This window comes from Megascapheus bottae, chromosome 13 (genome assembly GCF_031878675.1).
Source record: "Megascapheus bottae isolate mThoBot1 chromosome 13, mThoBot2.hap1, whole genome shotgun sequence".
NCBI lineage: Eukaryota > Metazoa > Chordata > Mammalia > Rodentia > Geomyidae > Megascapheus > Megascapheus bottae.
The window spans coordinates 55418802-55490890 of NC_143521.1; positions in this window are offsets into that span (position 1 = coordinate 55418802).

Consider the following 72089-nt stretch of genomic DNA (forward strand, 5'->3'; position numbering starts at 1 on the left):
ATGAGGGCAGCAACCCAGATGATGTAAGGAAAATACATTTTCCAGGATCCATTCTCTTATATGGTACATTCAATTAATCAGGTCATATGACTGCTTTATGAATTAACACCAAAAGGCAGCTTCTCTGAGCCAGGATTTATTTATTTATTTTTGTTTCTATAACAAATTTTCTTCAAGGGGAATAGAGGACAAGTTCTAAAAAGAATGTGCTATGTAATGGCTTGGGAGTTGACACTAGCACCTCCCCTTGATCACAGTACATGTTCCTAGGATGCAGATTCTGATCTTGGATGCAAGATGTTGATACTTTGATCATTTTTAGACTTCTACCTTTGTTTTGGTGTATGTTAACTGCATCTTAAATATGGGATGCTGGCTAATAGTCAGCAGATTCTCAGTTCTCTGTGTGTCTCTGAGTTACCGACTGAGTCAATGTTCATCAAACAGGGAGGTTGATACCAGTTAGAAGGGAAATGTTGCATCAAGCCTGGGTACCATCCACACAAAGTGTGATGGTGTGAATGAATGGACAGAAGACCTTTTTAGAAGCAGCTCATTTCTCTCTTCAATTTCCTGCTGTTCCATATCCAGTGTCTCCCTCTTCATCCTCCTATCGTAATGTAAGAAACTCTACTTGTTCCTTTTTCTGTTCATCCAGCCATTTTTATTCTCACTGTTGGTATTCCCCTGGTATCACATACTGAATGTAAGCAGTTGATTGTCTCCAGGAAGGAAACACCCATGGGGGAAATAGAAAATCCAATCACAGTACATCTTCATCTTCAAACAAAGGTAAGTGACTGAGGTTTAAACCCATTCAATAATCAAATCAATGTCAAATCAGGCATCAGGGCTTATATTCCTAGCTCCTCAGCCAACAGAGGCAGAAGGAGTATAAATTTGAACAGCTTATATAAAACTGATAGGTTGTCTCTAAAGCAAAATAAATACAAAAAGTGAAAGAATGAATTTCCCTTGGTATAGCATTTGCCCAGCCAGGGTAAAGCCCTACTTTTACTCAAATTTGAATATGTTTACTCTGCTGCACCTCTCAAAATATGTTCCACTATTTGTTCAAGATGAGCCCTTGAAGGTTCTTCAGTGGTACCAAGTGACAATATTTTGATATCTCAATGTTATCTACAGGTTAATGCACTAATTTGAATGTAAATTCATGCTTAATAAGAAACCCCCATACATGAATTAACATCCAAATATGAAATCTTCCTGTAAGCTAAAGCTCAAAGAATCTGATGCTAAAGAGTTTAGAAGTCCAAAATGAAATGGCTTAGCCTTTTTCTAGCTAAAAGGACAGAACAATCAAAGTTTTTTCCAATTCTTTCATGGCTTAAATTTCAGCTGGAGTAGTAGTTCCCATTAGTTCTTTCCTGATGTGTCTCTAATTCCTCCACAGTATAAGAATTTGCATTCATTCGTGGTTTGTTTTAACTTTTAAGGTCAAATGATGTTATAATCCATAGAGAACCATTAGACCACTGAAAGAATGATAAAATTATTGAACATGAGTTTCCCGAGATCCCATATCAAAATTACAGTTAAGACATTAGTATTCAATGTTGTGAAGTTCTTGGAAGGTCAGTGGTATCTTGAGGTTGGAGACTTCATTGCATTTTTCCTTCCTGCCTGCCTGCCTGTCCGCCTTTCTTCTTTCCCTTCAGCTTGCTTTATTCTTCCATTCTTGACTTCCTCCTTCTGCCTTTCTTTTTTTCCTTCTCTTCTCTTCTTTCTCCTCCCTCACTCCTCTCCCTTTCTCTTCCCTCTTCTTCTTTCATCAGTAGCCACTTCTCTCTAGTTTTCTCTCCCTCTCCAGTCTTTTCAAACGACTTGGTTGCGCTGTTCCTATTTTAAGTAGATGGAATGCTTTGATACTTTTCTTTTCTCTAATAAGTACAGGTCTGTTTGTCACATTTCAAACCCAAATCTCCCTTTTCACCTCTCCTTTGTGTATGGCCTTGGCTAATTTGTTTTCACAGAACTACTGAATTAGTAAGTCTTCTGCCAAATGCACTCAACGTTCAAATAGACCTTGAGCACCATCTTAGGTGAAATAATGCCAACACTGTAGGCTCTTATTCCATCAGATAAAAAAGGATAGCAGACTTGGACCATTTATTATATGCAGAACAGTTTCCCAGTGATACGTTTCATCTTAACTTACATCTCTAATTTTATGAATTTTCAAACCATGGAATATGAGCACTATCTAAATCTCCAATTCTTTTCCCAAAGTATTACCTTGAGGTTTACCCTATAAATCTTTGGAAATTTCTGACTCAAATCCAAAACGCATCTGTATCTAAGTAAGGTAAGTGTCAAGTATACCGAACGTGTTCTTTGTACCAAAACCTGGAGCTAATAATTCAAAGTGAGATCCTAAGGATTGTTCTAGGGCACAAGTATAGTTCAGTCTCTTACATCATCTAAGGCTCCAAAGCAATTTGTACATTAAGGAAGTTGTTGAACAGTTCAAGGTTGGTAGCAGTCTGGACACAAAAAGTTCTTATAATGATAACCAAAAAAGGCATTTGTAGCTGGGTTCTGGTGACTCACAGCTATCATTCTAGCTACTCAGGAAGCTGAGATCTGAGGATCACAGTTCCAAGCCAGCCCAGGTAGGAGACTCCATGAAATTCTCATCTCCAGTAAACTATTCGAAAAAGCCAGAAGAGCACTGTGACTCAAGTGAGAGTAGAGTGCTTGCCTTTAGCAAAATGTACAGGACATTGCCCAGACTCAGATTTCAAGACCAAGGACTAGAAAAAAAAAGATATTTTTATATCTATTTTATGCTTTACTCTACTGGGCTATATAATTTGCATATAATAAAACAGATTAAATTTCAAATTGCAAAAAGATGTTAAATATATGATAAACAGGATTTTTATAAAGATTATGCCTATCATTTGTCATCCTTTCTAAAAATATTTTATTATGTTTAAATAAGACATATGTTCTTCACAAACTGCTTTGTTAAATGAAAAATTAGTTTAGTTAAAGAAATACTTTTGTAATCTTCATAATTTTATTAGGATATGAACAACTTAACTCCAACTGTATCTATCTTGCTATATTTCATTAATTGATTCCAGTTCCCAACATAAATAAATATCAATTCTTTTTCTCAATATGTTGCTCTTCATCTGTTTCATGGACATATGTTAGAAGTTTTGTGAATTGGATTAAGGATTAAGAAAAGTAATCTGGATTTCATTCCCACTTGCTTTCAAGAGTTTCTTAACCTTCTAGTCTCAGCTTGAGCATCATAGACTGGGTACTTTACAAGGCACACACACACATTAATGCTTTTCTCAGTTCTGTAGTTTGGGAAATAAAAATAAAATCAAAGCATCTGGTGAGGGAATTCTTCTTTCCCAATAAGAGATCACAGACAGTTCCCTCACCATCCATCGTCATTGTCTCTTACTGGGACACTATTGCCATTTTTAAGAACTCTATATTCAAGGCTCTATTCATCTTATAATGCTTTTACTCTTAGCTGCCCAGGCATTCAGCTTGGGTGTGATTAGGCCTTTCTATGTACCACAAGCAGAAGTCTGTCAGTCCTGGAAGTTTCCAGTTTTACATTTCTTCACATGTTCTCTATGTGGCTGTTTTAGATATTTGCTTTACACAGTTGACCCTTTGTTTTCTATGGTCACCATGTCTGTAACAGCTAGACGTAGCCTGCTTAATTGGCTCTGCCAATGTTCACAAATCTTCACAGCCCTCATGGCTTATGCAGGCACCTTTTAGTGACTACTTTTTAATCACAGTGACACCTAATGGGAATAATTCTTTCTTAAAGACTATCAATTAAAATTCCCCATGGGGAGGGTACATGCTTGAATAATACCTTGAACCCTTATTGGCTCACAAGTCCCTTTCTTTTACTGCCTCTGGTCTTGGACCATTTCGGGGTGGCAGAACCTTCAAAGTTTCTTTGGATATTAGGGTCTGTAAATCCTAAAACAAACTTGCTTGCTGTGGTTTTCCCATTGAGCTTACGTTTGCAACCCAATCTCTGACAATGGTTCATCCAGAAAAGACTGACGCAGGTCAATTAATGCTGGTATACTTTGTCTCCAGGCTTGTGGTGATAGCTACCAGCTAAATTTGATGGGGAAAATCAAGAGTTTACACTCCTGGAATGCTACTACTACAAATTGGGAGTGGCATAGTTTCAGTTTTTTATTGTGAATGGATATAAACATTTAGCTTGTAGGGATTATCCAGTCTTCACTTATCTCCCTTAAAATGTAAAATGATAATATCTCCTCACAAGTATCTATTTGAAACCTTCTCAATGATATATTTAGCATTGTGTTTGAAGCAGGATAATGATTCTCTTAATGCAGATTTTGTATTGTTGGGATAATGTATAGAGGAGTTACAGTTACATTCATCAGGTAGTAGGTATTAATGCTGATTTTTGTGGAGCATGTATTCCTGAAATGTGAAACCCAGAGAATTAGTAGTGAAAAGTAAATAAATATTTCTCTGAGCTTTTGTTGATTCAATTGTAAATCTAAAAATATAAATCTGTAGAGGGATATACATTGCTGTTCATTCAGAATAAGTAGCGTTGGATTCAACTTCCTTTTTGTAAGTACTCAGAGATCCAGAAAAAAATGAAACAAACTACTTTCAAGCAATAGAAAACAAGCCTAAGTAGACTGTAATCCCTAAGGGAAATGAAACAAGATCAATCACACTGCGTTCCTGCCTAGAAGCACATTCCAGTATATACTAGAAAACAGAGATTGTAATTTGCTAAAAAGTCATAATAGTAGCAGAAAGTTTGGGAGGCTGAAGTTAGACCACAAGGAAAAGGTACCACAAATGAGAGGAACATCTTCCACATAGCAGAACTTCCAAAATTCTGCAGTTACCGTCTTATATATGTTCTTGGGAAGCAGGCAGCAAACTTCATGTAGAATGTCATTTATAAATATCAGAAAAAAGGGCTGGGAGTTTGGCCTAGTGGTAGAATGCCTGCCTAGCATGCACAAAGACCAGGGTTCGATTCCTCAGTACCACATACATAGAAAAAGCCATAAATGGTGTGGTGGCTCAGGGTAGAACACTAGCCTTGAGGAAAGCCCAAGGACAGTGCTCAGGCCCTGAGCTCAAGCCCAGGACTGGCAATAAATAAATAAATAAATAAATATCAGAAAAAGAATTGTTCAGGAGCTACCAAGTGAGGATTTTTCAGTGATTATACATACATGAAATGGTGTTTGTGTCAGCCCCACTGAATGCACATCTTTCAGTAGAGGACTGCCCAAGACGTACACAACTGCGCAGATGTTACCAATTTAGTGTGAATTCTTACCAGAGGGAAGTAAAATATTCAATTAAGATACATAAATTCAGCTGTTAACAGTGGCTCATGCCTATAATCCTGGGTAGTTGAGAACTAAAAGATCATAGTTCAAGACCAGCCATGGCACAAAAGGTTCTGAGACCCCCTTTACAACAGAGAGCTGAACACAGTGTTGTTATCCCAAGGTACATGGGAGGCTAACAGTGGAAATATCAAGGTGCCAGACCATCTGGACAGAAGTGTTAACATTCTGTCTTCATAGAAGAAAAGCCAGAGGTGCTGTGATGCAACTCTAATCACAGGAAGGATCCTAGCCTATACCTGGGCAGGCACAGGTTCAGATATACACAGAGGCTGGAAGGAAGACCGTATGTTAAGTATACACAGTAAGACCAAAACATGACTGAACTGGGATGCCAGTGGTATTGCTTTAATAGAGTAACTGTGAGGCCCTGAGTTGAAACCACCACCAGTACCGTAATCAATCAATCACCAAACAATCACAGACAGTCAAATACTTAATTCACTGTGATTTTACTTCCAATCATATGTTATTGTTCATGCAAAGAAAAATGAAAATGGGATTCAAAGTCAGTCAATCAATCGAAGCCAACTCAGGAACAATAGAATTAATGGAAATTGTTAGCCAGGTCTTCAGAACAGACACTCTAGGGATTCTATAAATGTAAAGTAAACATGCACATATTGAGGTAGGAACAACCATTGAATAAATACCAAGGCATATATGCCATTATACCAGTGCCAGAATAAATAACAATGCTTATACTGCAATAATGCAGATTAGATGCTCTTGGTGTAAACAATAACTCTGCAGCAGTGGGCAAGCAGAGGAATAAAATCTGATGAGCAGAGGAAAGATATGAAATGATATGTGAGATAAATCAACTGGTTTAATATGTGTCTAATAAAAAAAGAGTAGAGGAGAAAATACTGAATAAAATTGTTTTCTCCTCCTCTAAATTGAGTAAAAACTATATACCGTAGATTATGCTCAGCATACAGGAAACCACACCATGCAGATCAAAGCTAAATGACTAAGAACATTCAGAAGAGGTATTAGTCAAAAGAAACAAAGCTATGTATGCCCTTTACCTTTCCTTAATTATGTGAGCTAATTCCATATAATCTCACTCTCCCTCTTTTGTCACTCTTCCTTTCTCTTTCTTTCCTTACTCTTTCTCTTTTTCTCTCACTTGCTTCTTTTTCAATCTCTCTTTCTCCATCTCTTCCCCTCACCTTTCTCTCTTTCAGACTCTCTCTTTCTCCCGCTCCCTCCCTCTCTCACTCTTCTAGTGAAAACTATAGATCAGATAATTGGTAAAGTTTTATGAAGCTGAAGTCATTCTTACAGTGAGTTATCAACTTGTGGTTGCAAAAGGGGCACCACTACAGGGCCTACAGTCAGTAGGCATGTCATTAAGAAGTACAATTAATTAATACACTATGTAAAATTAAAATGTTCAAGGTTTAAAGATAATATTTACTACTGCTGACAATGAAATATCTTTAAAAATACTGCAGCACTCCATCTCTTACAGAAAGTAACTCAGACTTAAACATAATTAAATTACCTAAATTTAATTACATAGAAACATAATCAAGTTTAGAAAAAGTAGAGTAAAAAAACCTCTTCTACTTAATAAAGCCAACACTAACAAAAATATTATAAGGAAAAAAATCATAGAAAATAATTTTGTTCTTTCGTTAGTTATTATTAGTTATTAGTTATGTTGTTATTATAAAGATGATCCAAATAGATGCATACACCTTCACTAAAATATTGCTAGATTTTATCTAGAGAAATATAACTAGAATAACGTATCAGGGCTAAGTGAAGCTTATGCCAAGCATTTAAGGTTGTTCATGACATTAAAAAAATAAATTTGATTAATATTTTAACTTATTAAATAGAAATATTGCATGATAATTTATTAGGAAAAGAAAAAGAAGAGTAGCTAAATATGTACTTCGAAAAACACTCCCAACAACTGAAGAATAGAAAAAAATAAACAAATTGAAAGCTGATTCAGAGGATCTCTGAAAAGAATATGTAACTAACATCATAATGTTTAAACAATGACTGTTTTAGGATGTGGCTCATTAAAAAGACAAATACCTCACACTCAATTTTGTATTCATTGCATTGGAAACACTAAATCTGTGTAACATGCCAAATAGTACTACTGTTAATAATAATAAATTATTAACTAATAATCCCAGAATGTAGTTTATAAGAAGCACAGTTCCATTACTGTCTTTTATGCTCTTTTTTGCTTTTGAGGTTTATATTTCTTTATTTCATATAAGCATTCATGAAGAAAATTCTATGAAAAAATTTTTTTGAAAAATGTTGGAAACATCAGGAAAGAGAAGTGGTTGGCAAGGTTTTTGGACACAGTCAGCATGTAAAATCAAACCACTGACTGAATTGTAAGCTAGCAGAAAATAAGAAATATAAATGAAAATAACAATCTACCACAGCGTTAAAATTAAACATATCTGCATAACTCTAAAAGTCTATTATTGTCTATCATCTGAACAATTGTAATGAGAATAACTTACAAGATTTAAGTGAATAAAGATACTTACTGAGTTCATGTCCTCAGAGTCAACATTTGAAAATGTCAGTTCTTCACAAATCTGCTGCAGTTTCAACACAACCTTTATCAATGTGTTGATTTTTAGGAATTAGGAAGCTAGTCCCAATGTGCATGTGGAAAATCGAGACTATAGTATAGGTAAAACTATTTTCATAAAAAACAATATATTTTGATAAGTTTTGTTGATTCGCTTCAAGACTCATAAAATCATACCACTCAAAAGAGTGATTGGTAGCTGTAACAACATTTAAATAAGCAAATAAAATAGACACACTAAAAATAGACCTGCAGACAGAGTAATTCAGTGGAGTTTTAGAAGCCAAGTTTTAACAGAAACTCTTACATTCTGAGAGAAGGTCCCCAAAGAAAGGCAAAAAAAAAATTAAATTAAATTAAAAAAACAAAAGCCAAAAGAAAAACAAAAACAGACCAAAAAAATTCCTAGATTTTTACCTCTCCTTGCATACTAAAGTTAATGTCAATTATGTCATAGATCTGAAGGCAAAACGTAACAGTTATGAAACTTATGAAGGCTAAATGTTAGTGGCTCACACCTCTCATATTAGCTACTTGACAAGCTCTGAGATCTGATAATCACCTCCAAATCTGACCTGGGCAGGAAAGTTTTTGGGACTCTTATCTAGTGCTAATAAGCACACAGCCAGAAATGGAGCTGTGGCTTAATTGATAGATCATAGATCTTGAGCACAAAACCTAAGGGATAGCACCCGGTCCCTGAATGTAAGCCCAGACCTGGCGTGCACGCACACACACACACACACACACACACACACACACACACACACACACACACACACACACACGAGAATTGGCTGTATGAGGACCACCCAGCATAAAGTAGGCTATGGCCAACGCATCCTCTCAAGAGGAGACTCTGTTCTCTTTTCTTTACTACCCTCAGTTCATTGACAAGATGAACTTCCCTGTGCTATGATGGAGAGGATGGAAAATGTTGGGTGTGTGTTTTAGACTATACTTGCTCCTTAGATTGGCTGTACCTGCTTGCTTTCCATCTTCCTGCCTTCTCCAAGAGAACCAGTTTAAGTGCCAAATCTAAGCCAATAAATGGAACAATCATGTTAAACCCTTTACTGCCAGCTTGTTGTGGTATTAGAGCCTTCCAATTTCTATTATTTTAGTTTGCCTACTCACAACATTTTTTTTTTAAATTGGTGGCTCCTGACTGTAATCCTAGCTACTCAGGAGACTGAGATCAGTCTCAGTTTGCCAGCCTGGCAGGAAAGTCCATGAGACTTTTTTTTTAGTCAGTCCTTTGGCTTGAACTCAGGGCCTGAGCACTGCCTTTGGATGTTCCAGAGGTTAGAGCTCTGCCATGTGAGCCACACCACCACTTCTGCCTTTTACTGTATATGTAGTACCAAGGAATCAAACCTGGGTCTTCATGCATGCTAGGCAAGCACTCTACCAACTAGGTCAAACTCCCAGCCCACCTATGAGACTCTTATCTCCAATAAATTACACACAAAAAAAGCTGGAAATACCACCATGGCTTAAGTGGTAGAGCACGAATCTTGATCACTGGAAGCCCCTGGACTGTACCCAGGGCCATAGTTCAAGCCCCAGGATTGGCAAAAAAAAATATTATATGACACATGGACTTCTGAAATTATCATGTTCATCCAACATATTGAATTAAGACTTGTGTGCTGTGTTGGAAGTACCAATAATTATTTATTCAACAAAATTATTCTACCTCACTTAGTTTTTCAGTTTGGATATCTCTGTTTTAAGATACGTTTTCCAATTGAGTGACATTTAGTTTCATTCTAACTTTTGATGATTGAGTATGTATCTTCTATAAACATCATATGCAGATTTTTTTCTCAAGGTATGTTTTTATTTCACTTAGGTTCCAGATGGGATTATAATTACTGAGTTACACCAGGAGCCTAGGTTGAACTTTAGTATAGGTGTCAACCCAGCTTCTAGAGTAGCTGTAACCTTTTGCTTTTGTGTCCCCAGTGTGCCACAGCAATGCAAGATTGTCTGTTCCCATCTTTGTCACTATTTGATATGTTTTAATATGTTTTAGTGGTATCATATGGTGCTTTTAATTCACATTTCCTTGGTGCCTTATTACACTGAATTTGTTTCCATGTACTTATTTGTTTTCTAGTTGTCTTCTTTGGAGGTGTTATGCTCATCTCACTTATTCATGTACTGTTGGGGAATATATTTTCCTATGGTTATATTTTTCATACTGAGTTATTTCTAGTCCCTTTTCTTCTATTTGTTTCACAGCAGAACAATAGAATAAAACAGTTGTTGCTCCATCTATTGAAGACTGTAATAGTGAGCTTTCACCACAGAGCTCCGACTAAAAGATGTGCAGAGTCCATTTGTTTAGAAGGAAAGCTTGCTGATTTAGTGAGGAATGTAAGAACTCACACAGCCAAGAATAGGTTGCTCATTTCGTCTCCATCTTTATTTCTTTCTGGCTGCATTTGACCAATAGATGTATGTAGTTTGGGCTATTGTGTCTTCTGTCAACCTCAAGGACAGAAAACAGGTACTTTGACTTTCTGCATGTTGTTTAAAATGTGGCCTTAAAGTGTAAGGCTACAGAATATGTCATGAAGTCACGTTTAAAAATGATAGCATCTGATGGCATAATCATAGAATAGAGAAAATATGGGCCTCTCACAAATGTGGAGCTATTCTCTTCACTTTGAATACTTACTGTCTAGAAAATGTAGCTGAGAATAATACCAAGCTATGATTTGTCAGGACTTCTGGGCTATATTTTGAGGCTGTCATTGAGACTATCTTAGAACTTAACTTTAACAGAGAAAATGAAGATAAATCTGGGGAAGTGTGCAGAGAAGTGAAGGCAAAATGGCCAGATTTTCTTTCCCATGTGATTTACTTAGTTTAGGTACGTTTAAATAGCTGAACATGTTTGCAGATAGCTAATATTATGCTTGTGAAATATTAATGGTTATGAGAAAGTTCATGCATGAGGTGTTGATTTCTTGGGTCAGGGAAGGGCTGCGAAGAGCTTACTGCATTAGAAGAGAATGAAGAAGCTTCTTTCCAAGGCAAATAGACTTGGGGCTTCTGTGATACCACTAACACATTCTCCTCCACTCCCTGTATCAGGGCCTCGTTTAAAACCTTCGATTGTTTACTCTCTGAATCTCCTTTTAAAATTTCTACCCTCTAGATTACCAGTATTTGGTGAAATCACAGAAGGTTTACAATAATATTTGTTCAATGAATAGGGAAAATAATAAATCCTATTTCGACAGCCAGGTGTTTCCTTGACCTTGTGATCCCTCAGACAGTCACTTAATATTTGTGCCTTCTTTTCATATACGCTAACCCTAGACAAGGCAGGACCTATAACATATGGCAACATGGTGGCTAAAGTTCCTCTGAGCTTTGGTTCCACCAGAGAACAGAGAAAAATCCAGCTTATAGTACCTAAGCTTTGAACAATGTGTGACCAAAGGAATCGTGAAATGTTCAAGCCATGTGAACCTCATCTCTGTCCCAGGAAACAGCGAAATAGACACAAGATTACAAATCTTTCTCCGGCAATAAAGGAACAACTGAAGTGCTTTATCACAAGCAGAAAAGAATGGCAGATGAAATCATGAAGTTCCATTGGGATAAATATTTTATAAAAAGGAAGTATCAGGGCAAAATATATTCTAAGAAGGCAGGATAGTGGTGAAGCCTCAAAATGCGCATTTCTTTTTTCTTTTTCTTTTTTGCCAGTCTTGGGCTTTAGCTCAGGGCCTGAGCACTGTCCTTGGACTTTCTCAAGGCTAGAGCTCTACCACTTGAGCATCAGCACCACTTCCGGCTTTTTTCTATGTATGTGGTACCGAGGAATCGAACCTGGGTCTTCATGCATGCTAGGCAAGCACTCTACCACTAGGCCAAACCCCCGGCCCAATGTTAGTTGTTGCTTTGTGATGTGTGTGCTTCATGCTAGCTGAAGAAGAGACATAGATGACTAAAGGCAAAACCTGGGCTGCTCTTCTCTTCGTCCCGTGATGCATTTGCTTCCTTTGTGTCTTGACTCATCGCAATGCCTTGACCCTGAGCTCTTGGCCAAAAGACTAATGGTTCTCACCTTTGGTATGCTTTCCTGCTACCTGGTCATTTGGTCATTTTACTTCTAAGAAGTTATATCAGAGTAAATCCCTTCTTGTTTTCAGTGCCTGGATGAGACCCTTTTATGACTTGTTATTTTGCTTCAGCCCTGACAGGCAATCAGGAACAACCCATGCTTCCTTTGCCTACTTCTGAAATATATGGGGTTTCAAACAGTTCCAAATCTCATGGGGCAGCCATCAGCCAGTCATGGATGGGTGCTGGTATACCTACCTTGCTAATCAAATAAATGCCCCAGGTTTGCTATTCCCAGGCTTCCAGAGTTTATCAAGTGGGATTAAAGCATAGTTGGTTCCGCACACTGAAGCTGCTCAGATGATGTATCCTGAAGGTCTTCCTTCCTTTCCATAGTTCTATATCTCACTGACCTTCTGTGTGTTCTTCTTTTTTTAAAAAAAAATCAGTAATTTCCACTGAAAACTTCGGTTAAGCTTCTGCATGTAGGAACTCTCACCTAAAATATTCATTAATTCCCCCCTCCCCCAGACGCTGTAGTTATTTTTGGCTCCTAGTAAAGCCTGGCAAGAGCATATATTTTGCTTCCTTCACCTTGCATAGGAAAAACAAATAAGCAAGCAAAAATTTCAATTCAGTTAATTCATAAAAGTGTAAGTAGTTCAAGGGAGAAACACATTATTGCTTCTAAGCATACGTCCCTTTGATCTTCTGGAAATTAAATGAACCTACTTTCCATTCATCAATGTCTCGAAACTGACTGAGCAAATAGATAATTAAATTAGCCTGTGATTCCAGGAGGATCAGATCTAGATATGCACATTGGTTTAGAATTTTTGCCTCACTGAAGAGAAGCATTTTCATATCTCCTACTTTCTTCTTCATATGTGTTGCGTGAATCTTGCCCCGCCACCCCATGCTGCTGTGGATAAACAGGGTTCTTCACTGGCAATCCCTGTCTCAGTGAAGTTGTTTGCAGTACCCTTTAGAGGTTAACTGCCATGTTGGGAAGTAGAAGGCAGAGTAACTTTCTATGTAGAAATGTAACATGGTTTTGGGGTCCACAGAACTTTTGACCTCATGAGAGAGGATTACCAAAGGAAAAATTATGGCCAACAACTGGTAAATTTCTAAAGCTGCTTTGCTTGGGAAGTCAGTGTAATTATTCAAAATGATTAAATTAACTTCCATATGTAGGTCCTTACATTGTGACTCTTACTACTCATTAATATTTAGGGAAGTAGTTAGGGAATAATACTAAGACTGGTTTCATGGAAGATCATGGAAAGGCTCATGAATAGAAGTAGCAAACCACAGATATATAAACAGGAAAAGGGAACCTCACTTTGTGATTTCTGTTTCAGTTCATTCACCCCATTCTTACAGGAAGAAGGGTATATATTAACCGAATGCAGTAGTGAGGACCAAATTAATACTTTGCATTGAGAACCCCCACCCCCATCTCTCCATTTCCTTCTTGATTCTTTTTTTCAGTATCTTTACTTTATTCTCTGCTATAATGTTTACATGGTAGCAATTGGTTTTGGAATTAGGACCCAAGATAAAGTTTAAGTTAGGGAGACAAAAGGACTTTCTGTTTCTCAGCCTATACACCATACTGATTTCTGCTTATATGTTACTAAGTAATTGAACCCAGGGCTTTCATGCATGCTAGGCAAGCACTCTATCACTAAGCCACATTCCCAGTTTCACCATACCAATTTCTAAGGAAACTGCTCCCCTCATGATCCAATTTGAACAGAAATGCTGACCTGCTTTAGTTACACACTTACTTTAGCGGTGAGACAGAGCAGACTCCCTAGCTGACAGTTTATGATGTAAAAATAAAGGATGAGTTCGATGCCCTTTAGTAAAATTACAGTTTTTACCATAATAATGGCAAAGACGATTTCAACCTAAAGTGAATGGAGCTGAGGTTGCCGGTGGTGAACGTAGCAATGGTTCCAGACACACAGCAAATCCTCTATTCCACATTGGAGAACTTTAACCTCTTACTCCAGTGAATGGGGACTCTGAGATGAGCTCGCTGAATAGTTTTAAACCATTCCATCCATCTCCTGGTGGAAGACAGGTAGCTACAAAGAACATGGCTGATGTGCATTAGAGCTTTGGTTTGAAGAGTAGTATATCTCCCTAACACAGGGTTCATGGTTCAGAAGGTTAATTCTCAGTATGGCTATGTGGTGTGGAACTTTTCACATGTGGAGATTAGTTAGTGGGATCTCTCCAAGTCCTTAGGAGAGTGACCTTAGAAGGGATTTGGGGAGTCCAGTCCCTCATCTTCCTGTTTTTAAATGTGACATGCCCTGTTCAAACATGCTTCTGGCATTTCCATTCTTCCTGTGTTAAAAGTTCAGATGAGGGGAGTTCTCCCCGGAATCTGCTACCAGCAGTTTTGACTTTGAAACTCCTGAACTGTGAAGTTGATGAAACACTTTTTATTTGCAATGGTAGATATTTCATTACAGCAACAACATCAGGAAGAAACTAAGATGCCATAGCATGCAAGTGGCCAGAACTGGAGAGAGCCTGAAGTAACAATCCAGCAAAGGAAAAACCAGACAGGGCCAGCAGGGACTGTTCTGCGCCAGCTTGGCCTTGCTACTTACCATTCATTGTCTCTCTGGGCATGGCCACTAGCTGCCTCATCTTCTGGAACAAAGGTCAACATGAAATAGCACTCTCAGGTGGCATGTCAAAACGTCCTTTAGTGATTCGGCATAATTGCTAGTGTAACTGCTATTGCATTACCTTGCTCTTCCATGTCTAGACACGTTACCTTTTAAAATTCATTTTTCTAAAATGTTGCTACTTTCAACCTTCTGGTTGTCACCGTTTTACCATTTTGATTTTCCTCTTTGTGCATACTTTCATATCTCATACATAACTCGGGGCTAAAATACGTTTTTGCAGTTAGGATACTCTATTTGTTCTTTCATTTACTAAGGCAATGTGTCACAGATTTATTCAACCAACACTTGCTGTGGTCAGAGCTCTGTAAATTTCAATGTGGTTCCAGGGAACGGGATAGGCCAGGTTCCTACCTATTTTGTGAATTTACAGTGTAATAGAAGAGTGTTTTGTATGAAATACAAAAGGGGAAAATATGAACAGGGATCAAGCTACACAAAAAGATAACATAAAAAAACTACTATATCAAAGGAGCTTGAATTTTCAAGAGTGAGGCCAACATTGTAGATTAAGAAAGAAGTGAGTGCATCTGGACTTGTTGCCTAAGGCATGTACAAGCAGTTAGTCTTCCCTCAGAATTGTCCTTACAGCTTTGTTACAATGACTGCAGGTTAGAACTCCCCAGAGAGGTGGCTAAACGAGTCCTATTGGAATCAACACCTGCACATGATAATGATATCTCATCATATGGATCCACGATTTAAATCTTGCAAAGGTTTAGGCCTGGTAAACAGGCCTTATTGTTGTGCTCAAGCTTTTGACTGCTGTGTTCTTATCATAGCCACGAGTATTAGTTCCTCATCACTGTTATAACAAGTCATCACACTTCCAAGTACCTTGAAACAGTACAACAATCTTACAGTCTTACACAAGGTCATACATCCAAAATGGGTCTCTCAGAGCTAACATTTAACTGTAAGAAGGGCTGTGTTCTACTTAAAGTCAGTTGAAGTGGGAGTGGGATTCATTTCCTATATTTTCCAGCTTTATATTCCTTGGGTTCTATCCCACAACCAGCAATCACACAATCTATGCTTGCACTGTTACAACTCCTTCCCTAACTCTACCACTTCTCCCCTCTTTTGTCAATGCTTCTGTGATTTTAGGGTCCTACCTTAATAATCAAGGCTCACTCCCCCATTTCAGGATTGTTCGCTTGTATCTCCCATCTTTGTCACAAAGGTGACATAACCAGAGGTGCTGGAATGCCTGAGCTCTCATTTTCTAACAACACTGTGGTCTCAGATTTAGGCCCTTTATACTGCTTGTACTTTCCCCAAGCAAAGCTGCTCTCTCGGTCTTCTCGCCCATATCTCTCTCTCTGTGAATTTCTCTTTCAACATATTTCACATTTGAACTTAATTCCCAGCATAGTAATTTCTGTAGGTATATTCACTCAATCAGATTGTGCCTTACTAAGGAAAATAACATTCTGTTATTGATTAAACAAAGAAAAAAGAATTGAATCAGGAAGCACAAGTTATATTAATGAAAGACTGCTGTTTGCCAATAATTTGAAAGACTGATTATCAAAATGATCAAGATACTTTAAAATTTGAGTGCGTGTGCGTGTGTGTGTGTGTGTGTGTGTGTGTGTGTGTGTGTGTAATGGAACATTCCACTATTCAAGTCATACCTCCATTTCTGTCTCTTTTGCTGGCTGATTGGAGATGAGAGTCTCTTAAATGTCTGTCTAGGCTGGCTTCAAATCCAAATCTTCAGATCCCAGTAACTGAGAAGCTAGAATGACAGGTGTGAGGAACGAGTGCTGAGCTTCAATACTAAGAAGTTGGGTTATTCTGATATACAACAGGGGTGACCAGAGAAAACAACTCGATACTGATACAAATTCTCACATGAAACCATCTGTTTTCAGCACAAAAATGGTAAATGTTTGAAACAGTAGATGTGGTTACCGGACTTGACATTATACTATACACTGAATGCATGTATTGAAAATTCACATGACTCCATTCATATTTATGATGAGTGCCAGTGAAATCTATAACAGAAAAGTGCATGTGTGAAGGAAGAGAACATAACTTGTAAAAATTCTTGGGGTGACATCATGCATTTGAGGACTGAACATCATTTTACGATTACAAGAGAGAGTCTCACAGTAACAATGAAAGTATGATGAGAAAGAAGATCATAAACCACCTGTAATTAATATACTATCAAAACAAAAAAGTGTTCATCTATGTCATTCATGGAGTCTAGGCTTTGAACCGGTGGCTGAAAGCAGATTGCTCTAAATCTGCTCCAACAGCTCAGATGGAGTTTGTATTTCTCTAAATTTCTTCTTTTCCCTTCCTTTCTTGTTTATTCATTTATTTTTGGTGCCGGTCCTGTGGTTTGAATTGAGGAAGTGGGTGCTTTCCCTGAGCTTTTTCACTCCACGATAACACTTTCGCACTTGAGCCACAGCTCCACTTCAGCTCCACTTTTTGCTGTGAATCTCATGAACTTTCTGCCAGGGCTGCCTTCACACCATGATCCTCAGATCTCAGCCTCCTGAATAACTAGGATGACTGGCATGCATCACCAGCACCTAGCTTTTCCCTCCTTGTTACAAAATGGCTGCTCCTGCGCCAGGCATGTCACATTCAGGGATAGAGAGTATAGAAGCAAAACCTTCTCTTCCAATTCTCCATTATTTCCAAAGAAATAAAATATTTCCAGAAGTCTTAAGTATGTTCTTTCTGTTTAGAACTGTCAAAATTTAGCAAACAATTCGAATACCCAATTGTCAGTTAAATTTGTATTTTAGGTAAAGAACAAATATTGTTTAGCATATTTGGGATACACATTTATGAAATGTGAGTATTTCCCTAACATTGTGATTTGGGTGTACCCTATATGTTTTACTTAACAGCACTACCTCCATTTTATTAGTGAAAGGAGGGGGAAGGACACAGCCACTCCTGAACTGTGTGGATATAAATACTAGAGCAGTACCAATTAGAAACTTAGTTCTCTGGGTCTGGCCACATTCTCAGTCTAGGGCTATTGTTACCAAAGATTTCTGAGTTTGCCTAGAGAAAGTTCTATTAAATAGCTATTTAATAGCTGTGCGGCTATTAAAATGTCTCCTAGCTCAGTTCACTGAGTGGTGGTGACTTTAATGCTGTAGGTTCAAGTCCCCTGAGTGGGATACAACACCACCAATAAATGAATGAATGGTGAGGGTGCATCTTTGAAATGTTATGATCTTCTCACATGAAGGAAGAGAACAAAATTCAAGGACCAAAACCAGTCCTCTCAGTTGGGTATCCTGGCTTCCAGCAAAGGAGCATCTCCATAATCACAAAAATTACTACAAAAAAAGCTGGGAACTGGAAACTCATATCTATAAACCTAGAGACTTAGAAGTCTGAGATCTAAGAATTGCAGCTCAAAGCCTTCCTGGGCAGACAAATCCAAGACTTTTATCTCCATTTAACCAGCAAAAACATTAGAGATGGAGGCATGGCACTACTTGCTTAACAAAAAAGCTAACCAAAAGTGTAATACCCTGAGTTAAAACCCCAATACTGGTACCACTACCCCCCAAAATAAGATTGGCGAAATTGATGTCTACATGAGTAACCGGCTGTGTTAGCCCCAGGCTCTGTTTAATTTGGAGAGGCAGTTTTATTCTATTTTCTGGGCAATGCTGAAGTGTCAAAGGATTTAAGCAAAGGAACGATATAATTAGCATGAAAAAATTGATAAAGATCTCTCCCCTGGTTTTGTAAGAAAGACAAAATTAGAAAAAGGTTATCAGATATGAAGCTATGACATTAGATATGTCAAAGAATAATGAAACATTCAGACCTAAGCAACCACAGGAAGACAAGAGAGAGAATGAATGATGTATGCATATTTGTTAATCATAGTTGTCAACATTTCAGAATTTCAAATCAAAATGCTTGCTGCTTTATCCTGGATTTGTTATATAAAAAAAAAATCTGTGTCACCTTGGGCAAGTTTCTTTATCTTCCTGGCTTTTATTTACTTATACATATACATAAAGATAATGAGCTGGGTGATTCACTATTAGCAGTGAATGAGGTCATTCCAGAAAAGGATTTAGGGGGAAAAAAAGAAATATAATATAGATCTAATAGACACTAAAGAAATGTATTATTTTTACCATTGATTTTTTTATAATTAATTACTAAATGATTTAGTATGCATTAAAAGTTAAGATCAAAAGACACATCTACTTCTATCCCAAGCTTGATTTATTTCTTACGCTGTCCAACTCCAGTGGCTTGAATATTTACTTCTAGATACTGAAAATAAATTTTAAAAATCTAGAAAAACAACACAAAACGTAAGTTAGTACCCCCTCTAGCTTCTCTTTCTCTCACACACCATCTCTTTAGAACTGCTTTGGAAATGCTTTTCAGTAGTGCATGCCAAAAGTACCCAGAATCCTCCAATGCTCGTCACATCTGCAACGGCTGCTGCTCAGGTTCCAAGCTACCAGCTTCCCTCTAACCCCTGTAACCCTTTCTAAGCACAGAAGTCAAAGAGTCAGATGTACCCTTCATCTATTCAAAATCTGCTAAGACTTCCCGTTGGATTTCCTCTTTGAAGAATGGCACCTATGCCAGGCACAGTGGCTCACACCTGTAATTCTAGCTACTCAGCAGGCTGAGATTTGAGGCTCGAGGTTCAAAGCCAGCCCAGGTGCTAAAATGTCCGTGAGACTCTTATCACCAATTAATCACCAGAAAACCAGAATTGATATTGGGACTCAAAGGGTAGGGTGGTAGCCTTGAGCTCGGATAGTGCCCAGGCTGAGTTCAAGCCCCATGACCCACAAAAAAAACCAGAATGGCACCCAAAATGGTGACCTACGTGACTCGCCTCTTACACATAGGCATTGGCTTTTCTTAACTCACTTGAGATGTCTTCATTTCATGGCTCTCATTCAAACACCCCCGAAAAGCTCTCTTCCCTGTTTGATTCTTCTGCCTGCATTCTCTTCCCATAGATAACTACTTGCTTAATTCTTATACTTCCTTCCAGTATTTGTTCAAATCATTCCCTCTTCCCTCAACTACTACATTATCCATTTTAATAAATCTCCATTACCCTACTCAACATTCAAAAATCACTTCCTCCGTTCTATACCCTCAACAACACGCTGGCCCTGTTACACAATACAGTGCATTTCTTTCTTACAAGTGCAATTTACTCTGGGATCCCTTCCTTCCTCGCTTTTCTTTTGAGCCATTTTTATGTACTTTGTGGGATTGATACATCAATGCACCCAAACAATGCCTGCACATATTTAGCATGGCAACTCATATTTGTTAAAACATCAAATTTTTGCCATGTATGGTTGCATTAATGCCATCCACCACTTTCTTATATTTTAAAATCCTAGTTATCAAATAGCTATTCTGTAGTAGACATAGTTATAATAATTTTCCACATATGAATCCATGAATCCTCAGAATAAGATGGTGGCATCTTTCCAAATTCAATACATCATTGGGTTTAGGAGCAAGTGTTCAAAATAGTACACGGCAGAGAAGATTCCAGACAGTAATATACACTTGAAACAACCCTTCTTGCCTTAGGACCCAGCATTTCTCATGTGCAAAACTGAGCTTAGTTATAGATCATCATTAGATTGTTGTAGCTACTACATAGATACCAATACACATACAAGATTAAGATGATTTCTGGGACAGTGTATGCTAAACAAGTGCTACCTATTGCCTTGATAGTTTTGTTTTCAGTTTTACACATGATGAAACTGAGGTGTAGAGAAACTAACTGACTTGGTGAAGGTCACATCAGCAGGAAAAGGTGCTGAGAACTTTGACTCCAAAACTGTGCTTTTAACCATCAAATGATAAGGGATGCAAAAGCAAGATCTGCCCGAGGAAGGAAATATAATGACTTGTACTGGGGATTTCTATATTTTTACCCTAAGATATTTTCTATCCAAATTTAGACTTCCTAGAGAATATCACATTTCTAGCTATATATTTAATTTTCTCTCCAAGCTGGCGTGATGCAGACTTGATCTCTGGAAGACAGCAGGGTTCATGTGATTATTTTTGTGGCCTCTGCCAAAAGTCAGTCATTAAAGAGTCTAGGTGGCATGAGACCAACTGCTTTATGCATCAGCTGCTCCAGGAAAAAAAAAGTAGAAAACGTGATAGATTTGCTGACAAGCATATTTCATGTTTGATGTGCATACATTTTTTGCAATGATAAAAATAGAAGCCGTTAAGAATTCCTGAGTGGCGTGTTTTTCCCTCTGTCTTTTGAATATTTTGATCTTAAGGAAGAACAGGTGGTCCTGCTCATTTTTCACCTGTGTTTCTAGTTTTGCTTTCCTCCAGATGCAGTGCTTCATTTGCAACAAAATATTCACAACGATGACGAGCTGAGGTGAATTCTAGCTGAAAATAATCTGAGTGACCATATTTCCCAGATGGAAGAAAAATGAAAAATCATGCACTTTTCAAAATTTGTACTACAACGTTAGCCTCAACTGTGGTCACCTCTCCTGGGTAGGAGTCAGTGCTTTATAATCTATCGGTGCTTTTAGAGTCTTTCAGACATTCTTCAGCCAGTAGCTAGCATGTCTTGAATATGTTACAAAGCTAATCATTTCTCTTCATACAAAACCTTTTAGTGTCTTGTCATCACAGGGAAACATCTTTGAAGAGTCGTAAGCAAACAGTCTCTCCTGGGCACTTCTTAGAGTCTTGCCATCTTCCCCCATTCTAGTATGCTGAATACTGGCCCCAAATAGTTATTTCTTAGAACATTTGTCCTTACTGCCTTTCTACCTTAACTGTTCTCCATACAGACTTCCACACTGAGCCACTGCTTCCCATGATCTAGATGAAGGCTGTATTTTTGCTTCGTATTTCTTACAAGAGATAGTTTAGATTATCTGTAGGAATTTTATTCCTCTTATCCACTGCTCCATTATCACCGCCCCAGTTACCAGTCCTATTATAATCCTTAAAGAATTATGCCCGATTCAGGGAGCGATTAATTACACATGTATCTAGAAGACAAGGAATTCTTGGTGCCCAAAGAGTCCTAAGCAGACACCTTGGGATTCCATGAAAGAGAGCAATCCTGCTAATACTCATCCCGCTAGTTACCATGGATGAGCTCATTGAGAATCCTCTGAACTAAAGTGTGACATGAGCAGGAGTATCATGCTATCCTCATGTAAGATAAATGCCTCTTACCATGAAAAAATATTTCATTTTTTAGTATTCATATAGACCCAGTGGCTTGCTACTTTTTTTTCTGAAGCAAAGATATTGAAAGCACAAAGATGTTGGTGACATATGCAAGTTCACAGAGGGACTGCGTCTGGGAGATATTTGGGTCCGCAGATCTCAGTCACCTGCTCTCATTGCCTTGGTTGCAAGGAGTTTGAACAAGCCAAGAACAAAAAAAGTCCCATCTCACACATGCAAAAGTGTGGCTAACGCAAGGATGTAGTGTAAAAAAAACAAAGGATTATTAGGAGGCTGGTATATTGGTGGGAAGCAAAATGAGGTAATGAAGAGAACATGAACTTGAAGAAGAATCTCAAGGAATCCTTAGGAAATAGCAATGGTGAACCCCATCCAGGAAAGCACTTTCTTTCTCACAGGCGTCATCATTCTCAGTGATTCTTTGGTAGAAGACTTTTGCTGTGTGTGTCTGTTTTCAGACAGGCAGCAGTGCCAAGAAGTGAAAAGCAAAGCAAAGAAGCAAACTCCAGCTTTAAGTGTTAACTGTGGCCTCCCAAGTTGAGTTATTTGTCTCCAGAGAGTTTATTAAACCTCACTTTGCCTCAGTTGCAAAGGTTGTTCTGTAAACCGAATCAATTAAAGTACACAAAGTGCTTATGCCAATGCCTGGTATTGAATAAAACCTTCTTAAATATTTTATTGTTGATGATCCTCAGAATAAGTCTGCAAATGCTGCCCTTTCCTTTTAAATACCTGAGGGAACTAAAGCTCATGCTAAGGACATGGTCCTCTGAGAGCGTGAGCAGCTTGTAGAAAGGACAGCCCATGCCTTTTTAACCTTTCTAGAAATCTTGGACAATATTTAAAAATGGGGGAAATGTGCAGTAACTATGGAGGTTACCCCCCAGAAAAGCTATTGAGGCACTTTGTCCTTTACTGTAGCAGGTAGAAAGGGAGTGGAGGGGGAGACTGCCAATCTCACAAAAGCAATTTACTCTACCTTGCTTCTCAAGAGGCACACCACTTGGCTTATTCTTTTTCTTTGGTCTCTTATGATTGCGGGGGCATTCAGAAGCATAAAGATGGTCCTGAATATCCATTTTGTGTTTTATGTATATTTATATAATAAATATTTTTATGATATATATTATATAAATCCCAGCATGTCTTTGCCATCCTCATTTTCTCATAAAGACTATGAGTGTCTTTATTAGGTATTTTTTTTTATTTTTGCTGACCTGATGTTTGAACTTAGAGTCTTGTATTGTTTTGAGCAGACACTTTGTCACGTAGGCCAATCTCTCAACTCTTTTGAATTTAGTTGTTGTTGCTGTTGCTCTTTTCAGGAAAAGTTTTGCTTTGGCTTGGGACAGTGATTCCCGTCCATGCCTCACACACATAAACATCACATCCTGAGCTAGGGTCTCACTACCTTTTGTTCTTTCTATAAGTAAATTACATTTCTCCCAAGCTCAGGTTATCAAGTGCCTGAGACTACAAGCATGTGCCAGGGCCCGTGATTCTTACCTAAAGACTCTTCAGCTTCATCATGTCAATGAGTAAAGTCCAATACCTGTGTGCTAAACGGTGAACAGATCATTCACTTTATTCTTTGTTGCTCCATTCAAGTATATGACACTGATCTGGTTAGATTTGGGTGGGTGAGACAGTAATCCTGAGATATTTTTAATGTGATAATCCTGGTTTCTCTCCCTCATCTTTTATAATCTTTTTTGTTTACCTTTCCTCTCTTTAGTATTTCCCTCTGGCCGCCTCATCCTTTTTATCCCAATGAGCTGTGTTGTCAAGAATCGATAACACAGAATAAAGTGTGGAGAGCAATGTCCAGTGCAGATAGGTTGCTACCTGGTGATTCTGAATTTTACTGGAGAGGTCACGGAAACTCTCTAAACCTGAATTTCTTAATCCAATAATGAGGGCCTGCAACAGTGCAGTGCATCAAGTTTGAGAAACCAGTGAGCACGAGAGTGCTCAGGATGCCATGAAGGCTGCTCCCTCCCCTTCCTTTCTCCTTGCTCTGTTCACTCTTCTGCCTCCTGCTTATCAGGAAAATTATTTTCTTAAAATGTTCCAGCAGATATTGCTAGATGGTTTTGGGTGACCCAAGGCATCAGGTATGGATGAAGTAGGAGGCTAGCCTGCACTCTCCTGAAACTTTCAAGAGCTCTGTATGGCTGGAGCCCCAGCCTAGTATTTGTGTACTTTGCGCTTTATTCATCCATTCAGAACCCCTAATCTTATTCATTTTATAGTGACTGCAACACCCAGACCACCTTGCACCCCACCCTCTGCATTCCACGTCAGTCAGTTCATCCGTGACCCCTGCTCGTTTTCTCACCCACTTCCCTGCTTGTCTGGACTTCCTCCCCAAAGCCTCCTTTCCGGATTGCTTGGGCCTTGCTTGGTCTTGCTTTTCTTTAAGATACTTTGCCCATCTGACCTGCTGTTTACCTCATAGACTGATTAGCCTGTGTCTCTCATCATCTGCTGTCCTGTCATGAGGGCAGAGACTGACCTGCTTGGTTGTACTGTGCCTATCCTAGAGTTTTGCTCAACCTGCAGCACCTGAAGAATTCATGGCCAGTGCATTTAAAACATTTCTCAACAGTCACGTTGCCCAGGTGGTATTACCACAGAAAGGACAAATATGTACGATTCACAGGCAGATCCTGGCATGAAAGACAATGATGACAATGAATTACTGAGATTCACTTCCTACAACCTTCCTGGGGTGCAGAGCCTGTGACTATTCAAACCTAGTTTCCTCTGGTCAGTGGCATGGGCAGCATCCAGCCCTGAAGGCTTCTGATTGAGTCTCAGTTGATGGAGGAAGCAGCTGGGCATCCAGAACCCAAAGGGAGGAAAAGGGCTTTATTCCTCCTCTCCTTCAGCTGTGTGTTCATGTGTATTCTTACTGCTTTATGCGGTAAGATTATAACAGACATTTAGGCTCAACAAAACTAAAAGAAATTCCTGACCCTTCACCTGAGCCCACCAGTTAATGAGACAAGCTTTGCATAATGGCCTCCACATGACATCTGTCTTCTTTGTTCTGAATTTCTCTACTGCAATCACCTTGGCTTCCAGGAAGAAGAGAGCAGATCGATAACATCTTCATGACAAGGAACTGAATCTCCCTGTGAGGAAAGGACAGCAGAGCTGTTGGCTCAGAGCAGCGCTGGAGGCCCAAAGCTGCCAGTTAATAAACTGGGCTGTTCTATCTTGGTGAAAAAAAAATGTCAGGCTTGAAGGCATCTGTGTTTTACGGAGCTCTGACCTTCCTTCCCTTTATTCCCTGAGAGAGATCCAGCACCAAGGAGAGGCTGTCTCACAAGTACACTGGTCACTCATGTAGAATGGTGTTTCACAACAATCCTGGTTACCTACGCAGAGTCTCAGAACAACACTCTGATGACATGGCCACTTTATGATCTGGGGAAAATATTCATGTGATTAGTGTGCATGTGTGTGTGTGTGTGTGTGTGTGTGTGTGTGTGTGTGTGTGTGTGATGTTGGCTTCTACAAAAATCAGAGAAATAGGGAAGATTTTTTATGAGACCCTGTACAAAAGTCCCGATCACCATAGAGTCTGGTGCTAAGATTACATGTTCCACGTAAGGTAAGCTTTGCCACTTTACATTATCTAACTTTAAATCTTCACTTTAAACCTCGGCGTTTCACATGTGCACCAGGAGACCAAGTGTGATTTACCTCAAAATGCTATAAGCAGTATTTGAATAAGGGTGACTATCACAAAGCACAGCGCATACACAGTAGAAGCTTATTCTCAGCTTCTGAGGTTGAGCTTATGCTGTTTATATTGAAATATTTAATTACTATCCACTTTTACCTGACAGTGTCAAATATTATTATCCCCTTGATACAATTAGATTCTTGAAGGGGATGGGAGGAGCTAAAAAAATACTAGGTCCATGCTAAGTGTTACTATCTTTACCAAATTATTTTAATTCTATGCATAATTATAAAGAATGAGTAATTACTAATGTCTTCTAAATTACCAAGTACATTTCAAGTGTATTTATCTATTTATTCAAGGGTCTTAATTTTATTACCATTAATTATTTTTACATATATGAAAACAGCATAGTATTTATCTAGCTTGCTCTTAAGAATTATTGATGCTAGCTGAAAGCAAAATTTTCATTTTAAATGAGCTATGACTAGTGGATGTGAACTCAAATCCAAAAAACCTAATTTTCCTGTGATATCTTTTCACCATCATTTCCCAATTATTATTGCATGTGTTGATGATCAATTCCTCATATTCGGGTGATTGCCTTATTAATGGCAAAATGATGAGAATGGAATTAAATATTTGCACTGGGGGCTATGCTTAATTGAGTTCCTTCGCTGCTTATTGCAAGCTTCGGGTTTGGAAATTAATGCCAACAAAAATGATGCCATTAGAAGTATAGCTAAAATTAGAAGCCTCTTAAATATGATAAAAATTCAACAGAGACTTGGACTTTGATGTTTGTGTTCAGACATGTGGTCTAATTTTAGAGGCGAAGAGCAATTTATTTCTAAGTTGAATATTTTTCTGTCTGATTATGTCGAGCACTTACTTTGTATGTGAGGTTCTAACACTGAGAATAAAAATCAAAGACAATGTATCCATGGATAGCTTAAGATGTAATGCTGTCTTGATCACTCACCGAGCGTCTTGAGGAACGGAGTATCATTGTCAGGAATACATCAGACACTGAAAACTGAAGAAAAGCTAGCAAACAGGAGAGTCTGTGAACAAATTACATCCAAAGGGTGAATCCAGGAGGAAGAGCTAGAAACTGAAGAGAACTGAGAGAGGAGAAAGATTCAACAGGAGGAAGAGAATGAGCTGGGGCAGTGGACTGGTGAAGGGAGATGCAGTTAGGATCTGATCTGGTAAAATTCTGTACATGAACACAAAGACATTTTGTTCCAAGAATGATGGAGGCTGGAAAGAAAGGTTTGAAGAAAGGGGGTTAATTAAATCATCATTTTTTTTAAACTTTATTTACTGATACCTGGAAAATGGACAAGGAAGAAACAGGGAAGCTTGTTAAGATGCCACAACTCAGGTGGGCTGGGAGCAAGAGGGGATTGTGGCAGTACTGAGATCTCAAAATGGCGATGGAGGGCTGAGAGTTTGGCCTAGTGGTACAGTGCTTGCCTAGCATGCACGAAGACCCGGGTTCAATTCCTCGGTACCACATACGTAGCAAAAAGCCAGAAGTGATGCTGTGGCTCAAGCAGTAGAACCCTAGCCTTGAGAAAATCCAGGGACCGTGCTCAGGCCCTGAGCCCAAGCCCTAGACTGGCAAAAACAACAACAACAACAACAAAATAAACGGAGATGGAGCTTGCCACTGCCAGAAACCAGAAGTTGACTTTAACATAGAACATGAAAAAAGTGGATAGGACATGGAATCTTTAAACACTTGTATTAAAATGGTATTTATTAACTGATAAGAAAAGATCTACATAGGACAGAACTTATTTCACGTACTTCCTTTCCTCCCTCCCTCCTTTCTCCCTCCCTCTTCCTTTCCTTCCTTCCTGTTCTTTTTATCTGGAATAGGCAATTTTAATTGTTTGATTTGGGGACACTGTTTGAAACATACAAATGAAGATATGAATGAACACTTGTATGTGTGTGTCTTGAAGTCATGTTTTTCACCTTGACTATACGAAGGTGGGGTTTTCAGTTTATCAATTCTTCTTCAGGACAGGTTCTAGTGCAAGGTTGTCTCAGGAAGACATACAAACTTGAACAAGAGGATTTGAAAGTCAATTTTTTATTTTAACTGAATCAAGGAATGCTCAGATATCTATCTCAACATTATGTTTGGGTGTCTGAGGGATTTCCAGGTAAATTGGGGGCTCATTGGGAACTGTGGGTGCACAGAGTGGGTGATGATCCCTGAGAATTTTCTCTGCCTCACTGTTGAGCTCTGATAAATCATTTCATCTTTTCTGGGTTTGCATTAGTATTTATTCCTTTAGCTCCTTTGGCTTTGTATATTGGCCCTGTCTTACACAATTCTATGGCTCTCCTGCTTGTAGGTCACGTGATATCTCCTGCATAATCATATGGTCCCAGAAGCCATTATTTTGCAATGCATATAACTTATGCATACGTGGACATATGTGTGTGGAGACAGGTACACAGAGACAGTATACCCCCTGTTGATTGTCTCTCTGGAGAACCTGACAACTGCAGAATTAGAGTCGAAGAAAGATAAACAATGTGCTTAACATTTCATTGCTACTAATTCACAAACTTAAACCCCGTCTGACTCCAATGCCCAGGTTTCTGTGCTTTATTGCTTATCACATGATCTTTTAAGTGAGCTTTTAAAAATGAATAGACTTTTGATGTCCAGGGAAGCTAGGAAGGGCATAGCAGGCTACCAATACTGTAATATTTATGGCCTAAAAGCAGGAGAGAGCAGAGAGTGCAGGGAATGATGAGCTTGCTGTTCACAAAGTGGTTCCAGCACTAGTCAAAGAGAGAAGCGTGTTAGGAAATAAATCCATCTACTATGCAGGGAAGTGAAAATACGCTATCAGTCATCTTCAACAACTGAGGGTTCACTGATTCTTGGTGCGCTTCTGGTGCCAACAGAGACTGTCACATGCAAGCGTGCTTTGTTGTCCTTTGTACATGACTGTGGGGCAATAAAACCTACATTCTCTCGCATCTATCGATGATGGGATTAAAAAGAATCATTTTGGAAGTGGTGCTGTGGCTCACAGTGGTAAAATGGAAGCCTTAAGCAAAAGAGCTCAGGGACAGTGCCCAGACCTCATTTCAAGCCCCATGACTGACACAGAAAAAGAAAGAAAGAAAGAAGCAAATGAGGAAAAAAGAACATTTTGGAGGAAGTCAGGTCTATACTCAGTAAAATCGTTAAAAAGAAAAAAAAAACATCTCATCTCTGTAAAGGGGAGTACTTTTAGAAAGCCCCACTAACCTAATAAGTCAAGCATTCATTGAATTCAACATCCAGTGAGAATGTTCCAGAGGTATTCTTTTTTGTCCTCTCTTTTCCTCCTTTATAATTATCTTCACACAGCTGCATCAGTGATATCAATTTAACATATCCATTTCTGAGTATAACGCATCTTGATCAATGTCTCTCCTCCCATCTCCTCCACCATCTATTCCAAATCAACCTTCCTCTCAAGTACCCATCGTCCATCAGATGATCCGCTTTCATCTGAAACAGTCAAGACTTTTCTTCTAAAATACATTTTAAATATATTTTAACTCATCTGAATTAATGGATGCTCAGATGTCTCATATTTGTAGTTGCATTTATTTCTGACATATAGTCATAGAAAAATTATTTCCATGCTTACTTCCTTGAGCATTATAGATGGAAACTTGTAAAGAAACATGTCTTATTTCAAATAAACAAATACAAGTATATACAATATATACAATATAACAAAGTCAGATATGCTAACAATATGAGATTAACCAAAGGGCAACAAAGTAGAAGAGAAATAACATAGTATATTAGGAAAGGGAAGAAGGGAAATAAGATGATTGGGAGGGGGGTGGGAGAGGAAATAGGGCCAAAAACATAAGAGAAGTAATGCACCTATTACTTGATGAAAGTAACTGTAACCCCTCTGTAAATAACCACAGAAATAAAAAAGAAAATGAAAAAATAGAAACATGCCTTACAAAAGCACAGTAAAGATTCACAGGAGTTGGAAAAGGAACAAAGGGATAGCAAGGGAAGCTGCTGGAAAATCGTTCTCACTGAAATTATGGTAAAGCTAAAATGTATGTAATCAGTATATTATTGTTATCTAATGTTAATACTGGGCCAAAAACACAGGCATTAATCTGAACTATTTAACTTATACCTCCTTTATGATGCAGAAATCTAAACATTTGTTTATAAGCCAGGCTAATTTGATGGCTAGTTTTTCTTGGTCATAAGTAATTCTGTCAAAATTTTAAGACATAAGTATTAGAGAATGAACATGATTTCAAAGTTAAACATAGATTTACTGAGCTTCTATATACATACATTATTAACAGCACAACCTTCAATATGTAATGTGATATTTTTGTGCCTCCTTCCCTGATATATCAACTAGAACTTACCTAGTGCCTTATCTAAATATTTAAAGATTAAGAAAGTTGATACATGTATCAAGTATGGTGTCAAATTCAACAAAGATTTGCTTGTATCGGGGTGAGATGGGATGAAAGAAGCTATGTTAGACACTGAGCTAGTTTTCTCAGGGTGCCATAACAAACTATCAGGGACTAACTGGCTAACACAAACCAAATTTATTTTTCACAGATCTGGAGGTAACTTTCCTGAGAACTAGGAGCCATAACTTTCCATAAATTTGGTTTATTCTGATGCTTTTCTAGTTGTTTGCATGACGCCAATTTCTCCCTAGAACTTCACATGGTCTTTTTTCTACGTGTCTATATTTTAATCTCCTCTTCTTATAGAAGTCACTAGTTATACTGGATTTCCCATATACTTTTATCTTTATGTTCTCATTTTCTTCATTATTATCTATAAAATTCCCATCTCCAGATATAGTCACATTCTGAAACAATTAGCTGAGTAAGATATTATATTAATTGGGAGATACACAAGATTCATCCCATAACACATACCTTTTTGATGAATAGAATAGATTTTTGTCTTCTTGTGATCTTCAAGAGTATCCTTGAGCCCTCACATTCATCTCTAGAACTTTCTGGGAAATAAGCAATAAGCCTAGAACTTGCTAGTACAGCCCAAACTCCATCCCTTCTGTTACTCATTGTGAAGCATTAGGGATGGCTCATAGTAAGAAAGCACTGAACCAAAGGAACAAAGTTCCAAAATTCTGCAGTGAAAGGTGCCTAGAGAAGATAAATCAGTCCATCCAAAGTGTTTCTAGTGTATATGACAATAAGTAAGTCTTTTATAATCCCATAAGTGCTCGATATGCCTTCCCTGTGAGAGCACTTACAAGATGAAGAGAGCACTTCTCATGTCATTGGTTCTCTACACACTGTGATCTGTCCCCTCAGTCTCTGTCTACAGGCATGAGCTCAATGAGGTTAGAAACTTAGAATGCTGGAATATTAATTTCATCTATACATTAATATATCAATATATATTAATATTAATAGATATTAATATTTAGACTATAGGACCCAGAATAAAGATCCAAATTTTCAGAAAATCCTGAAAGACAACCTTGTTTAAGAGCATTTGATTTCTACCTATGACCTTACCCACCATAAGTAATTTCTTCCTAAACTGGATTTTTTTTAAAGAATATAATCCACAAATACTCAACCCTTGCTGTGGTGTATAATATATAAAATAGGCCTTCAACCTTCATTGTATATATGTAAATAAATAACAAGTCAAATAACTGCTATTTAAAATGTATTTATACCGTGTTCTGCCTTCAAATGACTGAATATTGAATCAAAATGGGTTTAGCTTTTCAGAGAACAATCTTATTTTACAAAGGAAAGGTTGAATCTGAAAGAAATTGGAAGGGCATTGCCTTTCTGTGTACCTAACCTGTGTTGTTTTTTGTTCATTTGTTTTGTTTTGTTTTGTGTTGATGACTTTGAAATTAACATTAGAATCTGTCTTTCAACTCCAGGACCATTACTTATTTCTTTGAATAAGTTCACATGTGGGAAACCCACCATTTGCAAAACATCTCTAGAAGCTTCACAAGAAAGTATCATTGTGGCAAAGAAAGAGCTGAGAACCAAGACTGGGAGACAGTAAGACTGGCTGAACTCAGATGCTGTAATACACAAAGGAACCTGAGGTATCTATGCTCTGCTTCATGGTCTGGGATTCTCTGATTGTCTCTTGAAGGGATAGGACAAAGATAGAATAACAAAGTGTACAGGTTGGAATGAAAATAAAAATCTATATGTTAACATGACTGGACAGGCTTCAAACTGGTATTAGTGATAAGTGAAAATTTCACTTCAGGGGTGAAATGTTTAGACCTTAAACAAATATGGGTAGATATAACATGCTAATACAGAGGCACAAGAAATTTGGGTTAAATGGTATGGCCTTTTACTCAGCAAAAAGAAGATTTTTAAAAAGGATAGCAATAGAACATCATTGATTTACTTGTGAAATTTTAAGTTTCTGAGCTTTGCTAAAAATAGCAGAATCTTTTGTCCTGTGAATCCTCAGCTTTGGCTTTGCTTGGCTACAATCCACTATTTTATTTTTGTTTCAGGCTCTGATGTCATGTTTCCTCATGGATCAGTGGAGATTTAGGGGGTAGTAGCTCAATTCCTGACAACATTCAGCACCAAAACATTGCATTTTCTTGTGTCTGGTCTTTTACATCGGCTCTAGGTGTTTGATTTAAGTTTCCTGAGTGTTATAAAATCTCAGGTCATGGATTCAGTTCAGTGTCCAGGTGCTTATCTGAGTTTAAGCTTAAACCACTATCTTTATAGTACCAAGGTAGTAAAAGGAACCTTTATAATCGGGCTACAGTTGGGCTATGTATAGATCCTCATAGCAACAGAATTATTATCTGGATTATGTAAGAACCAACAAATAGCAACTAAATTTATTTCAAGTGCTGACCAAATGCTAGTTTATGTTGTGAGTCAGCAGAAAGCTAATGCTCCGAGGCTAAATCCATACTGTTGGCTATTTTTATAAGTAAACACTTGTGGAACACACTGATTCCTATTTATTTATATTTTCTGTGGCTGTTTTTGTCTCACACAATGGGTTGCGATAGAGATCCTATTACTCACAAAACTTAAAAAAATCTGATTATGTAGCTCCTTGTACATCACTTCTGTTCATTTTTTATTCTAAGCACTTTACCCAGATCATTAAATTGAATATTCACAACAACATCAAGTAACAACATTTACATATATCAGAGATAAACAACACAAACCTGTAGCAAATCTGGAGATGATGCAGCTAGGAATTAAGCAGAGTCAGATTCAGACTAAGTTCGTGTACTCTGGTGTTTAAGCATCTTAAACCTGTTAAATAGCAGCTACGCATGGCAGATCATACACTCGGGAGGCAGAGCCAAGAAGATTAATAATTCTAGGCAAGACTGGACTATATAACAAGACCCTGTCTCAAAAGGAAAAATACACACAACACACATATCTGTGCACGCAACCTTTTCCACATGTAATGGTTTTACTGAGATATAATTCACAGAGCATATACTTACTATACCATTCCATGGCATTTAGTGTATTTACACACATGTACAGATGTAGCAATCAATTTAATAACATTTCTGTCATCCACAAAGGTTGTTCTACCTTTTGTTCACACTTTCCACAAAGCTGGCCTGACAAATAAGAGTAACCAGACTTGGATAATTTTTTTTTTTAGCTTAGACTCTAACTTTTTGCCAGCTGTGGCTGGCTTCTCATGGCAATCCTCTTGATACCTGTGCCAAAAACATCATATACTCTAGGTATGTCCCACCATGCTTGGTGCTCTTTCAGTTCTTAGTCAGGATTTATTACCCATTCTATAATGATTTTCAGATGATTGTGAGAAAACAATTCAAATTTCACTGATTTCTTTATCTAGATGTCTCAGCACTATTGGTTGTTAGCACTTTCTTAGAAAACAGATTTTATAATAATAAATTTCATTTCTAAACCCCTATTTTATATATCTATTCATCAATATCACACCATCCTTGATTGTTATTTTTATATTAAAGCTGAAATCCAAGAAGGATAATGTATTAGACAATGTTTTCTGGTTTTTGCTTTTTTTTTATTTTATCAGTCCTGGGATTTGAACTCAGGGAATGAGCAATGTCCTTGGGCTTTTCCTAAAGCTCTACCACTTGAGCTTTACTTCTGGCTTTACTTGAGCACTACTTCTGGCTTTTCTATGTATGTGGTACTGAGGAATCAAACCCAAGTCCTCATGTATGCTAGGCAAGCACTCTACCACTAGGCTATACTCCCAACTCCTGTTTTTATTTCCCCCAAAATTATTTGGGTTATTATGAATTCCTTTGATTTGCATATGAAGTTAGAATATGCTTTTGGATTACTGAAATCTGATATGATTGTTAAGGATTATATTGATTGGCTTTAGGATTATTGGCATCTAAGCAATATCACATTTTATTAAATAAATAAATAAAAAGTATAGTGTATCTTTTGTTTTCTCTATTTTTTCTGTTCTCTCATTTCCTTAGGCTATATTTTGTATACAAGTATATACAAAAGGTATACAAGTGTAACACTTTAAGAAGCATATGCTTGAGAAATTATATTCTTTTCTATTTTAAATGGAGTTAATTTCTTAATGTGGGTTTGGATTTCCCATTCCAATGATATAAATACAGGGGGTGGATGAATCTGTAATGATTTTATAATATAAAACCTGGACAAATAGATTATTCTGATGCTTTCAACATTTATTAGGAAAATAATTCACACCATTATTTTTCAGACTGCGTAGATTTAAACTTTATTTTGCTTACCTTTATGTGCTAATTGCTTAAGCACAAAGGTGAATACAAGTAGGAAGACTGTGAACTAGATTTACCTATATCTTACGACAAGATCACCCAGTTCTTTAGCAGTTGAAATAGTAAAGCCAACTCAAATTTCTTAAAGCTGCTTATACGTGGCACAGTTTCTGTCATATACTTTAAAACTAGTTGTGTCTAAAATGTAAACTCTTTTTCATAGAAAACACATAATTGAATATTAGTCTGTTATATCTCTCTGGTGCTTTCTCTTCCACTTCAAACCTGCATTTGAAACATTATTCTGATTTTTTAGACCAGTCATTTTGCTTTCCAATACCAGGGATTCTACTTATTTATTTGTGATATTTGTCCTTTCGATATTCTTTCATTAATGAAGTATTTAGAACTTTTATAAACTTATGATACTTATTAAACTTATTATAAACTTATTTAAAATTTTATTTTATTGTTGGGGTGGTATACATAGGGGTTACAGTTACATTCATTGGGTAGTGAGTACATTGCCTTTAGTTTTTTAATAAACAGAAGGATTTCTGTGAAGGCTGTATGTTTGCTACTTATACCCTTTTAGAGGCAGTTTTCTTTCTTGTGTTCTTCATGTGTAGTGATCATAATATCCTATTTCGTTCCGTGACTCATCTATCTGTCCTTCGGAAAAATAGGTATTAGGTAACCCAGTGCCGAACCTATCATACTGATTCTTGCTCCTTTTTGAGAGTGTGCCTTTGGGCTTTGGGTTTAGTCAGTTGGATAGGCTGTTCTGGTGAAGTTCCATTCCTTTGCAACTATGAAACATTCCAGCAGTCCCTTTGCTATGTGGGCAGCCACTCTGCAGTGACAATCATTTTTGCAGAACTTTGTGCCTCTTTTTTCCCTTAGCCCCATTGATAACTCATCTGTCTCTCTGGATACCCCACCCAGCTTTTAGTCTCCATCAATTGATGACTACTTGCTCTACTTTTACTGACAATATCCTGAGGCATCAGCTGTCCCACAGTCTGCTCCAATTAATTCCAGACCCTCTACAGTGGTTATTCCTGAGGCCTGTGTTTCAGGTTTATGCTGACACCAGGAGAGCTCTTCTAACTTGTCTCTTTCTCTGGCTGATTCTGGTGAACTAACAAACCTAAGGGTTGGTTTGTTGTTCTCAAAGAGGTAACAATTGCTAATGACCCTAAGCTACTTGCTTTCCAGAGTATATTTAGGCTTGAAATGTCCACACTCTTTTTTTTTTAAATAAATATTTCTTTTAGTGAAAGCTTTGGAGAGCTGTCTTTCTGGTTTGTTTTCCCCACCACAAGCCATGAAAAACTACTGATCAGCATGCAAAAAGAGTAAAACTAGACCACTATCAATCACATTGTTAAAAATAAAGTACAAATATATCAAAGATTCTACTGGAATACCAGAAACTTTGAAATCACTACAGGAAATAAAAGAGAAAATACTGGAGAATGCAGGTATTAGTAATTAGTTTTAGTCTAGTTATTCAATTATCTAGAGATAAAATGTTATTAGACATCCTTAGCAATGAAGAAAACAGATTTAATTCATACCTCTAACCAAGAGCTTGAAGTCAGAAGTACAAGCCATAAGATGACAAGACAGGCTCATTAACAAACTGAGATCCTTTGTTAAATCTCTCTCTGTGTCTCTCTGTGTCTCTCTGTCTCTCTTCCTCTCTCTCTCTCTCTCTGTCTCTCTCTCTGTTTCTCTGTCTCTCTCTGTCTCTCTGTCTCTGTCTCTCTCTCTCTCTCTCTCTCTCTCTCTCTCTCTCTCTCTCTCTCTCTCTCTCTCTCTCTCTCTCCTTGTACACACACACACACATATCTGGAGCCATTTTATTTTATGTTTTTCATCAAGAGTCTTAGATAGAAAAATTCTTTTTATGGAAAGGTGTCATTTGACAAAATTAGTAGGACCCATTACAGAGATAGTGATTTTATGATGTTTTGTTGATATCCAGAAAATTTTAATATGCAAGAGAACATTGTTAATAATTGGTACAAACTGTTGATGTTGTCAAACCAGAATATTTTCCTCCCACTTACATAGGAAATCCTGTATGAAAGACATTGTACATGAAACTTTGAGTTGATATCATAACAGGTTACTAACTTTCTTATAGCAAAGTAGAGGAGAATGTGTCTACTTACTAATTACATGAGAATATAATTGCAAATTATAATGGAGTCTATGAAAGAAATGGGCAGAAAACTATGACAATATTTACTGGGGAAAATTCAAAGAAGGCTGCTTATTCAGGATATTTTTAGATGGTGTTATTTAATTGAAAGAATGTGAATAAACATTACTTAGATAACCAGAGAGATTAAAGAAAGTTCCATGCAAACAGAGCAGTAGGTACCAGTCATGGTAAAGTAATGTCAGATAAAATAAGGGACCCAATCATAAAATCTCTGTTATGCTATGCTAGAGTACAACACCCGCAAATTGTATTTTCATATGTGTGTGAGTGTGTGAGTGTGTGTGAATGTGTGTGTCTATGTGTTTTATAGTCCTCTTCGATATAGACAGTAAAAAGACAAGAACTTTGAAGCAGTGTTTTTAAGGTTAGAGTTTACAACAGAATAAAATGAAGCATTTAAAATATTATTTACCATCACCTGGTTTATATCCAATTACATAGACCACAAAGCATCACTGCATTAACTGAAACTATCTTCTAGAATTCTAATAACACAGATTCTCCAGGGTTTTGTTATAATTTCTACTCAACTAAAAGAACAGGCTACAAAATAGTATGACTTTAGCTCTTCTCCTGACCATTTCCACCAAGTCTGGATATGTTCTTCTCCAAGACACTGTTGTTATATGACTTGGTGTTTCTAGGTGATTATTTTGTCCCCGGAGCCCTATTACCCAGAATCTACGAGTGTTTCTGGAAGTGATATCAAAGTTTTGATAAAGTCTCTTTTTTTGTCATTGTATAGAGTTTTAGCTACCTATACCTAGCTTTACTAAGAATATTCTGGTCTGTGTAAACGGAGTAGAAGGATGACTAGGAAATAAAGACAATTAGCAGCTATGCTAATTCATGTTAGAACAGACCCAATGGCTACCTATAGTGACACAAAGGAAGCACAAGAACCCAATCTGAAATTCAGCAGCCTTTAATGATGAGCTTTTGTTTTAAAGTTGCATTCATTCATACCAACTATGATTTGGCAGACCTATGCTTCTCATGGAGAATCACCAGAATTCATGAACTTAAATGAACAGAAAGACTATCTTGGATGTTACAGGTAAGAGATGGGAGTGAAAATTGTCCAGTCAGTAACTCAAATCCTCATCTCACATAAATCAGGCAAGTCCTTAAGAAATTCTTTAGCCAAGACACAAAGGCGGATGTTGACCCACTGGAGATAATTTTCCTAGCATGTAAGGATGCTGTAGTGTATTTTTGTTTGCCAATTCAGCATTGTGTAGACTGGGTAAATTAGAGACAAATGGTTGATGTAGAGATCAAAGTCATGGCGCCCAAAGTTTGAGACGTCACATCTGATGATGGTGTACTTGATGGCAGAGGTCTGTGGTGGTTGAAGACACCTCATTTGGAGAGGCAATGTCTTACCAAGTTAGTGAGTCTCTTTTAGTTTCTCTTCCTCCTTTTAGTAAGTCACCAATGTTGCTCATGAACTGAATCTTGAGGACCGCCCAAACATCCTGCCTCTGAATAGTCTAGCTTAAATTTCCATTATCTTAATATTTTACAGTGGGATATAAATCCCACAAGCAATGAACAATGTGCAAAATTCATCACAAGAAATCCAAAAGGAAAGAGAGTAAGAATTAGCACTGCATTTGAAATCCATTAGTATTACCCTTCAGCTCAAAATCTGTGCTGTGACATCTATAACTTCTTCCAGATACTCAAAAGTACCAGGTTGTTTCACCACCTAAAAAGCACACTCTAGCTCAGAGCAGATCTTTTGCCTGAATTGTGATCTCTGCTTCCTCTGTGACACTGAGAAAATTACATTCTTATCTTTCCAGGCTCAGGGCAAGAATTTTTTTTCTTGACACATTTTGGAAGTCAGTAGGTGACTAAACTTTCATTGCTGTTGTTGTTGAATAAATGCTCATATCTAAATCTACTCTTCTACAAAGAATGAAGCAGAAACTCAGAAAGTATAAATAACTCATTCTAAGAGTCCCACTATACAGTTTCCTTCATTAAACATTCATAAGCAATGATAGAAGGAAACAACAGGTTCTCAATCCTTAACACTGAATCCACTTGGCCCATTTCAATGGCAGGCTAACAAAGGCTCTCTGGCTAACTCTTACTAAGTTCAGTGGCTTACAAGGTTTTGGTTGGTATGAAAGTAAGCTTTAGACAATTCCTGAGATATCTGGAGTATATTAGCATTGGCATCAGTTGACAATAGCTAAACTAAGCAAATAAAACCTAATTTCCAGTAAATCTGGATCCATTTTGGTCCCTGGATATCTATCCCTGCTTCCCTCCCCATCCCCTCTCTTGCTCTCCCTCCCTCTCTCTCTCTCTCTGCTTGCTTTGTTACCCCGTGTATTTCCTGGTGTAGGTTTCTGTTTCACCACTGTCTGTATAAATAGTTCAAATGGGCTTTTCTCTTGGCTCCAGCTTGTGCCAAAGCAGATATGGGACTCCTGGCCATGAAGGAAGTTGTTGACACAAACCATCGAAAACAATTGCCTTGTTTTTTTCTCTCTGTTTGAAAAAAAATAATTTACTTTATTGTTATTATAAAGGTGATTTACAGGGGGATTCCAGTTGTATGAGTTTGGTAATAGGTACATTCATGTTCATACAGTGTCTTATGTTCCCTTACTCTTACTCTCTCCCAGCCCCTCTCCTCTCTCCACCCCCAAGTTGTACAGTTAACTTTCATCAATGTCCAGTGAGGTCCATGGTTGCATTTTTGTGTTCAGACTTTTCCCTGGAATTCTTAACACCTATTTGGTTAGGCTTTCTGACACGTCCTTGTGTGCATTCGATGAGCAGTTCTCTAAAAGGAGCAGTTTCAAGGCAACCAGGTAAGTAAAGTGGGCATCCTGGAGCAGGTGTAAAATGCCAATCCAGCAAACCTAGCACAGGGTATAAGAGACGCATTGGCAGAAGAGCTCAGAGGGAGGTATAATGGACATTCTACCCCTTCAATGTCCCCAAAGCACTCTTTCGTACACCAGCACACCTACCCACTGTGGTGATGTCGATGGCCAAATTCCACATCCAATTAGAACTTATAAAGAGAGCCAAATGCCAATTACACAAAGACAAGGCAACAAATGCTAGAGCTTTCCCTGTAGGAATTAAAAGACTTGTCATATGTAAAGCTTCAGAAGAATAAAGTAATATAGGAAATTTGGGGAGATGACAAAGTAGGTTAGGGAAACATGGAAGTAATATAGGTGAGAAAAATATGAGGGAAAAACACTGACAAAATACGGATGGAGGTTGAGGACAGAATTAATCTTGAAGTAAATGAAAGATGTTAAAATTAATTATGGCTTTTTTTCTTTCTTATTCCTTTCCAATTGCATTCATGGCTTTTCCATAATATGGTGAAAAAAAAAAGAAACACGCTGACCTCTAGTTTAGGCCTATCTTCTTTCAGCTGGCACAAAGAGAGATGTGAGAGAGAGAGAGAGAGAGAGAGAGAGAGAGAGAGAGAGAGAGAGAGAGAGAGAGAGAGAGAGGCTTTTTTATTTGCTTCACAGAATGTGTTCAGTTATTCAGAAAAAGAATTGTGGAAGTCATTTTCTAATTCAAAGTCGACTGAGGCCTGTTACTGCTAGGGACAATGGAGGAGTGACTCATCACTGGACAATTCTGAAGGCAATTTCCCTACAGAGAATAATTTCTGATCTGCGTCTGAGTACCTGTGTGATCCTAGAGAAACCATGTTCAACTCCAGAACTTGACGTTTCTTACTGTTAAAATAGAAAACTTGGATTGGAACTCAACTGCATGACACACCCATTTTGCGGGGGAGGTGGGGAGTCTTGGGGTCACTGTAGTTGAGAGTGCAGGGACCTTCTACTCTCAGTGTGCAACCAAGATGAGGGGCAGCAGGGGCATCCACCAAGACCCCTGTGTTTCTGAGCTTGGGTCTTGTGGACCCTCTCTGTAAAGCAGGTTCAATTGAAAACAACACAGTTGAGCATGGAACAACCAAGTACACCAACACAACTGATTCTGGAGACTGACCACCAGCCTACTCATAGATGCTTCCTTTGATGATGCATTTTTGTTGGCCACTCATTTCTTGGCTATTGTATTAACTGTCGTTTTTATTTTGCTTCTGTGATCCTTCATAAATTGACAAGGGTCAGGAACATAGGACTGGAACTCCTTTTCTTTTGGTGCCAGTGAACTGCTACTCTTCTTTGAAGACTGAGATACTGATGGGTAGGGTGAGCTACTTGAACACAGATTGACTTACCAGTAGAGTGAATTTTTAAAGAGATAGCATGGCATAGTCTTCCAGGTAAAATCTTAGGGCTAATTGCCCCATACATATTCATTGGTCACGTTCTCCAGAGTTGAAAATGCCTTACAAAATGATGTGCTTGGTGTGACACATGAGTTGTTTGCCTGAAAAAGAATTTGGAGAACCTCAGGCTTGAAACCAGAATAGACTAATCCAGATGCACTGGGTGACCTTATACCTTCATTTATTTGACATTCATTTCTGCCATTTAGATGATCTCAGATTGATTTTGACATTTCCTGTTAGCATTTTCAGTAAGCTCAGCTTCAACATGCACAGAATGTAACTGTGCACACATTGACACAAGTGTAAAAAACCTTTTTTCATGGCTGTTTCTCTATTTACCTGGTGAAAATAGAGCATGGTTAAGTGTTTGCTAGTGTGATTAGAAAATCTGTTTCTAGAAGTTTCACACATCTGAGCATCAGTTCTTTACACAGATGCTGTGTGACCTACCTCCAAGTTCAGATATTTAAAACCAAGTTCTCAGAACATCAGAATGTGACTTTATTTGGTGAGAGGTTTTATGAAGAAGTGATTTAAGAGAAAACCTAGGTCGTTGTGGTGAGCTCTGGTATAAAATGTCTAGAATCCTTGTACAAAAAGAACTTTCTGATGTAAATGTAAACAGCAGACAGCCAAGGGAAGGCACAGGATAAGCTGGATATTTGTAACCTAAAAAAAAAAGATATCAGAGGAGACATCTGGTCTACAGAACTGTGAATCCATAAATTTTTGTTGATTAAGACACAGTCTGCAATATTTTGTTTTGATAGCCCTAGAAAATTAATATGCCTGCCAAAATAAACTTTATGGAAAGCATACCTGCAGAAATATATTTAGCAATTCAATGTAGAGGCAACTGAATGCACAGAAAAATCTGATCTCTACAGAGTACATCAACAAATATCTACTTAAACTTAAGACAGAAGAAGAGAGAATAAAAACAAAGGAAATGAGAGCTCATATATATTCAAAAATGCTTCCAGCAGGATCTGCATGGTCCATTAGGTCTTGAAGTATATTGGAAATATTGAAGTTCTAACCTCCAGTGCTTGAGAATGATCCTCTTTTCCAATCTGGGTCATTGTGGAAGTCGTAGTTAGGGGATGAAATAATACTGAAACAGAGGAGCCCTTAAAGAATCCTCACACTGGTTTCTTTATGAGAGGAGACCCAGGCACACAGAAGAGAATGAAATCTTGGGGAGAGAGAAGTATAGAGATCAGAGGGGTTAGTTTACAAGCCAAGGACATCAAGTATGCCAGGCCCCTTCTGGAAGTTATAATAGGGGCCCAGGAATGGTTCTTCCTCAGAGACCTGCCAGACCCAACCTATCCCCCACCTTAATTCAACCTTTTTCACCTCTAGAACAATAAGAATAGCCGTTCTAAGCAGTGCTGCTCAGACAGTTAATTACTACAGCTAGTGGAAACTATTATACAAATTACTGCTTAAAAGTCATAAAATCTTGCTAATCTCAGATCTGAATGTGATCTTGTTAGATGGTAGCTATTGGAGACTCATTTCATAAATCAGTCTATGTAGCCTGAGGGGACAGTAAAGACTATGGAATAAAATATTTAGATATCTATTACATGTTTTTCAAAATCAATTATCAATTTTTATAATACTTCATAAAGCAAATGTCAGAACTTCAGTTTTTGAAGCTCTTATAGGCAGTTGTGAATGACTAGTGGGTACTTTTATCTAAATTTGGTTGAATTGAATTGCACATATAACAAGTAAGAAAACCTCAATATTGTTTTCTGGAAAAGAAGTGACTGAAATATGTGTGTGTACATATATATATATATAATGTGTTAAATATTTAATTTTGATACTAAGTAATTGTAATTTCAACACTGGGGAACAGTTTAGTGGAATTACTATACTTAACTGGGAGAACTGATATTTTCTGTCAAATGTAATAAAATTGATTTTTCTGTAACTAATTTTGGTAAAACTAAAATTATAGGAATAATTTTGGTGACATTTTTCTTATAAAAATGTCTGACAAAAAGTCACTCAAATGTGAGAAGAAAATGTCCTTGAACATTTTTAGGCTAAGTATTACAATATAAACATTTTAAATCAAGATTATACTCTATCTAATATGTGGGTTTTCTAGTAGGTCTCTTAGTATTTTATTATACTAAATAAAAGAATCAATGCACTAGCCATGAAATACAATTTTGAAATAATTATACATACTATCATTTAAAAATGTCAAAAAGACTATTAAATTGACCATTTTTTTCAAAAATATTAGCAACATTGGGTCAACGTAAGTAAGGCTAATAAATTACTTCAACTGATTTATTTGTACCCACCTTCTTGCTTAAATCTTTTTAAACCATGAAATAAATATAAACAATTCTTTTATGTACTTTAGAGTCAAATATAATAAATAAGGACAAGTCTTTTTTATTTTAGAAAGCACTTTCCATTTGAAAATAAATTTTAAAAGTAGCCCATTTGTATGATCATCCGTATAATAAATTTAGTAGCCAATTGACCAATAAACTTAGGAAAATAGGGGGTTTTGTTCACTTTAAAACTCAAATGCAAGTTATTCTGAACAATAAATCTCATGATTCCATAACAATGCCCTTAATTTATCACCAACACATCATCCTAAATTGATATTTTTAATGGAAGAAAATTCCCTTTGTATCTTGGGCAGTCCTCTTTTTACCCTTTAGTCTTAGAGTGCAGAATGTCTTCTCATAAATTACTGCTTCTCTTTTGACGTTTCAGGCAGGTGTTATTTTGGTATAAGAGGATAAAGTAGCTTGTGATAAACAAAAGGGTGAAATATTTCCTTTAACGCGTGTAGGAAATGAGAGTGAAAGCCTGCCTAAGAGGACCAGGAGTTTAGCCTCCTGATAGAGTATTTGTTAAGCATGCAAGAAGCCCTGGGTTCAATTCCTTAGTACCACATATACAGAAAAAGCCAGAAGTGGCACTGTGACTCAATTCGTCGAGCACTAGCTATGAGAAAGCTCAACGACAGTGCTCAGGATCTGAGATCAAATTCCAAGACTCTCTCTCACACACACACGCACGCACGCACGCACACACACACACGCACGCACGCACACACACACACACACGCACGCACGCACACACACACACGCACGCACACACACACACACACACACACACACAGACTGCCCAAGAGAGTACTGAAGTAAACATTTACAATCCGTCCATAGTTGACTGATGTGAGAGTTTAACTACTATGACAGATTCCATGGCATCACTTCATGTTTACAAGGTCCAAAAAAATAGAAGCAGGAAGATAGGGTGGAGAGATTAGCATTATTAGTAAACATTCAAGGAGTAACTAAAATTTCAGTATGGGAAATAGATATCACCTCTAATGCTCATCTATTGCCTATGTAATATAGTACAAGCAATAACTCACCAATGTTCCTATCTTATACTCTAACTCTCTATATTATAAAGGTCACCTCTTACTGGGTGCCGGTGATTCAGTCCAGAAAATAGTTAGCAAGATGCAGTCTCAACCATTAGCTTAACACAGTAGTGAATAGCTGAAAATAAGAGAATTGTGGTCCAGGCTAGCCTGGACAATAAGAAAAACTTTCTCCTAAAAATAACCAGAGAAAATAGAAGTAGAATGTATGGCTTGTGCTATAGAACACCAGTCTTGCACACACAAAGCTCTAAATTCAAACCTCAGTACTCCCAGAAATTTTAAAAGTTCAACTCCTTCTAGAATATAGAATTCAGCTTTCAACTTCATATATTTTATTCAACAAGGGGTGAGCTGATGATTGGATTTCAAATGTTAAGATAAAGTAAGGAGAGAAAGGAGCCCAGGGAAAGAGAACACATCTATTGATCTCTTACTTGAGAGAATTCTCCCTCTACCCGGAGCAGGTGGTGATTTCTTCTTAGCTACTTCATTCAGTTCTGGTTACCACAGGAGGAACTGAAGGGAAGCTGAGCTACAGTGCTTGCTTGAGTTTGTCCAAGGAAAACATGATTTTTTAAAATTTATTTAATTTTAATTTTGTGGTAAAGGTGATAAACGGAAGCGTTACAGTTACATAGGTAAGATTAATGAGTACCTTTCTTGTTTAATATTGTTACTCCCTCCCTTGTTTATTTCTTCCACTTTCCCTCCCTCCCTCCGCTCCTCTCCTCCCCCAGTTGTAAAGCTAATTTCCAACCTAGTGTATTGTGAGCATTGTTGTTGAGTTGCTTCTCCCTTTGTCCTTTCTTTCAATGCTTTGTTATTCTCCTTACGTTCCCCAAATTAGATAAACATGTACACAAGACACAGGGTACCAGAACAAAAGCAGTGATGACAGGATAAACCAAAAGGGAAACAAAAGAAAGAACTTCATACAGTACATTCAAAACAACAACATCATCAACAACACAGCCCTCTTGTTTCCATATTTTGGAGTTAATTTCAATCAGCATCATTTTAATGTTGTATTCATATAGTTATGGAGCTGTTGTGAGCCTCTGCTAAGACTATCCTATAACATATTCTAATTGTTACAAATAAGGAAAACCATGGAGCCTATATTTCTTTGGGTCTGGCTTACTTAATATGATTTTTTTTCAAGTATTTCCATTTCTTTACAAATATGTTGATGGGTTTCTTTCTCATGGAAGCATAGAATTTCATTGTGTATATACAACATATCTTGATCCATTCATCTATCAAGGGGCATCTGGATTGATTCCATAATGCTGCAATGAACATAGTTGTGCTGGTAGCTTTAGAGGCCTGTTTGGGATCATTTGGGTGAATGCCCAGGAGTGGGATTGCTGGATCATAGGGGAGCTCTATGTTTACTCATTTTTTTTGTCAGTCCTGGGGTTGAACTCAAGACCTGAGCTCTGTCCTTGGGCTTTCTCAAGGCTAGAGCTCTACCACTTGAGCCACAACACCATTTCTGGCTTTTTCTATGATTGTGGTACTGGGGAATTGAACCAGAGTCTTTGTGCATGCTAGGCAAGCACTCTCCCACTAGGCCAAACTCATAGCCCTATGTTTAGTCTTTTGACTCCTCCACACTGCTTTCCAGATTAGGAGAACCAGTTAACATTCCCACCAACAGTGTAGTAACATTCCCTTTTGGCCACATGTCCTCCAGAATCTGCTATTATTTTTTTTGATAATGGTTATCCTAATTGGAGGAAGGTGGATTCACAAAGTTGTTTTGATTTGCATTTCTTTTATAGCTAGAGATGGTGAACATGTCTTTATGTATTTATTGTCCATTGTTCTTATTTCCTCTCCAGAGAAGTCTCTTTTTAATTCTTTAAGGTGTTGTTTCTTTGAGGATTTTTTATTGATGGGTTTAATTTTTGAGCTCTATGTCTTTTTATATGAGCTTCTTGTCTGTTATACAGCTAGTGAAGATCTTCACTCAATCTGTGGGCTTTCTAGTATCTTGCTTGCTATCCTTTGCTATGCAGAAGTTTTATAGTTTCATGTGATCCTATTTAGCCAGACTTGCTTTGATTTGCTGCATTTCTGGATCTTTATTAGGAAGTTTCAACTTGTACAAAGGAACCTTAGCATATCCCTGTCTCTTCCTGTAATATTTTCAGTGTATTTGCTCTTTCTCCATGGTCTCTGATCCACTTGGAATCGATTCCGATGCAGGGTGATATATAAGGATCTAACTTCAGTTTTGTACATGTGTATAGCCAATTCTGCTAGCATCATTTATTAAAGATGTTGTCTTTCTTCCATCTGACAATTTTGGCTTGCTTATCAAAGATTAATTTGCCACAGGGCTGTAGGATCATGTCTGGGTCTTCAATTATTTCCCATGGGTTCCTGGGCTTGTTCATGTGCCAGTACCAAGGTATTTTTTTAACTACAGCTCTATAACAGAGTTTCAAGTTTAGTATTGATACTTCTCAGCGCTGCTCTTCCTGATAAGCAACGTTTTTTTCCATTTGGGGGTCTTCTATTATTTCATATGAAATTTTTGGATTATTCTTTTACTTCATTAAAGAATATTGTTTGGATATTGGTGGGTATTGCATTGAATTTCAGATAGCTTTGGCAGTAAAGCCATTTTCACAATATTAATTTTCCTAATACAGGAGCATGGGAGGTTTTCCCACTTTCCCAAATCTGCTTTAATTTCCTTTTTTAGGTTTTTAAAGTTTTCATACTAGAGGTTCTTCACCTTTTTTATTAATTCCTGGGTATTTTGGGTGAGGCTATTACAAAAGGAGTTGCTTTTCTGATTTCAGCCTTGCTTTTTTAGTGTTGGTATACAGAAAAGCTACTGGTTTTTGTGAGTTAATTTTATACCCTGCTACTTTGCTAAAGTTTTTTATCAGGGAAATTCAGCTCAAAGTTAGGGAATTAATATCATGAGGAATAGCAGAGGTAATTCACTGCCTGAAATCTTACTATTTCCTGGGAATTCAATAAATGTTGGGTTGAACTAATTGACCAGTCCAAAATATCAATACAAAATGCCATCTTCTCAGTATTCCACTTGTGGAAACTCATACTTTGGCCATTGAAAGCTTTCCCCTCCATTAGCTGTCATGTCAATTCTTGCTCTTCACTCTAATGCCTTTCTCAGTACTCTTTCACTTAAGTTTTTTCTATTTATTTCCATTTCCTCAGAGAATCCATTGGTCTTCAGTTTTATTTAAGTTACAATTAACACTTTTGTTTATGAATATGTGTGTTATCAGTCTTTCCTTTTGGCATGGGAGGTTAATGAAAATGAAATATACTAACATGATATACCTTGTTCCTTTCCTACCACCATTGTATTTGATAAGTAGGATATATTTAATTATGTACCTTCCATACTGCCCAAGGTAGATAAGTATGTTTATTTATGGCTCAAGGATTAAAAAAAAATCTACTGGTGACATTTACAGAAAATATCATGTTAAAAGAATTAATCCAAGTTTAGGACAAAGCTCAGATGTTTCTTTCTCACATGCTAAATATTGTCCTAAAAGATATGATATATGTTAATATATCCAGACATAGATGTGTACACACACATATACACAGAGAACAGAACTGTAATTGTAAGACTGTTTCTAGGGATGTGGTGGAGGGGGAAAGAGCAAACAATATAAAATACATTTTGTCTGCATGAAGATGCATAAGAAAACTCATTGAAAAATGGTTTAGTCATAAATGTATAAGGTGGACAGGAAAAGAGAACAGCAGATAAGCTGGTCTGACAAGTATGATATATGTAATTATGAAACATTTTATATAAATACTAAGGAGAATATATAATAATAATACATAAAGGTTCTGTTGGGGTATGGATGCCAGTTGGAAGGAAGAGTGAAAACCAAGACATCAGACATTTGCAAATATGGACATACTATTTCCTATGCATGCATGAAAACAGAGCAAAGAAGTCTATCAATATTGTGTGGGGAAGGAGGAGGGTAAGGGAGAGCCATAGTAGAGATGGATTTGACTAAGTAACATTATATGTATGCATGGCAACACTGGAAGGAATCCTCCATAACAAAATCTAATTTTTAAAAATGAGAAAATGCCACTAAAATCTTCATGGTTCAAAAGCTAAATGAATAAAATTAAATGACAACGATACTGAACCAATGTCATGTTCAGTTTTCTTCTTGCACATAATCTCTTTCAGACAATAGCAGTAATGTTTTCCTCAGTGTGTGTGTGTGTGTGTGTGTGTGTGTGTGTGTGTGTGTGTGTGTGTGTGATAAATTTATGTATAATTTTCTTTGGCTTTTTTCTTCTTTTCCTTCCCATGGTCTCACTCACAGAGATCAGCTAGTTGAGTCCTGTGACCACTTTACTATTACCATTTGTGCCTCTTTCAAACAACTAAGATCTAGCACTAAGACCCTAAAAAGATTCATTTTCATCTTTAATTTTTATATAAAGATGTACTTATTGCAACCAAAAAGCAAAAACCAATACCCAGGACATTTCTTCCAGCAAAAGAACCAACATCGCTTTATAATGAAAGCTATGGAGAAACTAGAAATCCATGGAACATTCCTCAATATAGTAAAAGCTATATATGACAAACCAACAGTCTATAGCCAACATTATACTTAATGGTGTAAAGTTAAAAACCATTTCCTCTAAAATCAGGAATGAGACAAGAATATATGCTTTTCTCCACACCTTTTCAATCTTGTATTGGAATTCCTAACCAGAGCAATAAGACAAGAGACAAACCTAAAAAGGGATCCAAATAGGGAAAGAATAAGTAACACTCTCCCTCATCCCAGATGACATGATCCTGTATTTAAAGAACCCCAGACTTCTCTCTCAAGTTACTTGAGCTGATCCAGTAACTGGGTTTCCCTGGGGTTTTCCCATCAGTGGACTGGTGATACATTTCCTTCTTGAATGGACAGCCTGGCTCAGTGTCATCAACCACAAATGAGACCACGTCCTTTGTTTTCTTGTATGGAAGGACCAGGAGCAGCTCAGGAAAGGAACCTAGAACTTCACATTGCAGAGTAAGAGGCAAAGACAATGAAATATTCTTGAATGCTTTTACTTTCTTTTATTTTTTAGGAACATCTCTATGTGGGGGAAAAATATCTCCTCTGCTGTAAGCGTTTCACCGGGCAGTTTTTCAAATTAATGCAGTTTAACTATTACATTAACTTAATAGCTATTTTCCCCTACTTTAACCATGTTAAATGTGCCGGTAATAATGAGCTTCTAATGCTGTCTCTTTTAAGTCTCAGAGGCATCTTTAGAGCTGCTGCTTATCTCCTGGATCATAAAGCTGCATAATTTAGTATTCAAACAATTCATTTAAAACTGAAGCCCTCAGAATTACCGTAAAATTAATCAGAACAAAGTCATCTTAACCCATCAGTGTAGTTTATCTCTAGTTAGCAAATTTGCAAGGGGAAAGGAGATAGAGAAAAATGTTAATGGACGGCCAAGTTTCTTGTTTTGAACAGAATGCTCCAGTGCCAGGAATACCAATTTAGGTTCGATAAAGGCTGCCGTTCAAAGTTGCAGTGGTGCCTAAGTCACTGTGAAAACTCAGGACTTTATTTTTTATTGATTATTTCAAATCAACTTCTTAATTCTTTAATTGAGTAATTAATTAATATCAAATGTGAGGACTAAAAGATGTTTTGTTCCAAACACCGTCAATGCCTTTTTGAACATCTAGACATTTTTCTCTTGAATTTTAAAAGTATTTATATAAAAATTTCCAATTTACTGAAACTTTTTAATTGTTAGGACCTTGCCAGAATTGCACAGTGTGTAATTTACAGAATGCTTCGAATTTTATAAGGAACTACAGATCTATTAGTATTCCTCAAATGGCTGAAATCGTCTACAGTGAACTGGGGGAATTTTCTAGCTTTGAAGGAATCTTTTAGTACATCATGTAGGAACGAATAAGCTTTTACACTGCGAATTTAAGAATACTCTGGGATTTGAACAGCAAAGTGGGCCTTCATTTGCAACAGTATTCAGAAGAAATAAGACGTGTGCCACTTGCTATATAAATGACTGTAAAACCAGTCACTCTTCAAAGGTGATGTCAGGGTCTGAGTCTTCTCAGGTCGGTTCTGAGCAGTTGATCTGCCTGTGCGTGCTGATTGACAAGGGAGGATATGAGGTCTTTTTGCAAAGGCTCTTCAGTGTTTCATCTCCAGCTTCTGCAGTACTCAGAGGCTGAACCAAGGAGTTTTGGGGAAATCATCTGACCCCAGGGCTTCTTCTTCACACACCATCCCTTACTTTCTCTAGTTCACTCTACTTTCTGAGGAGCTACAGGAGCTCACAGAACCAGAAGCTCTGCTAGTTGATGGGAGTGGTGTAGCAGTATAGCTTAGTAACTCACCCTGGGAGACCTGCCCTTAAACCCCACAGACTTTCCTTTTCATTTTCCTTAGCATCTGAGATGTTTTTTTTGGGGGGGAGGGTAGGGAATACTTCCTTAGTAAATATTTAAGTGGCTTCTGCTGCTTGAACAGAAACCATACATCTTCCAAGGTGAAATATCTACTGTCTCCTTCCTGACCCATGGAACCCCTGCTTATCCTTCGGAGTGTGTGTGTGTGTGTGTGTGTGCGTGTGTGTGTGTGTATGTGCACTCACGCGTGTGTCCCTGTATGTGTGTGTGTTATTGTGACAGCAGTTCAGTTCCTATTTAAATAAGTGCCTCAAGAGCTTCAAGCCTTCCTCAAGCAGACAGAAAAACATGAGTAAGAAAATAAGTAGAACCATCTAAAGTGTCCGTTATGCCATTAGATAGACTATAAGGACTCTTTAGATTTATTTTATGTATTATGTTTTATGAAGCATTTACTCTATTTCACTCAATTCATGCAATAGACCTCTGAGGTAAACATGGCAATGAGTATTAGGTCACATTCTATGCCTGGGAAAACAAGAACCTTCAGGAAGTTAGAGCTCTAGTTATTTCATTATTTCTGTAGTGTGGATACATCTTTAGCTGTTTGCCATGTCTGGAGAAAAGCATGCACATAATAAAATCTGAATATATTAGGGAATCTCTGAATTACGTTCAAAAGATTAGGTGTTCTGCCCCAGACGCAAAGAGAATAAGTAGTGGAATCTAGGTTTCAGAGCAGAACTTTGTGCCCATGAAATTATACGAGAGCAAACATGTTAACTACCCCACAATTCCACAAGAGATGGCATAACATTTATTACACAGAAGAAATCAGTTGTGGAGCAAGGTCCAAGGAACCCATTAAAAATTGCTAGACATGGGCCGGACCGGGAGTTTGGCCTAGTGGTAGAGTGCTTCCCTAGCATGCACGAAGACCCAGGTTCGATTCCTTGGTACCACATACTTAGAAAAAGCCGGAAGTGGTGCTGAGGCTCAAGTGGTAGAGCTCTAGCCTTGAGAAAGTCCAAGGACAGTGCTCAGGCCTTGATTTTTTTTTTTTTTTGCCAGTCCTGGGCTTGAGCTCAGGGCCTGAGCACTGTCCTTGGACTTTCTCAAGGCTAGAGCTCTACCACTTGAGCCTCAGCACCACTTCTGGCTTTTTTCTATATATGTGGTACTGAGGAATCGAACCCGGGTCTTCATGCATGCTAGGCAAGCACTTTAACCACTAGGCCAAACTCCCGGCCTCAGGCCTTGATTTTAAGCCCAGGACTGGCAAAAAAAAAAAATTGGTAGACGTTGAGTTAAGTCCCAGCTCTGCCACTTGGAAGTTTGTGACAATTTTACTAAGGTGATATTTCTGTGTATGTAAAATCAGAAAGTCAGGTCTTTTATATTTTAAGAGATTTTTTTTCTTCCACAATTTTACAATCGTATGTATAAACTTGTCTCATGTCTGACACAAAGACCATGCCATATCTACAATTTCACTTTTGTTTTAAATGAAGGTGTAGAGAATTGATTCCAGTGTGAAGTAGTTTAGCTGTAGAAAGAGATTATTTTATTTTAAGGTAGGAGAGATGTGTATTTTGAGAGATAATCAAGTCGTGTGTGTGTGTGTGTGCTCTGTGTATGTTGCACATGAGGGTGTGCATGTGTGTCTGTTTTCATAGAGGGATGGAGTGAGGGTGAATATGGCTAAGCTGTGCTTGAGAACAATGCCTATGTACAGACAGAATAACTGAAGCTACATCATGATTTTTGTGGGAGTCAATCATATAGAAATAAATCAACCCATTAAAAAAAATCCAAGCAATGAGAAAATTTAGGAAATCCAGTACTCTAGTACATTAAAGAAAGAAATTGGAGCTGATCATCAAAAGAATTCGGCATCAGCTAAGAGTGGTGGCTCACACCTGTAAAACCCTAGTTACTCAAGGGACTGAAATCTGAGGATCACAGTTCAAAGCCAGCCCAGGAACTAACGTCCATGAGATTCTTAGTTCCAATTAAACACTAGAAAACAAGTGGTGTTGTGGCTCAAGGGGTAGGGTGGTAGTCTTGAGCTGAAGAGCTCGGAGACAGCACCCAGCCACAGAGTTGAAGTCCCATGACCGAGAAAAAAAAAAGAAAAGAAATTCAACATCTCTCTTCTGTATACCAGGGCTCCAAGATTTATTTTTAATTCCATCTATCACACATTTTTTTCCCTTTCTTCACTCCTTTTTGTCTTTATTCATAGATTCTGTTTGAATATCAGCAATTTCATTTGTCTTTATCTAAATATGTATCATTAGAAATTCTATTCAGCACAATAGTCCCATTACTTTACCTTCAAATGAAATCTTTATCACAGACCCATTGTATAAAATAGACTGAATGAAGTGGTTTTCTCTGTTGAGAAACAGATGAGTCACCTTTTTGCTGCTCTCAGTATGCCAGGTCATCATTTGTAGGAAATGTGTGGAAAACCCACTGCTGTTGGTGACAGGAATGGCACACTATGGTCAGAAGTGTTGGTCTAGACTCTGTGTCCAGATGAGCAATCAATAATCCAAGGACAACTTTCTTATTGCAGACTCGACTGTGAAATATCTAGGGTCTATTTCACCTAAGAAAATGTTCTAAGCTTTAAAGAGAGCCCTTCAGATAGAAAGAAAATGGTTTTCTGTGCAGAAGATTGATTTACGGTTCTATAAATTACAACTAAATACTTTCTTACCTTGACTTGATGGAAAAAATAATAGACAAGAATACATAAGTTTTACACAGATGAATTACAAACTCACATGGAGGAACCATGAGCCATCTGAGTTTGGAGACTGTTGTGGGTGGACGGATGTGTCTGACTTCAGAAATGGAAAACAAAGCTGTGGGGACACATTGTCACAGACTAGCTCTTCTTGATCTTTCCCCTGACCTAGCCAAAGAGCCCTTTTGTCTCACAAGGAACTTCTGCATTTGGTACTTTGTTCTTTAATTCCCTGAAGACAAAACTGGATACGATTATGTTTTTAAAATCTGACTAATGAAAACCCTTAACATCAATTACTGGAATGCTTTTCTATAAAAAGCAAAGAACTACTCTTTGCTTTAATTTTCCACACTCACTGCATTAGCAACTAACAACATGTTTTGTAGGAAGAAACATTTCATATTATCAATTTCAAATAAGACCAGGACCTAGTGGTAGATGTTCTATATTCTTTTTTCTTTCATTGTTACATTTGGAAGTTATGAAAAAGCAGGGTTCTTCTTAATGACTAATATGCAACTTAGGATTCATTTTTTAACCTTGAGCTTGTAGACATTTATTTATGCACACATTTTTTTCTATACAGAAAATGCACACTATAAAAGTACTTCTCTATGAGTAATATTAAATTCATGTTCTGAAAATCCCCTACATATACAACTTTCTGGCAAAGGGGACTAACTTATTAAAAACTTATTTTAATTTACTGAACACTGTAAAAAAGGCAAGAGTTATTAAGTAATCAGTCGCCTACACCATTGAGAAGCTTTTTCAATCACAGAACTAATAACAGGGAAAAGTTGCTAGATGTCCCTGGATCCCCAGTATCCCTTACTGGCCCTGTGAGGGCCACCATCATAAAGTCCCAGGATGTAGATTCAGCTTATCAGACTGACCTTGGTTTGACCTTGACTTCTCAACAGACATTTAGGAATATCAAGTGTGCCTTAAATTTCTCATACACTTTGAAGATTATTAATATAATTTTGGTTCTTGTGAGAAACACTGGATTTTTTATTTCATTTTACCCTATCTCTCATACAATATATTCAGCCATTTCAGAAAATGAAATTTTCAAATAAATATAAAAATATAATAAAAACATATGGGCCCTTATTTGAGATGTTCCATGTACATTACAGTTACTTTTATTACAAAAATACTGGAGATTTTTTCATTAACTATAGGGAACTGCTGTATGTTCTTTCTCTTATATGATATGCATCCATTGTATCATATTAAATAAATCCAAGCTATGGGATTTTAGGTATTTCCCATTCTTTTTATAAATTCGCACTGCCATAGATAGCCATATGCCATATAGCATTTCACAAATATACAAATATATGGGCAGAATTAATTTTTACAATTAGAACTTTAAGGTTGTTCATAAATCTACTGCATGGAATTTCTGATTTGTGCTCTATGGCTTCCCAACAACTCCCATTACCAATACAGGGTTTATTTGCCCCACAGTAACCCATACTCTGACTTACTAAACTTTTTTTGTCAGTTGTGAGTCTTGAACTCTAGTCCTGGGCACTGTCCCTGAGCTCTTCAGCTCAAGGTTACCACAGTCCCACTTCCAGTTTTCTAGTGGTTAATTAGAGATAAGAGTCAGGTGATCTTTAGTGCCTCAGCTGGCTTGAGCTTTGAATTGTGATCCTCAGATCACAGCCTCCTGACTAGCTAGGATTACAGGCATGAGCCACAATGCCTGGCTAAACCCTTTTTACCTCTCTTGCTATGTGAAAAGCCCTGATATCTCAGTAGAGTATGAATTTATGTTCGTCTTGCATGGAACTAAATTTAATGCTTAATTATCTACTGAAAGATGATATTGAAAATGTAGTTCTACCAAGACATGAGAAAGGGTATCAATGTATGTGAAGTAATGCACCCTCTATCTGGTGAATATAATGTAACCCTTCTATTAATTACAATAGAAAATATGTAGAAAAAATTTTAAAAAGTAAATATAATTCTACTTCCTTTTTCTCTTTTGTACTAAGTAAGCACTCTTGGATCTTTATCTACAGTCTCATTTAGTATGAGTATTTCAGAAGTGACTATATTACATCTTAATCAGAATAACCCTCCTTAATTTTAAAATATTTATGTCTTCTCAAATATTGTAGAGTGATGACGTATCATTTAAAATACAATCACAGGAAACATACTATTTCTCTTTTAAGTACATACTGACCATTTTCCCCAAATTTAAAATTAAATTTCAACTTTTGTTCTCTTTTATTTTGAACTAGAGCCCCAGTACCAAAAATTGGACATGACACCCCACATTTTAATTTGCTCACACACACAAAAAAAAATTGAACTATTCACTCAGTGCCACTCATTCATTCAAAACCATTGAGAATTCCTCTATTTTCTCTGTTGCAGTTTAGAACGAAGCTATGTGTGGGTTATAAAATGTTCCAAAACAAGTATGTTCTTATAGCAGTTATTTAGATTAACTCCTTCTAAAATTTAAAGCCAGATTGCTTTTAATATCAGGAAAGGTTATTTTCTGTTTTATATGACTAATTTAAATTTCAGTATAATGTACTATATTTATATATATCAAACACTCATCTATTATCTATCTTCTTGTCTATCCATAGCATAATTAAGAACAGATACTATGGCAATAAGTAGTTATTAACTTGCTTATTTGCTGATTTATCTATGAGGAGTGTTCCTTTGTAAGATTAAAGTCCAATTGTCTTTATATGTCCCTAAAGCTACCATCTTATGTATTTAGTATGTGTGATTTCTCCAGAAGTAATGGTCATTAAATAATATTATATCTCACTAAATAACACTGTAATAATTTACAGGAATGAAATCACATTATTTGTGATTCTCTGATACTTTCATTTCTTTTTTTTTTTTTTTTTTGCCAGTCCTGGGCTTGAGCTCAGGGCCTGAGCACTGTCCTTGGAGTTTCTCAAGGCTAGAGCTCTACCACTTGAGCCTCAGCACCACTTCCGGCTTTTTTTTTCGTATGTATATGGTACCAAGGAATCGAACCCAGGTCTTCCTGCATGCTAGGCAAGCACTTTAACCACTAGGCCAAACTCCCGGCCCCCTTTCATTTCTTTTAAATTTATCTTTCTGGTATTATTTTGCTATTGGTTTTCCCATTTAGTGTTGCATAATAACCCCCACATCAGGTTGATATTTCCTTGCTGAATAATTCCTTGCTAAATATTTTCATTTTTCTCTTACAGTATTCAAGAATCTCTTCAAGATAATTCTGTAAATAAGACAGCTGGTTTGTGTAGTGCACTCACTCAACTTTATAATATAACTCAAGAATTTTTTAAATACATGTATTAATTTACAGTCTTACTGGCAATATATTAGGATTCAATGCAATGAATATTCACTACTGACAATTGATATTACCAGACTTGCTAAGTTTTCCAAACTGATGGTCTGAAATCATATCTAATTGCAGCCTTAATTAGGGTTTCTCTGTTTACTAATGAAGTGAAGCATGTTTCAGATGCTTTGATTGCTTGTGTGTTCCTATTGCTCATTTGTCGTTCTTTCCCTGTGCAATTTCGGGCAAATTTTGACAGTTTGATTTCTATAATAGTTACAATTTTTGCTTAGTTTATTTTTTTTCCTCATGCTAGTTCTAGCAATTAATGATTTCTAGAATTTCCTCCTAGTTTAAACATTTTGGAACACAGTCAGACCTGGATAATTTTAGTTAACATCCCTACTAATTTGCTGTATCACCACTTGTGTTTTCTCCACTGCTATGAAATGATTGATTGTTTATTTACTCTTCTTTCTTCTCCAAAAGATTAAATTGACTGCTTTTGAACCTCAAATGCTGATAACAAAACAAGAAGCTACTCGGGGATGACGGAGGGGATATGGGTTCTATGGGTGTCCCAATTTAATTCAGAGATTTTTCAGCTCTTCTGACTTTGCCTAAAGTGACCAAATGTTCCCAACAGTATTTGCATTGAAAACCCTGCCTTATATATTTGATTATTGATCTCTGTTCATGCTTTTTGTTATTGAGAGCACTCTAAAAATAAAGGGCTGGTGAGTATCCACCAAAGAGATGTCAGAACCTTCAGTCCTTTACATTACTGCATCCCAATAGAAACTCATCATGAACTCAGACTTGAATAAATCCTTTCTGTGTCCTTCTCCTTCAAAATGAGGAGATATAGTTGATTTTGCTAAGCTATGAAGCCTGGGGACAATCTGTTATACAGCAAAAACAACTGCTGAATTCATGTGTCCATTTGGCTAATGTGATGGTGAATCTTGATTGTTTTCTTGATTAGATTGTTGATGCCAAGAGATTAGTGAAGCACCCTTCCAGGTGTTCCTCTGAGCATTTTTAGTAATGGATCTGTTCATGTGGTCTCTGATGTAAGCAAGTGGTTTCATTCATTGATGGCTTCAAATGTTGATGAACTGTTTCCAGAGGACTTTCTGGGAATCTGTTCACCTACCTGGAGAAAAAGGGGAGTTGCTCTTCTAGGGTTGAGAGTTCTCAGATGTTGAATGCTGAAAACTCATGGGCTGGGTGGATAGTTTCAGAGGTTTATAACCCAAAGCCCTCAGAATTGAGAATGCATAGATAGGGCTGTTAGAACCCTGAAACTGATAGTACTAGATACTCAGCACAGAGGCTTACTGCCTGGCGTCTTAGTGTCAGTGGCCGACCATCTAAATACCAGCTAATAATAGGAGTGGTTGGTAACCATGCCACATGATGCTGCAGCTCCTCTCTCTTGGGTGTTCCATCGGACTCTGCCCTCAGCCGTCTACTGCCTCCTCTTCCTCTTACTACCACATGCCACTCTGCTTACAATACAAACCACCAGCAGACAAGAAGAGACTATTCAGGCCCAGTGGACAGGCCTATCATCTCAGCATTTGAAACCATTATGGAGTACTTAGTAAATTCAAGGCCAGCCCGGACTACAGAATGAGACCCTGTTTCTGAAAATAAGGCAAACTAAAACAAAGTAAAAGCAAAGCAAAAGTAAACAAAATCATTTTGGACAAGCCTTTCGGTGCAGGATGGGGGTGGAGGGTTCTTTGCACTGATTCACAAACTGAACTGAACTGCCTGGTTATACAGCCAGAAGGGGAGGAGGGGCGTGTGGCATGCAAACAAAGGATTGTAATTTTACCAGTCACAGGATAGACAGTGTTCCATTCTGCATAGCATCCAATCAGAGGCCTTTTGCAAGGACCAATCACTAATCCAATCCCTGGCTTCTTGCAGGTTATCTCCCCGTGATCTTGAATGAGAACAGCTGCAGGGTAAGGTTGCCCAAGGCTGGCCTTGCCCAGGTGCTGCCTTTCAAGAACTGAACAATAAACAGAGCAAGCTGATTTGGAGCAGGGGAGGTGCCTCCAGTTGCAACAGTTCATATGGCTAGAGTGTTCTGTGAATGATGGCAGAGTGGCCCAAACCACTGGGCTTCCACAGGCTAGTCTGATAGTTACTACAGAAGGGTCGGCTTGCCAAAAGGTTCAACTCAAGGCCTCCAGGCACAAAAAATGGGTCAATCTACTCCTTCAAAACCCTGAACAGCCCACTCCTGGTAACTTCATTCATTCACTGGAAAAAATGCAATGTGCTCACGAGAGAGCAACAAAAAACTTACTAACAATTCATATGGTTTTAACAGTTTAACCCCTTCCTCACCATCCTAAGGAAATTGGGTTCCTCTATCTGTCTCAGAACTGCATCAGGCAGGACGGACTTAATTGAAGTGAGTTACTAAGGTATGTCCTGATCACAGACTTCATCTGTGGTCCTTTCTGGTCTCCTGCTTGGTTCCTTGCTGCTGTGAGGTGAGCAGCTTTCCTATAACATGCCCTGTCTCCATGATGCCTCTGCCTTGACACCAACTAAAAGCAACAGAGCCAGGCAGTCATGAACTAAAAAGAAAAGGCCTCTAGACACAAGTAAATTTTTACTCCTTTATGATGCTTTTATCAGCTCTTTTGTGGCAGTCATAAATATCCTGACTAGGATAGCCTGCTATAATTTAATACTACAGGCAGAGTGGTGACATCAACACGATTAGTGTTGAGAGGGCTTGGAGGCTGGTAAGACCAAGATGAAGGTGCCAGCCTTAGTTCTCTGCTCTGCTCTCCCTTTCTAGCACTCAGTGCTGGCCTCTTACTGTGGCCTCCTATTGTGGAGAAGGTAGAGGAGAAACCAGTCCTCTACTATCTGTTCTTTCAAGGCTATACATCCCATCATCGGACCTCTACTTGTGAACACATGCTTACCAAATCACCAAAGTCTCCTTTGCCACCCCATTGGGGGACTGGCGCGCTTGCATTTCAGGGAAGAGACGGAATCATATCCACGCCAACATATGCACACATGAATGCCTGAACAGATGTGTATGTGTTACATATTCAGTCATGAAATACCCACAGGCCGCAAAATAGTCAAGGACAGATTTCAAGCTACTTGAGTCATTTAAACTAGGCATACCTTCCAGAATCTTCTTGTTTTCTCTTTCTGGAAAAAAATCTCATATACCTACTCCCCCCCACCATGTTTTTTTCATCTCACAAACAGAGAGTCTTTTTGTTCTATCTTTTTTAATATAGGGAAGATGATTCAATTGCTTTTGCACTGAAAAATATGTTATGGGCATCTTTCCAACTTGATGTGAAAAGCAAATATACATCAAATATTGTGTTTGTGTAGGCTGCAGAATATTCCATTTCATGAATAATGATCATTTATGTAACCCATCCAATATTGATGAGCATTTAGCTTGTTTCCATTGCTTTGATTAACAAAACGAAGATGAATATGCTGGTATATTCATCTCTGTAGTACTGCTAAATTACTGCCTTAGGAAAGTTTGTAAAAGTGCAATAGCTCCATAGAAGCAATGGGCAAAATGTTTCAAATGATTTATTTTTCTTTTTCCATTTGCAAATTATGTGCTCATCTTTGTGAAGTAATCTGCTTGTCCCTATGTGCAAAAGAAGGAAATTATATGCTATTCCCCAACCTGCTTCACCTTATATGTATCATTCTTTCATGGTTTAGCTCTTTTTGTTTGTTCAGACAAAGTGAGAGCCATGTTTCACTTTTTCTTTATGTTACATTTCAAAATATAATAATGTAACTTAACGTAAGATTTATTTCTGGTATTCTTCAGCTTGTCTTAGTTGATTGGCTTTGAAACACAGGGTTAATGAATACTGCTGTAATTACCTATACATGTAACATTAGATTAATTTAAATTAATCTAAAGGAAGCCAATGTTAAGTTTTGCTTTCCTGCTCAAGGTTGCTTTCTTTCTGGACACTAGGTCTCCAATGAAGTGGGAATAATTCTTGTTTCTAAATTTCTTTCATGATGACATTCTTGATTAGTTTATTTACTTACTTGGTTATTTCTTTGTGTTTTAAACATCAAATTGTGCTCTTGCTTTATTACATTAAAAGGGTAGGGCTTGGGGCATGAAGCATGTCCTAATGATAGAGTGTTTGCCTAGCATGCATAAAGCACTGGGTTTGATTCCTTGATATCACGTACACAGAAAAAGCTGGAAGTGGTGCTGTGGCTCAAATGATAGAGCACTATTCTTGTGAACAAAGAGGCACAGGGACAGTGCCCAGGCCCTGAGTTTAAGCCAAAGGACAGACAACAAAAGAGTGTAAGTCTTTTGATCAGCATAGGCATGGTTTTCTCAGATAGGTAAATGAACAAAAATTTCAGAGCAGACTGCATAAACATATATGGAACAATCTTAGCTAGGAAAATTTTGTGGCTACCCAAGGCGAAATGGTGGATGCTAAGTATGAACTCATTAGATCTAGATCTGGATCACCATTAGTAACTCATCCACAGCCAGCCATGAGGCCAGGGCAATCTAATGAAATCTTGGACTCAATGAAAAAACATGGTTTAGGAGATGGATTGGGCCCTAGGATTCCTTTTACTCTTGAATCTCTTTCATTATACTCTGCTTCATGTTATCAAGTTATAAGTCTGGGTATCTCCTCATTTTCCTGGACAAGGTAAATCAAAGAACAAGAACAGGAAGTGAAAAAAAATCAGATTTCTTCAACCCACAGACCCATGGCCACCTAATCTTCAATAAAGTAGCCAAAAATAAGATGGAAGAAAGCCTCTTCAACAAATGGTGCTGTCAGAATTGGTTAAGCACCTATAGAAAACTAAATTTGGATCCTTATGTTACCTGCACCAGAATTAATTCCAAATGGATCAAAAACCTTGAGGTAAAAGCAGATACCCTGAAAACTTTACAAGAAAGAATAGGAGATACACTAGAATTCCTTGGCACAGGTAAAAACTTTCTTAATAAAGACCGAGAAACACAACAAATTGAGGAAGTTTGGACAAATGGGACTGAAACTACAGAACTTCTGTATGGCAAAGGACATAGCTAGCAAGTTAACTAGAAAGCTCACAAAGTGGGAGATTTTCACTTAGCCATACAACAGAAAAGGACCTCATATCTAAAATATATCTACAGTTAAAAAATTGAATGCTTCAAAAACAAATCCTCAAAGAAACAACTATCCCATTAAAATGTGGGCTACAGAATTAAAGACTTCTCTGAAGAGGAAATAAGAATAACCAATAGACACATGAAGAAATGCTCTACATCTCTGGCCATTAAAGAAATGCAAATCAAAAGAACTTTAAGATTATACTTCAGTCCAGTTAGAATGGCCATTTTCAAGAAATCTAATAACAACAAATGCTGGTGGGGATGTGGCCAGGAGGGATCACTAGTACACTGTTGATGGGAGTGTAAACTTGTTCAACCTGGACAGTGCCCAGGCCCAGAGTTCAAGCCACAGGACTAGCAAAAAAAATAGAATAGAACTGGAGGGAGAATATCTTCACCAACCAAACAACGGACAAAGGCCTCATATCTAAAATATATCAACAACTCAAAAAATTGAATCACTCCAAAACTAACCTCCAAAGAAACAACCATCCCATTAAAAGATGGGCCAAAGACTTAAAGAGAGTCTTCTCTGAAGAAGAAACAAAAATGGCCTATAGACACATGAAGAAATGCTCAACATCTCTGGTCATAAAAGAAATGCAAATCAAAACAACTCTAAGATTCCACCTCACTCCAGTTAGAATGGCCAGGATCAGGAAAACGAATAACAACAGATGCTGGAGGGGATGTGGCCAGGAGGGATCACTACTACACTGTTGGTGGGAGTGCAAACTCGTCTAACCACTATGGAAAGCAGTGTGGCAGTGCCTCAAAAGGCTAAACATAGAACTCCCCTATGACCCAGCAATTCCACTACTTGGCATTTACCCAACCATCCAGAAACAAGGACATACTAAATCCACTAGCACAACAATGTTCATTCAGCACTATTCACCATAGCAAAGATATGGAACCAACCTAGATGTCCCTCAGTTGATGAGTGGATCAACAAGTTGTGGTATTTGTACACAATGGAATTCTATGCTGCTGTCAGAAAGAATGACATCGCCCCATTTGTTAGGAAATGGAAAGACTTAGAAAAAATCATATTAAGTGAAGTAAGCCAGACTCAAAGGAACTTAGGCTCAATGGTTTCCCTCATTCGTCATAATCAGTAGAAACCTTGGGCTCTACTAGCAGAGATCTGCAATAGAGCAAAATCTGGATACATAAGGCCATATAATGTGAAGCTAATTGAAAGAACCTCCAGGATAGTGAAACAAAAGCCATATAATGAATGATTGTTGTCCTTAATGTACTATGTTGTCTCTCATCTCGTTTGCTGTCCCTTGGTTATCTCATATTGGTATAGTATCTCACTTTGTTATCTGATATATTGAATTTATTTGTATTTGGATATTTGAAATTTGATAGGGAAGGGGGGAAAACCAAGACGGGTGGGGGGTGTGGGGGGGAGGGAAATGGGTACCAAGACATGTGAAAGGGTATCAATGTATGTGAATTAATGCACCTTCTATCTGGCAAATATCATGTAACCCTTTTACTAATTACAATAAAAAATAGAAAAAAAATAGAACTGGAAGAGTTATTACACTAGGATATTCCTTGCAGCATTTGCAGTTGCAAAGTTTTGGACACAACACAGGTATCCGTCATGCAATTACATAGATAAAGAAAATGTGTAATATATACACATAAGAGTATTATCAAACCTTTTAAAAGAAAAGTACTTGATTATTTGCAACACTACATTTTATTTACTTATTTATTTTGCCAGTCCTAGCTTGAGCTCAGGGTCTGAGCACTGTCTTCGGACTTTTCTCAAGGCTAGAGCTCTACCACTTGAGGCTAAGCACCACTTCTGGCTTTTTTCTATGTATGTGGTACCGAAGAATTGAACCCCGGTCTTCGTGCATGCTAGGCAAGCACTCTACCACTAGGCCAAACTCCTGGCCCCATTTGCAAGACTATTGATGAACCAGTAAGACATTATAAGGGAAATGAGTCAGCAGAGAAAAATACAAATATCTGTCATGTAAAAATTAAAGTTGAGTTCATATAAGATGAGGGATGGGGAGTGAGGGGAGGGAAATGTGGACCAACACATGAGAAAGGGTATCAACGTATGTGAGGTAATGCACCTTCTATCTGGTGAATATAATGTAACTCTTCTATTAATTACAATAAAAATATATGAAAAACTCATATAATAATTGACTTGTGAAACCCTTAAAAAATAAAAAGCCAGAAAAAAACATAAAAAAAGAGGATGGTCCTCAGTGGATGGCAAGGGCAGGTGATATGGAAAGGGCAGATGTTGATAGAAGGAACAAAGTTTTAATGAGATAATAGGATTGTAATTTATTAACATTTCACATAGAATTCCCAGTATAGTAGATAATAATGTAATGCATATCTTCTAAGTTACTAATGGGTAGATTATAGATATTTTACCATGTGCAAAAATCAGTAAATAAATGAATCTGATATCATACCACATTATAAACCTACATTCAAATGTTACGTAACACCCAATGAAAGTGAGTAATATGCAATTAAATACAGACCTGGGTCTTGAACTCAGGGCTTGAGCATTGTCCTTGAGATTCTTTTGCTCAAGGCTAGCACTACCACTTGAGCCATAGCACCACTTCGGGCTTTTCCTGCATGTATGATGCTGAGGAATTCAGCCCATGTCTTCATGCATGCTTAGCAAGCACTCTACCACTAGGCCATGCTCCCAGCCTCCAAATTTTTAAATGTGACATTTATGATGTCACAAATATCATGGAATGGTTGTGTGGAACTTATTTTACTCACTTAATCATGCATTAATTTCTTCAGCTGTTTGTTACTTAATAAGCCATCGTTTTAGCATGCGGACAAAGGTGGTTCAAGTTGGGTATGAATGAAAGATTAACATATCCCAAACACATCAACATAATGATAATTATCATATATGATACAGAATTATAGAATCCCTGCTGAGACTCTTTGGACAGATTTCCTCTCTTCTATTCTTAGAGAAGTAACAACAACAATAACAATTCATTGGTACATGAAACGGTTTTGTAGGAGATAGTGATTCTGTCAATCATACTTTACATGGCCTTATTTTTATATTGGTAACTATCTGCGGATTTGGTTGAAATGCGCTTGCCCCTATTTCAGTATTTTTCTTCATACAAGTCACCAGGCTCCATGAGGTCAGGAACCTGGCTTCATTCACTATATTTGCTGTGCTTGAGAAAAGTTCCAAAGCATACTACGTGCTCAGCAAATATTCGCCACAGAAAGAAATTGAATTATTTCCTGACTCAGGATTCTTTAGGCTGTCAATATCTGGGTTGCCGCCTAAAACATGTGGAAATCTTGAACAAATAGCATTTATCCCTTCAAAGACTGATACTAAGACCTTTGAATCATACAACACTTGAATCCCAAACTTCTTAGACCCAAAAGCATTTCCCTTAAATCAGTCAGAAAAATGCCATACAAGGTCTCTTTCTGTACTCTCTGGCATGGAACAGCTTGGTTGATAGCTTCCTTCTCTCTTAATCAGTACATTTGCACACTGACCCCACCTTTAACTTTTTGCATATAAACTTTGTAAGTTGACCTACACAGAGGTCCCTGTTTTAACTTAGTGAAAACAATTCTGCCCCTAGCAAGAAGCCCTCATAAACGAATTCTGAAGCCAACCATTTGAAAGCAAACCATATTAGCTACACGCTCAAAGCTTTAACTACTTGATTTCTCATTCATTATTTAAAATTTTTGATGAAAGATAAAATGTTTTCCCCAGGCCTTACTCTTAAAAAACTTAAAAGATATGGTCATTTGCTTAGTAAAATCTGCTTTCTGACAAAGGGAATATATACAATGATGGTCCCCCAAATGAGATTCTTCCACTGTTCATAGCCAGACCACAATTACCTAATCATTTAACCTTCTATTTACAATCACTTCAGCATCAAGAATTAATTGTGTTAGTGATCTTCTTTGATGGGATTTTGCTCTGTAACTCCATGGAATATTCCTTCTCAGGCAGCAATTATAATGAACACCAGAAAACATACAGTAGACCTCGTATTCATCTGTCAAATGGAAGTTGAATGAAATAAACTGCTTTTGACCCCTGTCACTACAGAGCTACTCCTTTTGTATATCATGGCCAATTTATCTCATCATGATCCTCAAGAAGCATCGCTGGCACATACATAACTTCTGCATTCTAAGGGAGAAATACTTACCCTACTCACTTTCTCTATAATGTTTGCTATACTCTTCCTACAAACAATAGTATATTTTAGCCAAAATATTTACAAACAAAGAGAAAGGGAGAAGGAGAGAGACAGAAAGCCAGACAGGGAAAAAAATGGAAGGAAGAAGAAAGGAAAAGATGAAGGGTATGAGGAAGGGCAAGGAAGGGAGCGAGGAAGGAGAGCAATGGAAAGGGAAGAAGAAAAGGAGAGAGAAAGGAACAGGAGAAAGAAAAGAAGAAAACCAGGAGTATATTGGTGGGTCAATATTTGCAGGGAATGAAAAGCCTTAGTCTACAAGACTTCTGGACTCAAGTAAGGCCTTCATTTTTTCTATATTTTTTTCAGACTTTATTGGACTTCACTTACAAAGACAGCCAGATATGGTTGCAAAATGGATACCTGTGTCATTGATTCAGAGTGGAATTTCAGTCATAACCGGTGTTAAGCACAGAGCCCTGAGCTTTGGCTATGATGACCTTTGGCTCTGTTTAGAACTGTGGTCTCTGGTCTTTGAAGACTCCACTCACTTTCAGAATATAGTGCCAGAGATATCTGAGTACTACAGATACAAAAAGTCTGTCAAAGGAATGTCATTTATAAATGACTTCTTTTCCCTTCTTTGAGTTTGCACATGATCACTCTAAGTTGATGCAGGTGTAGAATAACTATGCTGTAAGTGATTCAAGTTTTTACTACCTCATATTCCTCTTGGCATCTAGTTTGGGGCATTGTTGATTGCACTGGAAATTTAAGTGACCTAGATAATGAAAGTAAATCAAGATTAAATACTTGAGTAGCTCATCTCTCTTAATAGCTAATCTGTCAGCAAAAGTGCTGAAGTGGTAGATTTCAATGTCCACATTTTTATGTATACAAACAAAATTGAGAAGCTAATCAAATGAATAACAACCATATATTTTATATTTTATTCATCTAATAAGTATTTGTCATAATTAGGAGTCAAGTGTCACATATTTTTACAATAGTGTTGTCAGATAATAATGATAAATAGAGGCACATAGCTACAGATTTTACATACTGGTTGGCAAAAATGTACAAACTTAATCAAATAAGTGTGAACATTTTAGATAATTTTAGATGCTCAAACAAGATCAGAGAATTTAGTAGTGAGACAAATATAATGTTTTACATTAGACTGTGCACCAATAACTGACCAGGTGAAGACTGTGGCCCAGCTCCACAGGAGATAGGATACAATGTTAGGCAAACAGTCAACAATCAATTTAGTATGTCAGCTTCTGTTAGCTAAGATAACTGAAATACTTCCTCATGTAAAATATATGTAACTAGTAATCTATTGACATAGGTTTGGCTTGCAATTTATTTTATGATGGTGTGAGAGTGTGTGTATTTGATAGACACCATACTGCAGATTTGAATTCACATCTCATCCCAGGTTGGCACTAGATAGAGGCATGCTGATGTTTTTGATCCTGGGTTGTGGCAGGGAGCTGGATGTCACATGTAATCAGGAAAGGAAACAGCCAATCTCATGTAGTGTGTTGTGTGGTTAAAATATGATGTTTCATGGACTGAGTGGTTTAAATGCCTGGTCCACAAACAATATTTTTAGTTATAATTGATGGAAACAAAATTCATGGTAACTCAAAAAGCACTGCATGGGAACTCATGCCAATAGTCTTAGTTACACAGGAGGCTGAGATCTGAAGACTGAGGTTTAAAACCAGCCTGGGCAGAAAACTCCATAAGATGCTTATCTCTAATTAATTAGCAAAGAAGAGGAAGAGGGGATATGCTACTGTTAAGGAAATATCAGAACAAAAGGCACTGAACATCAAAAAATGAAATAATAAAACAGGAATGACTATTAAGGACACAAATGAAATTTGGATATATTGAGCTAAGTATAAGAAAATGGGCACAATAGGTTATATATTGTATGTTGCCTTTCATGTCAAAAATTTCCAGTAGATAAATCCAAACAGCTAAAAATTAGCATTCTAAGAGTTAGAAAAAGGACTGGGGAAGGATTGGTATATTTCTTTTGGGGAAGAAGAAAATATTCTGAAATGAGAGAATGGTGGGATGATTGTACAATTTTGTAACTATACCCCAAACAAGTTCACTTTGCTGTTCTTGAATTGATAGGTGAATTCCATCTCCATTAAAAAGAGTTTTTTGTCTTCTAAAAAGTTGCAGTTTGAAACCAGCCCAGATATTAAAATCTGTGAGACTTCATTTCCAGTAAATCACCCTAAAGCAAAAGTAGAGCTGTAGCTCAAAGTGGTAGAGCACTAGCCTTTAGCAGAAAAGCTCAAGGATGCACCCAGGTCCTTAATTCAAGCCCCATGACTGATTCAAAAAAAGCTATCATAAAGAGGAAGTGAACTTTCCCTCTTTGCAGATGACACGATTCTGTATTTAAGAACCCTATAGACTCCACTCCCAAGCTACTTGAGGTGATTCAAAACTTTGGCAAGGTAGCAGGGTATAAAATTAACCCTCAAAAATCAACCGTCTTCCTACATGCCAACAATGAGAGGTACAAGGCAAGAATCAGGAAAGCAAGTCCTTTTACAATAGCTTCAAAGAAGATAAAGTACCTAGGAATTAACTTAACTAAGAATGTAAAGGACCTTTTTGATGAAAACTTTAAAACCCTGAAAAAAGAAATTAAAGCAGAACTGAGGAAATGGAAAAACCTCCCATGTTCCTAGAAGAAACAACCATCCCATTAAAAGATGGGCCAAAGACTTAAAGAGAGTCTTCTCTGAAGAAGAAATAAGAATGGCCTATAAACACATGAAGAAATGCTCGATATCTCTGGCCATAAAAGAAATGCAAATCAAAACAACTCTAAGATTCTAATTCACTCCATTTAGAATGGCCTTGATCAAGAAATCTAATAATAACAGATGCTGGTGGGGATGTGGCCAGGAGGGATAACTACTACACTACTGGTGGGAGTGTAAACTCATTCAACCACTATGGAAAGCAGTGTGGTGGTTCCTCAAAAGACTAAATATAGAGCTCCCCTATGACCCAGCAATTCCACTACTTGGCATTTACCCAACTGTCCAGAAACAAGGACATACTAAATCCACTAGCACAACAATGTTCATTGCAGCACTATTCACCATAGCAAAGATATGGAACCAACCTAGATGTCCCTCAGTTGATGAGTGGACCAACAAAATATGGTATTTATACACAATGGAATTCTATGCTGCTGTCAAAAAGAACATGGCCTCATTTGTAAGGAGGCCATATGAAGTGAAGTAAGCCAGACTCAAAGGAACATAGGCTCAATGGTCTCCCTCATTTGTCATAATCAGTAGAAACCTTGGGCTCTCCTAGCAGAGACTTGCAATAGAGCAAAACCTAGATACATAAGGCCATATAGTATGATGCTAAATGAAAGGACCCCCAGAATATAGAAATAAAAGCCATATGAGTGATTGTTGTCTTTAATATACTATGTTATCTCTCATCTCTTTCGCTGTCACTTCGTTATTTCATATTGTTACAGTATTTCACCTTGTTATCTGATATATTGGTTATTTGAAATTGGATAGGGAAGGGGGAAAAACAAGATGAGGGGTGGGAGTGTGGGGAGGGAAATGGGGACCAAGACATGAGAAAGGGTATCAATGTATGTGAATTAATGCACCCTCTATCTGGTAAATATAATGTAACCCTTCTATTAATTACAATAAAAATATATGGAAAAGAAGAATATCAGGAAAATGAAATGGAACTGAAAAAATAAGCTATTATTACAAATCCAGGCTATATTGTTCTGAACCTGATCACATGACTTACCAATTTAGCATCCTAGTTCCTCTGACTCCACAGGATATAATTCAAAGACTTGGGGCTAACATACAAGCCCTTAGCTGGCTGTTACCTGTGTCATGGTTCATATCTCCAGCCATCCTTTTCTACCAGCTTCCTGAATCACAAAAATGGTATGCGACCTTCTGTACTCTACAGTTTACCAAATCTTAGAGTTTTGAGTATTCTTCTTAACCTAGTTTATTACAATCACTGATAAAATGGAATGGTGATTTTTCCCCAGCACAGTTCTGCAGAATCTTCTGCATGTCCTAGTTCTTTTTGCTTATTCTCCTTTGGATTATCTTTCTTTATACCTCCTCCTCTGTACCACAGGCTCCCTAAAAATGGATGCCAGTCTTGTTTTTCTTCTAGGCATCCTCAGCACTAACTATTTGGACTAATTATTTGGTATTCTATACGTTTTTAGTATAAATATAAATGATGTGACTGTTTAATCAAAATGTAACTGAACTTAAAAATGGAATATATGAACAAAAATAATGGAATGTGTCCCGAACTGTGGGTAAACACTTAGATTTATAATATGGAGGGGGAAATCTAAAAACAGCAAAGGTAATAAAAACACATCAATTTAAGGTTGTGGGAAATAGAACTCTCTATACATGAGAAAAAAATGACAACTCTTATTGCCAATATGATATCATGTATACAAGTGAGGAAAGATACTACTGTTCTCATTCAGGGATGACAAGTTAATAAATTCTAAATTTTTTCTGGGGGAAAAATGAAGATAGTGTGATTTTTATCAAGTTTTAGCCCATGTTAAATGGCCAGAGTATTTTTGATATCTTTACTGTAATAAGAGATTTCCCCTGGCTAATCTCATGGCTCACTTTTTCTTCTCATCCATGTCTATTCAAGATGAACAATTGAAGGAGTTCTCTGCAAGGCTACTCCATAACAGTCACAGCACGGTGGGGCACCCACTCCCATACAGAAAACAAGGGCTCTTCCTCTCGAATCCTGGAATGAAGTCCAGATCACATTTGTGTGCAATCAATATTTGTTTAGTTAATTCGTAGGTAGCATTTTTATATGCATTATGGAAAAAGTATCTTCAGCTTCTTCTAAGTATTAGCTGATAGAAATAACATTAAATAATCAAAAACACTAATTCTATGATAATTTTACATTGCATAAAGTATTTTGATAGACATGGAGCAATGCTAATTTTCCTACGATCAAATGTAATTTTTCTTGCTTATTTCTGGCCCCCTATCATCTGAGTCCCACCTAATGTCCTCAAATTTAACTTTTATCTATGCACTTCTACATCATAACTTTCTATCCTAATTATGATGGCAATTATACATTTGAGGCTTACATACAAATTAAAATCTCCTTTAATACATAAATACATTATTTTGATCATCAAATTTATTTATTTTTTGATATGAACATTAATCCAATGGCATTAAACATTGACATTTGCACACTTATATGAAATGACTACTTCTTAGGTTAAATGATTTTACAAATAACCAAAAATGACTCACCAGATTGAATGTAGAAAGCCAGCATGAGTCAGTGTTCCTCACTCTTCAGAAAACATAGGATCTAATGAGATCTGATGTCACCAGTTCAGGTACAATTGTGACAGTCTCCTAGAATATGAATAGGTAGAATGACTTTTAGGTTCTGATAATTTAATGAGTTGGGACAAAATATATCCAGGACAATATGAGCAGATGGACTTTTTAGACACTTTATCAAGATATAATTGGTCATGCTATGTTTATCTAGTGTTTAGTTTCCCACCTTTCCACAATTATATTACCATTGCTTTAAATTCCATAAAAATCAAGTAAATAGCAAATATGTGATAGGATATTAAACAAAAGAAAAAGA